The 72,089-nt window shown below is 43.9% G+C and overlaps 1 pseudogene; it reads left to right on the top strand.

Moving 5' to 3' along the window:
- The first annotated feature begins 31,537 nt into the window (after window positions 1-31,537).
- LOC125532685 (zinc-finger homeodomain protein 9-like) lies at window positions 31,538-32,300 on the top strand (annotated as a pseudogene).
- The last annotated feature ends 39,789 nt before the right edge of the window (window positions 32,301-72,089 follow it).

The raw sequence follows: 72,089 nt of genomic DNA, 5'->3' as shown, positions 1-72,089 counted from the left end.
CACCCTTCCACCATTGCTAGCCTATTTAGTATCGCACAACTTTTGCTGGTACCATAAACCTGTTAGGTTACGTAGTAATTTTAAAATTTTCCTACGCTCACGCAAGATCATGGTGATGCATATCAATGAGAGGGGGAGAGTGTGATCTACGTGCCCTTGTAGATCGACAACGGAAGCGTTTGGTTGATGTAGTCGTACGTCTCCACGGCCCGACCGATCAAGCATCGAAACTACGGCACCTCCGAGTTCTAGCACACGTTCAGCTCGATGACGATCCCCGGACTCCGATCCAGCAAAGTGTCGGGGAAGATTTCCGTCAGCACGACGGCGTGGTGACGATCTTGATGTACTACCGTCGCAGGGCTTCGCCTAAGCACCGCTACAATATTATCGAGGACTATGGTGGAAGGGGGCACCGCACACAGCTAAGAATATGATCACGTGGATCAACTTGTGTCTCTAGGGGTGCCCCTGCCTCCGTATATAAAGGTTCAAGGGAGGGGGGCCGGCCGGCCAAGGTGTGGCGTGCCAGGAGGAGTCCTACTCCTTCTGGGAGTAGGACTCCCCCCCTTTCCTAGTTAGAATAGGATTCGTGGAGGGGGGGAAAGAGGAGAGAGAGGAGGAAGGGGGGACGGCCCCCTCTCCTTGTCCAATTCGGACCAAGGGGGGGAGGGGCGCGCGGCCCATCTCTGGCCACCTCTCCTCTCTTCCACTAAGGCCCACTAAGGCCCATATACCTCCCGGGGGGTTCCGGTAACCTCCCGGTACTCCGGTAAAATCCCGCTTTCACCCGGAACACTTCTGATATCCAAACATAGGCTTCCAATATATCAATCTTTATGTCTCGACCATTTCGAGACTCCTCGTCATGTCCGTGATCACATCCGGGACTCCGAACAACCTTCGGTACATCAAAATGCATAAACTCATAATATAACTGTCATCGTAACCTTAAGCGTGCGGACCCTATGGGTTCGAGAACAATGTAGACATGACCGAGACACGTCTCCGGTCAATAACCAATAGTGGAACCTGGATGCTCATATTGGCTCCTACATATTGTACGAAGATCTTTTATCGGTCAGACCGCATAACAACATACGTTGTTCCCTTTGTCATCGGTATGTTACTTGCCCGAGATTCGATCGTCAGTATCCTATACCTAGTTCAATCTCGTTACCGGCAAGTCTCTTTACTCGTTCCATAATACATCATCTCACAACTAACTCATTAGTTGCAATGCTTGCAAGACTTTATGTGATGTGCATTACGGAGAGGGCCCAGAGATACCTCTCCGACAATCGGAGTGACAAATCCTAATCTCGAAATACGCCAACCCAACATGTACCTTTGGAGACACCTGTAGAGCTCCTTTATAATCACCTAGTTACGTTGTGACGTTTGGTAGCACACAAAGTGTTCCTCCGGCAAACGGGAGTTGCATAATCTCATAGTCATAGGAACATGTATAAGTCATGAAGAAAGCAATAGCAACATACTAAACGATCGGGTGCTAAGCTAATGGAATGGGTCATGTCAATCAGATCATTCATCTAATGATGTGATCCTGTTAATCAAATAACAACTCTTTGTCCATGGTTAGGAAACATAACCATCTTTGATTAACGAGCTAGTCAAGTAGAGGCATACTAGTGACACTCTGTTTGTCTATGTATTCACACATGTATTATGTTTCCGGTTAATACAATTTTAGCATGAATAATAAACATTTATCATGATATAAGGAAATAAATAATAACTTTATTATTGCCTCTAGGGCATATTTCCTTCAGTCTCCCACTTGCACTAGAGTCAATAATCTAGATCACATCGCCATGTGATTTAACATCAATAGTTCACATTTTTATGTGATTGGTTCACATCTCCATGTGACTAACACCCAAAGGGTTTACTAGATTCAATAATCTAGTTCACATCGCTATGTGATTAAGACCCAAAAAGTGATCATGTTTTGCTTGTGAGAGAAGTTTAGTCAACGGGTCTGCCACATTCAGATCCGCATGTATTTTGCAAATTTCTATGTCAACAATGCTCTGCATGGAGCTACTTCTAGCTAATTGCTCCCACTTTCAATATGTATCCAGATTGAGACTTAGAGTCATCTGGATCAGTGTCAAAACTTGCATCGACGTAACCCTTTACGACGAACCTTTTGTCACCTCCGTAATCGAGAAACATATCCTTATTCCAGTAAGGATAATTTTGACCGCTGTCCATTGATCTACTCCTAGATCACTATTGTACTCCCTTTCTTAACTCAGTGTATGGTATTCAATAGATCTGGTACACAGCATGGCATACTTTATAGAACCTATGACTGAGGTATAGGGAATGACTTCCATTCTCTTTCTATCTTCTGCCGTGGTCGGGCTTTGAGTCTTACTCAACTTCACACCTTGTAACACAGGCAAGAACTCTTTCTTTGACTGCTCCATTTTGAACTACTTCAAAATCTTGTCAAGGTTTGTACTTATTGAAAAAAACTTATCGAGCGTCTTGATCTATCTCTATAGATCTTGATGCTCAATATGTAAGCAGCTTCATCGAGGTCTTTCTTTGAAAAACTCCTTTCAAACACTCCTTTATGCTTTGCAGAATAATTCTACATTGTCTCTGATCAACAATATGTCATTCACATATACTTATCAGAAATGCTGTAGTGCTCCCACTCACTTTCTAGTAAATACAGGCCTCACCGCAAGTCTGTATAAAACTATATGCTTTGATCAACTTATCAAAGCGTATATTCCAACTCCGAGATGCTTACACCAGTCCATAGATGGATCGCTAGAGTTTCCATATTTTGTTAACACCTTAGGATTGACAAAAACTTCTGGTTGCATCATATACAACTCTTCTTTAAGAAATCCATTAAGGATTGCAGTTTTGTTATCCATTTGCCAGATCTCATAAAATGCGGCAATTGCTAACATGATTCGGACAGATTTAAGCATAGATACGAGTGAGAAACTCTCATCGTAGTCAAAACCTTGAACTTGTCGAAAACCTTTTTGCGACAATTCTAGCTTTGTAGATAGTAACACTACTATCAGCGTCCGTCTTCCTCTTGAAGATCCATTTATTCTCAATTGCTTGCTGATCATCAGGCAAGTCAACCAAAGTCCATACTTTGTTCTCATACATGGATCCCATCTCAGATTTCATGGCCTCAAGCCATTTTGCGGAATCTGGGCTCATCATCGCTTCCTCATAGTTCGCAAGTTCGTCATGGTCTAGTAACATGACTTCCAGAACAGGATTACAGTATCACTCTGGTGCGGATCTCACTCTGGTTTACCTGCGAGATTCGGTAGTAACTTGATCTGAAGTTACATGATCATCATCATTAGCTTCCTCACTAATTGGTGTAGTAGTCACAGGAACATATTTCTGTGATGAACTACTTTCCAATAAGGGAGAAGGTACAATTACCTTATCAAGTTTTTTACTTTCCTCCCACTCACTTCTTTCGAGAGAAATTCCTTCTCTAGTAAGTTTCTGAATTTAGCAACAAAAGTCTTGCCTTTGGATCTGTGATAGAAGGTGTATCCAATAGTTTCCTTTGGATATCCTATGAAGATTTACTTCTCCGATTTGGGTTCGAGCTTATCATGTTGAAAAATTTTCACATAAGCATCGCAGTCCCAAACTTTAAGAAACGACAGCTTAGGTTTCTTGCCAAACCATAGTTCATATGGTGTTGTCTCAACGGATTTAGATGGTGCCCTATTTAACGTGAATGCAGCTGTCTCTAATGCATAACCCCAAAACGATAGTGGTAGATCGGTAAGAGACATCATAGATTGCACTATATCCAATAAAGTACGGTTATGACGTTCAGACACACCATTATGCTGTGGTGTTCCATGTGGCATGAGTTTGTGAAACTATTCCACATTGTTTTAATTGAAGACCAAACTCGTAACTCAAATATTTGTCTCCGCGATCAGATCGTAGAAACTTTATTTTCTTTGTCACGATGATTTTCCACTTCACTCTGAAATTCTTTGAACTTTTCAAATGTTTCAGACTTGTGTTTCATTAAGTAGATATACCCATATCTGCTCAAATCATCTGTGAAGTTCAGAAAATAACGATACTTACCATGAGCCTTAACACTCATTGGACCGCATACATCAGTATGTATTATTTCCAATAAGTCAGTTGCTCGCTCCGGAGAACGGAGTCTTAGTCATCTTGCCCATGAGGCATGGTTCGCAAGCATCAAGTGATTCATAATCAAGTGATTCCAAAATCTCATCAGCATGGAGTTTCTTCATGCGCTTTACACCAATATGACCTAAACGGCAGTGCTACAAATAACTTGCACTATCATTATTAACTTTGCATCTTTTGGTTTCAATATTATGATTATGTGTATCACTACGATCGAGATCCAACGAACTATTTTCATTGGGTGTGTAACCATATAAGGTTTTATTCATGTAAACAGAACAACAATTTATTCTCTTACTTAAATGAATAACCGTATTACAATAAACATGATCAAATCATATTCATGCTTAACGCAAACACCAAATAACACTTATTCAGGTTCAACACTAATCCCGAAAGTATAGGGAGTTTGTGATGATGATCATATCAATCTTGGAACCACTTCCAACACACATCGTCACTTCACCCTTAACTAGTCTCTGTTTATTCTGCAACTCCCGTTTCGAGTTACTAATCTTAGCAACTGAACTAGTATCAAATACTGAGGGGTTGCTATAAACACTAGTAAAGTACACATCAATAACATGTATATCAAATATACTTATGTTCACTTTGCCATCCTTCTTATCTGCCAATCACTTGGGGTAGTTCCGCTTCCAGTGACCAGTCCCTTTGCAGTAGAAACACTTAGTCTCAGGCTTAGGACCAGACTTGGGCTTCTTCACTTGAGCAGCAACTTGCTTGTTGTTCTTCTTTAAGTTCCCCTTCTTCCCCCTGCCCTTTTCTTGAAACTAGTGGTCTTGTCTACCATCAACACTTGATGTTTTTCTCAATTTCTACCTTCGTCAATTTCCGCATTACGAAGAGCTTGGGAATCGTTTCCGTTATCCCTTGCATATCATAGTTCATCACGAAGTTCTACTAACTTGGTGATGGTGACTAAAGAATTCTGCCAATCACTATCTTATCTGGAAGATTAACTCCCACTTGATTCAAGTGATTGTTGTACTCAGACAATCTGGGCACATGCTCACTAGTTGAGCGATTCTCCTCCATCTTTTAGCTATAGAACTTGTTGGAGACTACATATCTCTCAACTCGGGTATTTGCTTGAAATATTAACTTCAACTCCTGGAACATCTCATATGCTCCATGACGTTCAAAACGTCTTTGAAGTCCCGATTCTAAGCCATTAAGCATGGTGCACTAAACTATCAAGTAGTCATCATATTGAGCTAGCCAAACGTTCATAACGTCTGCATCTGCTCCTGTAATAGGTCCGTCACCTAGTGGTGCATCAAGGACATAATTCTTCTGTGCAGCAATGAGGATAAACCTCAAATCACGGATCCAATCCGCATCATTGCTACTAACATCTTTCAACACAATTTTCTCTAGGAACATATCAAAATAAACACAGGGAAGCAACAACGCGAGCTATTGATCTACAACATAATTTGCAAAATACTACCAGGACAAAGTTCATGATAAATTTAAGTTCAATTAATCATATTACTTAAGAACTCCCACTTAGATAGACATCCCTCTAATCCTCTAAGTGATTATGTGATCAAATCAACTAAACCATGTCCGATCATCACGTGAGATGGAGTAGCTTCATTGGTGAACATCACTATGTTGATCATATCTACTATATGATTCACGCTCGACCTTTCGGTCTCCGTGTTCCAAGGCCATATCTGTATATGCTTGGCTCGTCAAGTATAACCTGAATATTCCGCGTGTGCAACTGTTTTGCACCCGTTGTATTTGAACGTAGAGCCTATCACACCCGATCATCACGTGGTGTCTCAGCACGAAGAACTTTCGCAACGGTGCATACTCAGGGAGAACACTTCTTGATAATTTAGTGAGAGATCATCTTATAATGCTACCGTCAATCAAAACAAGATAAGATGGATAAAAGATAAACATCACATGCAATCAATATAAGTGATATGATATGGCCATCATCATCTTGTGCTTGTGATCTCCATCTCCGAAGCACCGTCATGATCACCATCGTCACCGGCGCGACACTTTGATCTCCATCGTAGCATCGTTGTCGTCTCGCCAATCTTATGCTTCCACGACTATCGCTACCGCTTAGTGATAAAGTAAAGCATTACAGCGTGATTGCATTGCATACAATAAAGCGACAACCATATGGCTCCTGCCAGGTGCCGATAACTCGGTTACAAAACATGATCATCTCATACAATAAAATTTAGCATCATGTCTTGACCATATCACATCACAACATGCCCTGCAAAAACAAGTTAGACGTCCTCTACTTTGTTGTTGCATGTTTTACATGGCTGCTACGGGCTTAAGCAAGAACCAATCTTACCTACGCATCAAAACCACAATGATAGTTTGTCAAGTTGGTGCTGTTTTAACCTTCGCAAGGACCGGGCGTAGCCACACTCGGTTCAACTAAAGTTGGAGAAACTATCACCCGCAAGCCACCTATGTGCAAAGCACGTCGGGAGAACCGGTCTCGCGTAAGCGTACGTGTAATGTCGGTCTGGGCCGCTTCGTCCAACAATACCGCCGAACCAAGGTATGACACGCTGGTAAGCAGTATGACTTATATCGCCCACAACTCACTTGTGTTCTACTCGTGCATATAACATCAACATATAAAACCTAGGCTCGGATGCCACTGTTGGGTTACGTAGTAATTTTAAAATTTTCCTACGCTCACGCAAGATCATGGTGATGCATAGCAATGAGAGGGGGAGAGTGTGATCTATGTACCCTTGTAGATCGACAACGGAAGCGTTTGGTTGATGTAGTCGTACGTCTCCACGGCCCGACCGATCAAGCACCGAAACTATGCCACCTCCGAGTTCTAGCACACGTTCAGCTCGATGACGATCCCCGGACTCCGATCCAGCAAAGTGTCGGGGAAGAGTTCCGTCAGCACGACGGCGTGGTGACGATCTTGATGTACTACCGTCGCAGGGCTTCGCCTAAGCACCGCTACAATATTATCGAGGACTATGGTGGAAGGGGGCACCGCACACGGCTAAGAATATGATCACGTGGATCAACTTGTGTCTCTAGGGGTGCCCCTGCCTCCGTATATAAAGGTTCAAGGGAGGGGGCCAGCCGGCCAAGGTGTGGCGCGCCAGGAGGAGTCCTACTCCTTCTGGGAGTAGGACTCCCCCCCTTTCCTAGTTGGAATAGGATTCATGGAGGGGGGAGAGGAGAGAGAGGAGGAAGGGGGGCCGGCCCCCTCTCCTTGTCCAATTCGGACCAAGGGGGGAGGGGCGCGCGGCCCATCTCTGGCCACCTCTCCTCTCTTCCACTAAGGCCCACTAAGGCCCATATACCTCCTGGGGGGGTTCCGGTAACCTCCCGGTACTCCGGTAAAATCCCGATTTCACCCGGAACACTTCCGATATCCAAACATAGGCTTCCAATATATCAATCTTTATGTCTCGACCATTTCGAGACTCCTCGTCATGTCCGTGATCACATCCGGGACTCAGAACAACCTTCGGTACATCAAAATGCATAAACTCATAATATAACTGTCATCGTAACCTTAAGCGTGCGGACCCTAGGGGTTCGAGAACAATGTAGACATGACCGAGACACGTCTCCGGTCAATAACTAATAGCGGAACCTGGATGCTCATATTGGCTCCTACATATTGTACGAAGATCTTTTATCGGTCAGACCGCATAACAACATACGTTGTTCCCTTTGTCATCGGTATGTTACTTGCCCGAGATTCGATCGTCGGTATCCTATACCTAGTTCAATCTCGTTACCGTAAAGTCTCTTTACTCGTTCTGTAATACATCATCCCGCAACTAAGTCATTAGTTGCAATGCTTGCAAGGCTTAAGTGATGTGCATTACCGAGAGGGCCCAGAGATACCTCTCCGACAATCGGAGTGACAAATCCTAATCTCGAAATACGCCAACCCAACATGTACCTTTGGAGACACCTGTAGAGCTCCTTCATAATCACCCAGTTAAGTTGTGATGTTTGGTAGCACACAAAGTGTTCCTCTGGCAAACGGGAGTTGCATAATCTCATAGTCATAGGAACATGTATAAGTCATGAAGAAAGCAATAGCAATATACTAAACGATCGGTTGCTAAGCTAATGGAATGGGTCATGTCAATCAGATCATTCAACTAATGATGTGATCCTGTTAATCAAATAACAACTCTTTGTCCATGGTTAGGAAACATAACCATCTTTGATTAACGAGCTAGTCAAGTAGAGGCATACTAGTGACACTCTGTTTGTCTATGTATTCACACATGTATTATGTTTCCGGTTAATACAATTCTAGCATGAATAATAAACATTTATCATGATATAAGGAAATAAATAATATCTTTATTATTGCCTCTAGGGCATATTTCCTTCAAAAGCCACCATATACCTTCCTCAAAACAACCACCATACCTACCTACTATGGCATTTCCAAAGCCATTCTGAGATATATTGCCATGCAACTTTCCATCGTTCCGTTATTATGACACGCTTCATCATTGTCATATTGCTTGCATGAGCATGTAGTTGACATCGTATTTGTGGCAAAGCCACCGTTCATAATTCTTTCATACATGTCACTCATGCATCATTGCACATCCCGGTACACCGCCGGAGGCATTCACATAGAGTCATATTTTGTTCTAAGTATTGAGTTGTAATTCTTGAGTTGTAAGTAAATAAAGTGTGATGATCATCATTATTAGAGCATTGTCCCAAGTGAGGAAATGATGATGGAGACTATGATTCCCCCACAAGTCGGGATGAGACTCCGGACGAAAAAAAGAGGCAAAAAAAAGCCCCTCCCCCCCCCCAAAAAAATGAGAGAAAAGGAGAGAAGGGACAATGTTACTATCCCTTTTCCACACTTGTGTTTCAAAGTAGCACTATGTTCTTCATATAGAGAGTCTCCTATGATATCACTTTCATATACTAGTGAGAATTTTTCATTATAGAACTTGGCTTGTATATTCCAATGATGGGCTTCCTCAAAATTGCCCTAGGTCTTCGTGAGCAAGCAAGTTGGATGCACACCCACTTAGTTTCTTTCGTTGAGATTTCATACACTTATAGCTCTAGTGCATGTGTTGCATGGCAATCCCTACTCACTCACATTGATATCTATTAATGGGCATCTCCATAGGCCGTTGATAGGCCTACTCGATGTGAGACTATATTATCCTTTTTGTATCCTCCACAACCAGCATCCTATTCCACCGTAGTGCTATATCCATGGCTCACGCTCATATATTGCGTGAAGATTGAAAAAGTTTGAGAACATCAAAAGTATGAAACAATTGCTTGGCTTGTCATCGGGGTTGTGCATGATTCAAATTTTTTGTGTGGTAAAGATAGAGCATAGCCAGACTATATAATTTTGTAGGGATAACTTTCTTTGGCCATGTTATTTTGAGAAGACATAATTGCTTAGTTAGTATGCTTGAAGTATTATTATTTTTATGTCAATATTAAACTTTTATCTTGAATCTTCTGGATCTGAACATTCATGCCACAATAAAACATGGGCCCTCCATTGCTCCACTGACATACTTCTTCCTCCTATATATATATATATATATATATATATATATATATATATATATATATATATATATATATATATATCCACGTATCCCCCAAACATCCAGGAGCACCAAGAAAACCCAATTCCACCGCCACAACCTTCTCTACTCGAGAGATCCCATCTCGGGCCCTTTTCCGGAGCTCCACCAGAGGGGACATTGATCACGTAGGGCCTCTACATCAACTCCATGGCCTCTCCGGTGATGTGTGAGTAGTTTACTTCACACCTACGGGTCCATAGTGATTAGCTAGATGGCTTCTTCTCTCTCTTTGGATCTCAATACAAAGTTCTCCTCGATTTTCTTGGAGATCTATTTGATGTAATCTTCTTTTGCGGTGTGTTTGTCAAGATCCAATGAATTGTGGGTTTATGATCTAGATTATCTATGTGTTGGGGAACGTAGCAGAATTTTAAAATTTTCCACGCATCACCAAGATCAATCTATGGAGTCATCTAGCAACGAGGGAGAGAGGAGTGCATCTACATACCCTTGTAGATCACGAGCGGAAGCGTTCAAGAGAACGGGGTTGATGGAGTCGTACTCGACGTGATTCAAATCACCGATGACCCAGTGCCAAACGGACGGCACCTCCGCGTTCAACACACGTACGGTTGGGAGACATCTCCTCCTTCTTGATCCAGCAAGGGGGAAGGAGAGGTTGATGAAGATCCAGCAGCATGACGGCGTGGTGGTGGAAGCAATGGTGATCTCGGCAGGGCTTCGCCAAGCGCTGGGAGATGGAGGAGTGTCACGGGAGGGAGAGGGAGAGGCCAGGGACTTGGGTGCGCAGCCCTCCCTCCCCCCCCCACTATATATATAGGATGCCTAGGGGGGCGCCGGCCCTAGGAGATCCAATCTCCTAGGGGGGCGGCGGCCAAGGGGGTGCCTTGCCCCCCACGGCAAGGGTGGCGCCCCCACCCCTAGGGTTTCTAACCCTAGGCGCAGGGGGAGGCCCAAGTGGGGGGGCGCACCAACCCACTAGGGGCTGGTTCCCCTCCCACTTCAGCCCATGGGGCCCTCCAGGATAGGTGGCCCCACCCGGTGGACCCCCGGGACCCTTCCGGTGGTCCCGGTACAATACCGATGACCCCGAAACCTTCCCGAAGGCCGAAACTGGACTTCCTATATATAAATCTTTACCTCCGGACCATTCCGGAACTCCTCGTGACGTCCGAGATCTCATCCGGGACTCCGAACAACTTTCGGGTTACCGTGTGCTAATATCTCTACAACCCTAGCGTCATCGAACCTTAAGTGTGTAGACCCTACGGGTTCGGGAGACATGTAGACATGACCGAGAAGCCTCTCCGGTCAATAAACACCAGCGGATCTAGATACCCATGTTGGCTCCCACAAGCTCCACAATGATCTCATCGGATGAACCACGATGTCGAGGATTCAATCAATCCGTATACAATTCTCTTTGTCAATCAGTACGTTACTTGCCCGAGACTCGATCGTCGGTATCCCAATACCTTGTTCAATCTCGTTACCGGCAAGTCACTTTACTCGTACCGTAACGCATGATCCCGTGATCAATCACTTGATCACTTTGAGCTCATTATGATGATGCATTACCGAGTGGGCCCAGAGGTACCTCTCCTTCATACAGAGTGACAAATCCCAGTCTCGATTCGTGCCAACCCAACAGACACTTCCGGAGATACCTGTAATGTACCTTTATAGTCACCCAGTTACGTTGTGACGTTTGGCACACCCAAGGCACTCCTATGGTATCCGGGAGTTGCACAATCTCATGGTCTAAGGAAATGATACTTGACATTCAGAAAAGCTACAGCAAACAAACTACATGATCTTTGAGCTAAGCTTAGGATTGGGTCTTGTCCATCACATCATTCTCCTAATGATGTGATCCCGTCATCAATGACATCTAATGTCCATAGTCAGGAAACCATGACTATCCTTTGATCAATGAGCTAGTCAACTAGAGGCTCACTAGGGACGTGTTGTGGTCTATGTATTCACACATGTATTATGATTTCCGGATAACACAATTATAGCATGAACAATAGACAATTATCATGAACAAAGAAATATAATAATAACCATTTTATTATTGCCTCTAGGGCATATTTCCAACAGTCTCCCACTTGCACTAGAGTCAATATTCTAGTTACATTGTGATGAATCGAACACCCATGCAGTTCTGGTGTTGATCATGTTTTGCTCTAGGGAGAGGTTTAGTCAACGGATCTGCTATATTCAGGTCCGTATGTACTTTAAAAATCTCTATGTCTCCACTTTGAACACTTTCAAGAATGGAGTTGAAGCGACGCTTGATATGCCTGGTCTTCCTGTGAAACCTGGGCTCCTTGGCAAGGGCAATAGCTCCAGTGTTGTCACAGAAGAGAGTCATCGGGCCCGACGCATTGGTTATGACTCCTAGGTCGGTAATGAACTCCTTCACCCTGACTGCTTCTTGTGCTGCCTCCGAGGCTGCCATGTACTCCGCTTCACATGTAGATCCCGCCACAACGCTTTGCTTGCAACTGCACCAGCTTACTGCCCCACCATTCAAAATATACACGTATCCGGTTTGTGACTTAGAGTCATCCAGATCTATGTCGAAGCTAGCATCGACGTCACCCTTTACAACGAGCTCTTCGTCACCTCCATAAACGAGAAACATTTCCTTAGTCCTTTTCAGGTACTTCAGGATATTCTTGACCGCTGTCCAGTGTTCCATGCCGGGATTACTTTGGTACCTTCCTACCAAACTTACGGCAAGGTTTACATCAGGTCTGGTACACAGCATAGCATACATGATAGACCCTATGGCCGAGGCATAGGGGACGACACTCATCTTTTCTCTATCTTCTGCCATGGTCGGGCATTGAGCCGTGCTCAATCTCGTACCTTGCAATACAGGCAAGAACCCCTTCTTTGACTGATCCATTTTGAACTTCTTCAATATCTTGTCAAGGTACGTACTCTGTGAAAGACCAATGAGGCATCTCGATCTATCTCTATAGATCTTGATGCCTAATATATAAGCAGCTTCTCCAAGGTCCTTCATTGAAAAACACTTGTTCAAGTAGGCCTTTATGCTTTCTAAGAATTCTATATCATTTCCCATCAACAGTATGTCATCCACATACAATATGAGAAATGCTACAGAGCTCCCACTCACTTTCTTGTAAATACAGGCTTCTCCATAAGTCTGCATAAACCCAAACGCGTTGATCATCTCATCAAAGCGAATGTTCCAACTCCGAGATGCTTGCACCAGCCCATAAATCGAGCGTTGGAGCTTGCACACCTTGTCAGCATTCTTAGGATCGACAAAACCTTCCGGCTGCATCATATACAATTCTTCCTTAAGGAAACCATTAAGGAATGCCGTTTTGACGTCCATTTGCCATATCTCATAATCATAGAATGCGGCAATTGCTAACATGATTCGGACGGACTTCAGCTTCACTACGGGTGAGAAAGTCTCATCGTAGTCAACCCCTTGAACTTGTTGATAACCCTTAGCGACAAGCCGAGCTTTATAGATGGTCACATTACCATCCGCGTCTGTCTTCTTCTTAAAGATCCATTTATTTTCTATGGCTCGCCGATCAACGGGCAAGTCAGTCAAAGTCCATACTTCGTTTTCATACATGGATCCTATCTCAGATTTCATGGCTTCTAGCCAATTGTTGGAATCCGGGCCCGCCATCGCTTCTTCATAGTTCGATGGTTCACCGTTGTCTAACAACATGATTTCCAAGACAGCGTTGCCGTACCACTCTGGTGCGGAACGTGTCCTTGTGGACCTACGAAGTTCAGTAGCAACTTGATCTGAAGTTTCATGATCATCATCATCAACTTCCTCTCTAGTCGGTGCAGGCACCTCAGGAACATTTTCTTGAGCTGCGCCACTTACCGGTTCAAGAGGTAATACTTCATCAAGTTCTACCTTCCTCCCACTTATTTCTTTCGAGAGAAACTCTTTCTCTAGAAAGGACCCATTCTTGGCAACAAAGATCTTGCCTTCGGATCTGAGGTAGAAGGTATACCCAAGAGTTTCTTTAGGGTATCCTATGAAGACGCATTTTTCCGACTTGGGTTCAAGCTTTTCAGGTTGAAGTTTCTTGACATAAGCATCGCATCCCCAAACTTTTAGAAACGACAGCTTAGGTTTCTTCCCAAACCATAATTCATACGGTGTCGTCTCAACGGATTTCTACGGAGCCCTATTTAAAGTGAATGCGGCAGTCTCTAAAGCATAGCCCCAAAATGATAGCGGTAAATCGGTAAGAGACATCATAGATCGCACCATATCTAATAGAGTGCGATTATGACGTTCGGACACACCATTACGCTGAGGTGTTCCAGGCGGCGTTAGTTGTGAAACTATTCCACATTTTCTTAAGTGTGTGCCAAATTCGTGACTCAAGTATTCTCCCCCACGATCTGATCGCAAGAACTTGATTTTCCTGTCATGTTGATTCTCAACCTCACTCTGAAATTCCTTGAACTTTTCAAAGGTCTCAGACTTGTGTTTCATTAAGTAGACATACCCATATCTACTCAAGTCATCAGTGAGGGTGAGAACATAACGATAGCCACCGCGAGCCTCAACACTCATTGGACCGCACACATCAGTATGTATGATTTCCAATAAGTTGATTGCTTGCTCCATTGTTCCTGAGAACGGAGTCTTGGTCATTTTACCCATGAGTCATGGTTCGCACGTGTCAAATGATTCGTAATCAAGAGACTCTAAAAGTCCATCTGCATGGAGCTTCTTCATGCGTTTGACACCTATGTGACCAAGGCGGCAGTGCCACAAGTATGTGGGACTATCATTATCAACCTTACATCTTTTGGTATTCACACTATGAATATGTGTAGCATTACGCTCGAGATTCATTAAGAATAAACCATTCACCATCGGAGCGTGACCATAAAACATATCTCTCATATAAATAGAACAACCATTATTCTCGGATTTAAATGAGTAGCCATCTCGAATTAAACGAGATCCTGATACAATGTTCATGCTCAAAGCTGGCACTAAATAACAATTATTGAGCTTTAAAACTAATCCCGTAGGTAAATGTAGAGGTAGCGTGCCGACGGCGACCTTGGAACCATTCCCAACGCGCATCGTCACCTCGTCCTTCGCCAGTCTCCGCTTATTCCACAGCTCCTGCTTTGAGTTACAAATGTGAGCAACCGCACCGGTATCAAATACCCAGGAGCTACTACGAGTACTGGTAAGGTACACATCAATTACATGTATATCACATATACCTTTCGTGATGTCGGCCTTCTTGTCTGCTAAGTATTTGGGGCAGTTCCGCTTCCAGTGACCACTTCCCTTAAAATAAAAACACTCAGTCTCGGGCTTGGGTCCATTCTTTGGCTTCTTCCCGGCAGCTTGCTTACCGGGCGCGGCAACTCCCTTGCCGTCCTTCTTGAAGTTCTTCTTACCCTTGCCTTTCTTGAACTTAGTGGTTTTATTCACCATCAACACTTGATGTTCCTTTTTGACTTCTACCTCTGTTGATTTCAGCATTGCAAATACTTCAGGAATGGTCTTTTCCATCCCCTGCATATTGAAGTTCATCACAAAGCTCTTTTAGCTCGGTGGAAGCGACTGAAGGATTCTGTCAATGACCGCGTCATCCGGGGGATTAACTCCCAGCTGAGTCAAGCGGTTATGCAACCCAGGCATTTTGAGTATGTGCTCGCTGACAGAACTATTTTCCTCCATCTTACAGCTGAAGAACTTGTCGGAGACTTCATATCTCTCGACCCGGGCATGAGCTTGAAAAACCATTTTCAGCTCTTCGAACATCTCATATGCTTCGTGTCTCTCAAAACGCTTTTGGAGCCCCGGTTCTAAGCTGTAAAGCATGCCGCACTGAACGAGGGAGTAATCATCAGCACGTGTCTGCCAAGCATTCATAACGTCTTGGTTCTGTGGGACGGGTGCGTCACCTAGCGGTGCTTCTAGGACATAATCTTTATTGGCAGCTATGAGGATGATCCTCAGGTTCCGGACCCAGTCCGTATAGTTGCTGCCATCGTCTTTCAGCTTGGTTTTCTCTAGGAACGCGTTGAAGTTGAGGATAACGTGGGCCATTTGATCTACAAGACATATTGTAAAGATTTTAGACTAAGTTCATGATAATTAAGTTCATCTAATCAAATTATTAAATGAACTCCCACTCAGATAGACATCCCTCCAGTCATCTAAGTATAACATGATCCGAGTTAACTAGGCCGTGCCCGATCATCACGTGAGACGGACTAGTCAACATCGGTGAACATCTTCATGTTGATCGTATCTTCTATACGACTCATGCTCGACCTTTCGGTCTTCTGTGTTCCGAGGCCATGTCTGTACATGCTAGGCTCGTCAAGTCAACCTAAGTGTATTGCGCGTGTAAATCTTTCTTACACCCGTTGTATTCGAACGTTAGAATCTATCACACCCGATCATCACGTGGTGCTTCGAAACAACGAACCTTTGCAACGGTGCACAGTTAGGGGGGGACACTTTCTTGAAATTATTATGAGGGATCATCTTATTTAAGCTACCGTCATTCTAAGCAAATAAGATGCAAAACATGATAAACATCACATGCAATCAAATAGTGACATGATATGGCCAATATCATTTGCTCCTTTGATCTCCATCTTCGGGGCTCCATGATCATCGTTGTCACCGGCATGACACCATGATCTCCATCATCATGATCTCCATCATCGTGTCTTCTTGAAGTTGTCTCGTCATCTATTACTTCTACTACTATGGCTAACGCTTTAGCAATAAAGTAAAGTAATTACATGGCGTTTATGTTGACACGTAGGTCATAAATAAATAAAGACAACTCCTATGGCTCCTGCCGGTTGTCATACTCATCGACATGCAAGTCGTGATTCCTATTGCAAGAACATGATCAATCTCATACATCACATATATCATTCATCATTCATCACAACCTTTGGCCATATCACGTCACAAAACACTTGCTACAAAAACAAGTTAGACGTCCTCTAATTGTTGTTGCAAGTTTTTACGTGGCTGCTATAGGTTTCTAGCAAGAACGTTTCTTAACTACGCCAAAACCACAACGCGAATTGCCAATTTCTATTTACCCTTCATAAGGACCCTGTTCATCGAATCCGATCCGACTAAAGTGGGAGAGACAGACACCCGCCAGCCACCTTATGCAACTAGTGCATGTCAGTCGGTGGAACCGGTCTCACGTAAGAGTACGTGTAAGGTTGGTCCGGGCCGCTTCATCCCACGATGCCGCCGAATCAAGATAAGCCTAGTAACGGCAAGCAAATTGACAATATCGACGCCCACAACTACTTTGTGTTCTACTCGTGCATAGTAACTACGCATAGACCTAGCTCATGATGCCACTGTCGGGGAACGTAGCAGAATTTTAAAATTTTCTACGCATCACCAAGATCAATCTATGGAGTCATCTAGCAATGAGGGAGAGAGGAGTGCATCTACATACCCTTGAAGATCACGAGCGGAACCGTTCAAGAGAACGGGGTTGATGGAGTCGTACTCGACGTGATTCAAATCACCGATGACCTAGTGCCGAACGGACGGCACCTCCACGTTCAACACACGTACGGTTGGGAGACGTCTCCTCCTTCTTGATCCAGCAAGGGGGAAGGAGAGGTTGATGAAGATCCAGCAACACGACGGCGTGGTGGTGGAAGCAACGGTGATCTCGGCAGGGCTTCGCCAAGCGCTGGGAGATGGAGGAGTGTCACGGGAGGAAGAGGGAGAGGCCAGGGGCTTGGGTGCGCATCCCTCCCTCCCCCACTATATATAGGGTGCCTAGGGGGGCGCCGGCCCTAGGAGATCCAATCTCCTAGGGGGGCGGCGGCCAAGGGGGTGCCTTGCCCCCCAAGGCAAGGGTGGCGCCCCCACCCCTAGGGTTTCTAACCCTAGGCGCAGGGCGAGGCCCAAGGGGGGCGCACCAGCCCACTAGGGGCTGGTTCCCCTCCCCCTTCAGCCCATGGGGCCCTCCGGGATAGGTGGCCCCACCCGGTGGACCCCCGGGACCCTTCCGGTGGTCCCGGTACAATACCGGTGACCCCGAAACCTTCCCGAAGGCCGAAACTGGACTTCCTATATATAAATATTTACCTCCGGACCATTCCGGAACTCCTCGTGACGTCCGGGATCTCATCCGGGACTCCGAACTACTTTCGGGTTACCATGTGCTAATATCTCTACAACCCTAGCGCCATCGAACCTTAAGTGTGTAGACCCTACGGGTTCGGGAGACATGCAGACATGACCGAGAAGCCTCTCCGGTTAATAACCAACAGCGGGATCTGGATACCCATGTTGGCTCCCACAAGCTCCACGATGATCTCATCGGATGAACCACTATGTCGAGGATTCAATCAATCCGTATACAATTCCCTTTGTCAATCGGTACGTTACTTGCCCGAGACTCGATCGTCGGTATCCCAATACCTTGTTCAGTCTCGTTACCGGCAAGTCACTTTACTCGTACCGTAATGCATGATCCCGTGATCAATCACTTGATCACTTTGAGCTCATTATGATGATGCATTACTGAGTGGGCCCAGAGATACCTCTCCGTCGTACGGAGTGACAAATCCCAGTCTCGATTCGTGCCAACCCAACAGACACTTCCGGAGATACCTGTAATGTACCTTTATAGTCACCCAGTTACGTTGTGACGTTTGGCACACCCAAGGCACTCCTACGGTATCCGGGAGTTGCACAATCTCATGGTCTAAGGAAATGATACTTGACATTCAGAAAAGCTACAACAAACGAACTACACGATCTTTGAGCTAAGCTTAGGATTGGGTCTTGTCCATCACATCATTCTCCTAATGATGTGATCCCGTTATCAATGACATCTAATGTCCATAGTCAGGAAACCATGACTATCCTTTGATCAACGAGCTAGTCAACTAGAGGCTCACTAGGGACGTGTTGTGGTCTATGTATTCACACATGTATTACGATTTCCGGATAACACAATTATAGCATGAACAATAGACAATTATCATGAACAAAGAAATATAATAATAACCATTTTATTATTGCCTCAAGGGCATATTTCCAACACTATGAACAATTTTGATTCTCCTCTGAATTCTTTTATGTATGATTGGTTTATCCTTGCATGTCTCTTCGAATTATCACTTTGATTTGGCCTACTAGATTGATCTTTTTTTGCAATGGGAGAAGTGCTTAGCTTTGGGTTCAATCTTGCGGTGTTCGATCCTAGTGACAGAAAGGGAACCAATACATATTGTATTGTTGCCATCGAGAATAAAAAGATGGGGTTTATATCATATTGCATGAGTTTATCCCTCTACATCATGTCATCTTCCTTAAAGCGTTACTTTGTTCTCTTGAACTTAATACTCTATATGCATGTTGGATAGCGGTCGATGTGTGGAGTAATAGTAGTAGATGCAGGCAGGAGTCGGTCTACTCGTCTCGGACGTGATGCCTATATACATGATCATACCTAGATATTCTCATAACTATGCTCAATTCTATCAATTGCTCTACAGTAATTCGTTTACCCACCGTAATACTTATGCTCTTGAGAGAAGCCACTAGTGAAACCTATGGCCCCGGGGTCTATCTTCCATCATATTAATCTTCCAATACTTAGTTATTTCCTTTTCCGTTTATTTTACTTTGCATCTTTATCTCTCTTTGTCATAAAAATACCAAAAATATTATCTTATCTTATCTATCAGATCTCACTCTCGTAAGTGACCGTGAAGGGCTTGACAACCCCTTTATCGCGTTGGTTGCGAGGTTCTTATTTGTTTGTGTAGGTGCGTGGGACTTGAGCATGATCTCCTACTGGATTGATACCTTGGTTCTCAAAAACTGAGGGAAATACTTACGCTGATTTACTGCATCACCCTTTCCTCTTCAAGGAAAAACCAACGCAGTGCTCAAGAGGTAGCAGTTGCCTATGCTATATTTGCACATGTGATAGGTCTCCAACATATTTATAATTTATGAAGTATTCATGCATGTTTATGACAATTTTGTTTGATTTTGGTGCACTTTTATAATGTTTTCATGGACTAACTTATTAATCTAGTGCCCAGTGCTAGTTCCTATTTTTTGTATGTTTTTTGTTTCACAAAAATACCATACCAGACGAAGTCCAAATGCGATAAAAATTCACGGAGATTTTTTTATGGAATATATGTGATTTTTGGGAGGAGAATCAATGCAAGGCGATGCTCGAGGGCCCCACAATCCACATGGGCGCGGCCTACCCCTGACCACACCCAAGTGGTTTGTGGGCACCTCGTGGGTCGGTTGACGCCCTTCTTTCGCTGTAAGAAAGATAATTTTCGGATAAAAATCCCGTCAAAATTCAGCCCAATCGGAGTTACGGATCTCCAGGAATTTAAAAAACGATTATCAGCCAGAAATAGGGTCGCAGAAATAGAGAGAGAGATCCAAACTCGGAGGGGCTCCCGCCCCTCCGGGCACCATGGAGGCCAAGGAAAAGAAGGAGAACCTCTCCCCATCTAGGGAGGAGCATGCCGAAGGGGGAGACCATCCCCCCTCTCTCTCGGTGGCGCCGGAGTGTCACCTGGGGAACCATCGCTGTATTGATTGTCTTCATCGACATCGCCATCTTCAGCACCTCCCTCATCTCTTTTTAGCGGTCCACTATCCCGCACCCCGTTGTAATCCCCTACATGAACATGATGCTTTATGCCACATATTATTACCCAATGATGTGTTGTCATTCTATGATGTTTGAGTAGATTTCTTTTCTCCTTTGGGCTGATTGATGATCTTGATTGGTTTGAGTTACATGTTTTATTTTGGTGTTGTCCTAAGGTGCCTTCAATGTCGTGCACATGTGGGAGAGTCCCGTTGTAGGGTGTCGCAATAAGTTCATGATCCGCTTATAGTGTGTGGCTAGAGTAACAGAAGCTTACACCCGAGTAAGGGGGTTGTTCCATATGGGAGTAAAGGAGACTTGATACTTAATGCTATGGTTGAGTTTTCCTTAACGATTTCTAGTAGTTGCATATGCTTGCTAGAGGTCCAATCATAAGTTCATATGATCCAAGTACGTAAAGTAGTTAGCTCATAACTCTCTCTCATATAAATAAAATAATATTTACTGATCTTATTAACAATTGCCTAGGAAAATTTCGCACACCATACCGTCATTATTCCACAGTCACTATTTGTAATATATTTTAACCTTATTTAGGCAGCACCTATTTTTATATTTTAACTCTCCGATATCATGAAAAGCTATCCTCTTTATACCGACAACGTGGTTTTATTTCTCGTTTCTAGATGAAAACAAATGCTCGGTGTATGTAGAGTCCTATGAGTGGTAGATAGGACTTGAGAGAATAATGATCTTACCTTTAGCTCCTTGTGGGTTCGACACTCCATACTTATCACTTCCATCTGTGGAAATTGCTACGATGATTCCTTATACTTGGGGATTATCAACATGGCACTACTAGCATGGGTCAAAAAACATTTTATGATCTTATAATGAATATCTACATAACTGCCATGATGAAATATACAACATTTCATGCAAAAAATTGCCGTTTGAAAACATCCATAATAACCTCCATGATCTAAAGCATAATATTGCCATGGTTACATGAAGTGAAAATTGCCATGATCTTATTTGGAAATTACCATCCACTAACAAATAAAAATGCCATGGTACCCAAAAAAACTATCGCGCTATCAATAGTATAGATACCATGGACTGATTACTAAAAATGCCATGTTGCCTATAATAGAATGGCACTTTAGAGAACAATTTTAAGAACATAGCAATTTTCATGGGTGAAACTGAACAGTGTGGCAATTTCATAATAAGAACCCATGGTAAAACTTAGAACATGCAATTTTGACATTGTATTGCCCATGGCAATTCCAACATGAGCTGTTCTAATTCAAGTGTGTATCCCTTCATTTTTATTCAAGTGAAATCATGTTTTATATACAGAACATGGCAATTTCAACCAAATCCCCACAGACCAAAAGGATGTATCCATTCATTTCAACATTCCCCACACACATCATCAATTCAATTCCCACTCATATAAAACAGTTCAGTTCATTTTGACAGCACGAAAAACAAACAACAACAAAAAAGGTTTTGAACTGAAAAATGCCATGGCAACTTAATAAGATCCCCATGAAAATATACATGGCAACTACGAAACAATCTTTTTATGTATGTATAAGCACATCACAAGTTCATCGCAAGATGAAGACTTTTTTCTATTTTTTCCATGACCTGAAGCAAAACAATTATTAAATTGCCATATGCATCATATGAAAAATGGCATGTTGATGCTTGCAATTTGAAATTTCACTAGCTGTAGCTCATATAAATCCTGTTGTGCTAAAATCAACCAATGAAAAAAATCCATGTCGATTTCTCAAATCAATGATGAAAAAATGGAACAGAAAACGCTACAAAAGAGAGCATACTGAAGAAATTGTGTTGTGCTAAAAATAACGATGTCGATCCCTAGTCTCCTCCTCGTGCCCCTCGCCGAGCAAGACCTTCTCCTTGTCCCCTCGTCGAGCCCTGCCTTCTCTTGTGCCGTCATCGAGCCATGTCTCCTCCCATGGCGGCCACCCGCACGCTCCTCGAAAGAAGATGATGGGGACGCCGGCATCGGCCCCTACAAATGTCGACGGAGACGAAGATGTGTGTCATCGAGTCCGCTTCCTTGTCGTCATGGCGCGTTAGCCATGGAGGCGTACCCATCGGCCAACAACACCTCCACGCACGTCAGTGCCACCCCATCAGATCAGCACGTGCTATTCCAATGACTGCCCGCACCAGGAATGCACGCCGACGAGAGGAGCGTGCACAATCCATCGTCACGAGCTCATGCGGCTCCCCGCACCATCTCGACGTCCTGTTGGAAATATGCCCCGGAGGCAATAATATTTACATTTTCTATTTCCATGTTTATAAGTAAGTGTTTATATTGTATGTTATAACTGTTATGATTCTTAAGTATGTGATTCAGAGAAAAAATCATTAGCATGAGTAGAATGGTAAATGGTAAAACCTGATTCCTAGTCTTGCCTCTAGGACTAGCTTATATGATGATTATGTTTTTCATGATCATAGGCATTTGTTTAGTGTAATCAGGATGCCGACAACATTGAGGGTATTACGTTAAAAGAATGATCATATTGAATTGACCCAAATTGTTTGTTATACTTAGAGATGTTATCGTCACAAGTCTACGGTAATAACACGAAGAGTTAATGCATGTCTAGTTTCTTATACCATGAGACTATCGAGGCACTTCATACTAGCCGATACACTTTGGGGTTGCTCCAACGTCGTTTGTAACACGGTGATCATAACGATAATTTACAGGTTTATCTGAAAGTATGACAAGGGGCTTCATAGCTCAAGAGTGAGATTTTCTCCTTCGACGATGGAGAGATATTCTTAGGGACCTCTTAATGTGACAACATCCATCATCGTCTGGTCAGACACATGTGACTAAATTTACAGAGATGTCGGAACATGACAATGAGAAAGAAGAACAAAACCAGTAACGAGGAGACCAGTATAGTGAGCATGTGTATGACTCATGGTGGTACCGATATATCTCACCTCAGGTTTTCTAACGTATCGTGAAGCAAAGGAAATGGCATATGATAACCAAAGGTTTACTCGAATATCTTTCGCGTAAATATAGGGATCAATATGGATGTCCACGGTTTCGCTATTGATCATTGAACGAAAAGTGTTTTCGCTCATGTCTATGTTTTATCGTAAATATAGGTCACAAGCTTAAGGGGATTACGATCTGTTGAGTTTTAGTGGAGTGAGGAATATGAGAAAATATTCTCGAAATAGTTTCGAGAATGAAATAAATAGTTTCACCGGAACCGGAAGCGTTTCAGGGTTACGGCAAGTGTTTCAGGAATAGTGGGAAATGATACATATGCGGAAATTGTTCTCGGACACCTAATATAAATAATAGAGGTCTTAGATAATTATATAGGAGTCCCTAATATTTATTTAGAGTTAATGGGCTAAAAGAAATATGAGAAATGCCTATTGGGGGAGAGTATGGGCCCAATAAGGGGTGGCACCCTCCTTAGCTTCTAGGAGAAGCTAGGGGAGGCCGAATTGGACTTGGGGGAGGACTCCTCCTCCCCTTCCTCTCCCTTCACCTATATATATACTAGAGGATTTTGGCCTCAAGTGGTATACAAGTTCTATTCATTGGGAGCCTCCTCTAGTTCTCTTTTGTTCTAGTATGAATTTAGACTTTATCTAGATTATATCTAGTTCTGGTTTTCTCTAGTCCACATAATAGAGAAACTCTGTGAGGTTCTCTTCTCCCTCCTCTAATTCTCCGACGACGTCAAGCTCTGGACGGCGAAGCGCTGCAGGATCGTGAAGCCCGAATGCGTGCAACCCCTAGAGAGGTCGTGCTTTCGGTCTTTGGTTAGAGATCATTCGTGAATGGTTCGAGGGGCTTCACCAAAGATCTACACCAACTCTTTTTCTGCTGCAACTCGAAGTTGGTAACGATCCGATCTAAACCTCTAATGCATCTTCATAGTGATCCGGGATCTTGATCATAGGGCAAATTTTTTGTTTTCTACTATGTTTCCCAACACGTCCCTCTGCGCAACCCGCCGATGAGAGGAGCAGGCTTGGCTGCCCAAAATTTTCCGCTCGCCCCACATCGTTGCCTCCTACACAAACTCACCATGGAGCGCCCACCTCCGATGGCGCACAAAGGAAGGAGACTACCCTGCGACGGGCACCTCGGCCGGTCGCCCCCCCCCCCCCCCCCCTCTCTCTCTCAGCTCATCCCTCTCGAGTGAAATGTGAAAAATACGGAAACAGGGGAGGGAAAAGGTTGCAACTTCGTCAACTAGACATGTTCACGGGGGCTCACTCTGCAACGAACGAGAAAGAAAACCTGATGTGGCCAGTTCATCTGCTTCAAGAGAATCCAATCCGATGGCTGATACAATATTCGTTGGGGAATCTAAATTCTTACATTCCCCAGGTAACATTTTGTCGAACCCCAATAGGTGGCGAACGTTCGCTGGGAGAGGTTGACATTTGCGAATGATTTCGATGTTATAGAGGGGTGGCAACTTCTTGAGAATAGCATGACAGTCTGCCACCGTTTGATCTCGATCAAGCGGCCGTGAGGGAACTACCAGCCCCCCCCCCCCCCCCCCCCCCCTGTTGGGCTGTGGTCACTTTCGGACAACGGATGCTCAGCTATAGGCACGAAGGCGATGCTTTCAGGCTTCAGACTTACTTGACTTCCAAATGCACTGGTAGATTTGGACATTTGGTATCTACCATACGTGTATATTGGTTGGACGCAAGACTTTGCTCTCTCGTAGCTTCACGGACACAAGTCGTTGGCACGTGGTCAGTACTTACTTGCTTGTGGGTGTGGGTAGATCACAGTTGTCGTGAGGTCGACAAGAGTGCCACTTGGGGAGACGCCGACGCAGACACACAGACGTCCACACCGCGGCAGAAGAAGGCCGGCCGACCCGTTTTGGAAGAGCGAAATTGTGTAAAATCTTGTACTGATTGCGTGCATAGCAATTCGATTTACGCCGTCAATCAGTCAATCAAAACATGCACTACACATTTCGTAGGGATCATTTATTTTAGTTTTGTCTGGTGACAAAGCAACGTGCTGCTGCTTGCATTGCAATGCCTGCACGGCTGCACGTACGCTTGTCATGCTCTGGCAGCAGCTAGCTTCCAAGATCACTGCAAATCTAGTTACGTCGCTACTACCTAAGATTGCTACAGGCCATGCATGCACCGTACGTATGGACCGATGCATTATTGAACATTTATCTGCACGCTCGTGCAATTCATGTGCCGGTCCCGGATCGTGTTCAATGCCACCCCTGGACCAAGGAAGCAAGGTAAATCACATGGAAATCCAGAAATTTGTTTCCAACGGAACAAAGAATGCCACCCGTGGCACACGAGTCTTCTTGTTTCTGCATGGCCTTTCTACAGTGAGGGTTGGATCGATTTTCGTCTACGGTGAGGTCGGAGTCGAAGATTAGAGGGGACGATGACACCTGTAGGGAAAAAGTGATGACGATGACCCTAGGGTGTATCTCCTCGATGTTTGTTGAGACTAGCATGTGTGTGTGCCGCTCGATGGTTTGTGACGGATTTGGCATGGTTTTATGTTGATTAACCAAACAACTCTCTTCTACTTAATTAGGGGGCAAATTTGTGGCTCTGTTTCGAGAAACACACACTTCCATACGAATGTTACAAGCGAAACACATACTTGTTGAAGAGATCGATCGGAGTTCGGGTAGGCGCTTGGGTTCGTTGCACTAGTGGAGGAGCTATGCTGTGCTCACTTTCAGGCAGTGAATGTGCAGCTAGTGAGGAGCCTGGCCCAGGGAGGTGTATGTGTGCTTCAGAGAGAGCCAGGACTTGCTTGCCGGACTCTTCCAAATCCTCTTGGTAGATTGCCGGCGTGCCACCATGGATGGAAAATGACCCAACTCCCAGAACATGACGGCACAGAAAATAGGACCACAAGGAGGTAGACAACTCTCTGCACAAGAAAAACAAAAGGAAAATGAACCGCCGGAAAACCGACCCGACTACCAACGCTTAACAGTATGCTCTCTCGCTTCCAGCACCCGAAAGAAACATGGGCTTCGTGCCATCAACACGACGACATCAGCAAGTGCACCAGGGATACGACGAAACAAAGAGAGGAGGAAATATAAGTAGTAAAGTATATATGATCACATGATGCAAAACAAATGAGAGACTGTCTAATGGAGGCACGTGAACGTGGAAAAAAATGGAGGCACGTGAACGTGGAGAGCTGCACACACATGTAGAGTAATTAGCTTCATAAATGTGTATTAGACTAGCTGAAAGCAACACCCGGAGGTGGCCATAAGCAGAGGCAAACACGAGAGACGGGATTTTTATATACGGTCCCCAACATGAGCGGGGCTGGCCTGGGAGGCTTTCTGCTTTCAGCAGAACAGAAGGGAACAGTTTTTAGCCGCAGCTTCGATTCAGATGCAGGCCTTGGCTTGATCTTCCAACCTTCTGTCTTGAAGAGAAGGAAGAAGAAAGCACAAGGAGAAAAGCTTGATGATCGGCCTTGAACAACGACGGTGAGCTCAGTGAGGATGCTGAGGCGGAAAAAAAATGTCGAGAGGGTTTAACAGGAGCGACAGAGCACATAAATGGCAGGAGGTAACCTGTCAGTAACACTACACGCACACCATAATTTGCCCGAAATGTACATGTTCGTTAAATATCAACAGGCAGACTAACCCAATACTTTCCTTTCATTTTATCTCACATTCCATAGGGACTAGCTTTTGCCACCTTGCAGGCTGTCATTTTAGGAAACAACCATTACATAATTGTTAAGAAAATGATTGATTTGTAACACAAATAAATACAAACAATTGAAACGAATACAGACATTGCACCGCTTATCAATAAATATATGGGCTTACAATGGAGCAAAAAGCCCATTTTGCTGTGGAGAAACCTATGGAGTTGTAAATACGAGCTTGCTCACAGATACTCCCTCCGTCCCATAATATAAGAACGTTTTTGTCACTACACTAGTGTAAAAAACGCTCTTATATTATGAGACGGAGGGAGTATATGATAAGAGCGTCAAAATTAGATGGCAAGAATGCATGGGTACTGATTTAATATTTTATCGATTTTACTGAACATGCAACTATCCAAGCTATCCTTTTTCCAAATTGTTTAGAATATTGGTATTCAAATTGTTAACCGAATTTGGATACTGTAAGGGCATGCAAAGACAATATTAGCGCAAGTTTTTGAAATTGTGATAGCATTCAAAAATGTTGTGACATTTAAAACTGTTCCTATAATTCCAAAAAATGTTAGCTATCGATAAAAAAATTAAATTACATTTAAATGTTAAAAATTACAAAATATGTTTTTACATTTAAAAGAAGTTTATCCAATGTAAACAAAGGTTCACGATGTTTAATTTTTTTGTGTAATTAAAAAATCAAGCTGTATTTAAAAATGTTTAACACTTAGTCAATTTTGTTTTCAAAAACATGTATTTGGAAAACAGTAAATCATGTATTTTCAAAAAATTAAATGTGTATAAAATACTTTTATATGTTTAGCAAATATCTACAGACATCAAAACATATTTCAAAAAATATAAATCTTATATTTAGAATATGTTAAATGTGTATACCAAAAAAATTCTGATGTATACAATATATACACAATGTGTATGAAAAATGTAGACATCTCTAAAAAAATGAATACAAAGAAAAATAAAATAAAATAAATAAACCTGTGATAACCGAAGAGGAACAAAAAAAAGCTAGAGAAAAACAATGAAAATCCGAAGAAAACGAATGCAAACACTGAAATAAACAATAAGAAAACTACAGAGGAAACAGAAACTCGCACACAGCTACAGAGGCGCAGTCAGGATTTCTTAAAGCCTAGGGCTAAAACAAAGTAACTACACCACACATACTCGTGCATGTTAGGTGTATATCACAAATTCACTTATAAAACGATATATATGAATTAATTTTTACCACAAGAGGAAATTTAATGAATAAATAGTTTAACAATGGTGATGTTGGTATTGTTCGATGAAGGCTGGCTGGATGTTGCTTCAAAAGAAAAAATCGTACGTGTCATATTATCTTGGATTTCTATCTTTTTTGCTTTTAACAAATAACTGAAACAAAATTGAATAAAGTAATATGAGTACAATTTAATCATCTTGGATCTAGCAAAAAGATAGACGATACACCAAAGTAGAAATTACCAGTTTAGCCGGTTGTGGAGACGGAGAAGAACAAGATGTTGCCGGTTGTGGAGATGGAAAAGACCAGAAGGTTGGACTTGGAGGGGGCTGCTCCGACGAAGCGACGAGGCCATGCGCAGGTCTGTCGAGCCATCGAGGGGAAACGCCTGGAGCGGCGCACGGAACAAGGCAACTATGTTTTGTCCGATCGACCGAATCGTCGGGCGATTGATTCCTTTGGAATGGCAACTGACCAACGATCAAGCGTGGGCGTGTTTTTTTTCTTAGGAAAAACGTTATTAGGGGGAAACGTGGTCGTGGCTTCCTTCTGCTTGGCGATGCAGAGCTACCTGGGCTGCGAGCCTGAGAAGGTACATGGGCTTAACGGCTGAGGCCTGGGGTGGGCCTTTTAAAATATGAAAATCTGGGATTTTTCTTCTGGATTTAATAGCACGAGTTGGGCCACGCCTGGGGGTATAGCCCCAGTTGCCATAGGCCCAATTCCGCCCCTGGGCGTCATCCAATTCGTTCTTTACAGGATAGATTGGAAACTCACCTATAGCCGGTCCGATCCTATTGGAACCGTCCGGTACTGACCTCCCCAACGACGCCAAAGCTGTCTTAGCCTGAATATAGACACACACGGGAGGGGAGGACTAGGGCACATATGGCACCAAACCTGCAAGGGCCAAGGGGGATCACACCATAGAGAATTTTAGAGAACCGCGGAGGCGAGCAGCACCAACGGACGTGCCATGGAAGGACCCTTGATGCACAGATCGGCTCCCACCTGCAGACCTGCTGTACCTGTAGCCAAGGAGAAAACTGGTGTCAATTTTTTTGGGGGAGAGAGGTCGATCGGTTTGTGTTTATTTCTGAGGAAGGGAGATAGGCATCCACGATTTATGGCTGGAAAGTGGAAACAGAGAGAAGGCAGGTGGACAGTCAGTTCTGCACATTGGCAACTGAACGCTGCATGTAAAGAGTCGCTGACGTGGCAGAAGGTGGCACATATGGGGTATACATGTTGAGGCCGATATGCTGCATGTCAAGATATATAGATTAGTGGGGATTGAGAGCATCTCCAGCCGTTCGGCCCCCCAGGACACATAAAAAGCGCCCCTGGGGGCGAGCCGGTGATGCAATCGGCGCTGGGGGCGGTTTCGCGCCCAGTCGTCGCCCCCAGGCGCCGAAATTGGCCCACTTTTCAGCCCCATTTCGATGAATAAAGGGCCCATATGGGTGACAATAGGCCCATATTCGGCGTGGTTCGCCGTTGTTCGGCGTTCAATTATGCACATAAATTTTTTTATCACATAAAATTCTGTGCTAGGATCCGAGCAGTGTCTTCCGCATTGGGTGTTCTCAAGTATTGTGGTCCAAACACTGCCACCACTGCTCGACAGAACTTGTAGAAACACTCTATGCTGGTGGACTCGGCCATGCGCCCATAGTCGTCGAGTGAATCACCGGGAGCTCCGTATGCAAGCATCCTCATCGCTGTCGTGCACTTCTGGATGGAGGTGAATCCAAGAGCGCCTGTGCAATCCATCTTGCACTTGAAGTAGTTGTCGAACTTCCGGATGGAATTCACAATCCTGAGGAAGAGCTTTCGGCTCATCCGATAACGGCGCCGAAATGTTTTCTCGCCATGAAGTGAAGCATCGGCGAAGTAGTCGGAGTAGAGCATGCAGTAGCCTTCGAGGCGATGTCGGTTCTTTGCTTTCACCCGCCCAGGCGTCGAGCCACCTCGCAGCGCCTTTTCATTGCTCGCCAGCAGCTGGGCGAGGGCGGCGAGCACCGTGAGATGCTCTTCTTCCGGGACGTCGGCCTCGGCTTCCTCCTCCAGCAGCGCGGCGAGCGCTTCCTCGTCATTCGAGTCCATCACCGAGGCAGGCAAATCGCTGAACACCTTGCGCTCGGTGGGCGTGTACCCGCCGCTAAACCGCGCCTCCGCGGCCGGAAACGGCGGCCGGAAACGCCCAGCTGCTGTTGGAGGGGCTGCCGCGGCGAAGCACTGCTATTTTTCCGGTGGGGAATGGCTATCTAGCGGTGTAGGGCGGCGGGCGGCGCCGGGATATAACTACTGGTGGACGAGGGCGCGGGGGGTGGGAGGCGAGTCGAGGAAGAAAACCTTGACTTTTCCCCTGACAGTGTGGGCCAACCACGCTTTTCCCTTGCGCCGGAGCCCCCAACTGCTCCCCAGTGCGCCGGGTTCGGCCTGTGACCGCCGAGCGGAAAAAAGGGCCGAACCGGCGATTTTCGGCGTACTGGGGGCGTGACTGGGCCGTTTTTTCGGCGCCGGCGCCGAAAAAGTGGCCTGGGAAGGCCTGTTGGAGGCGCGGCTGGAGATGCTCTGATCTCTTAGTTATATAGGATAACATCTCAAATCCAGGGTAATTATTTTTGTATTGATTAACAGCTATACATGGGCAAAGAATGTACAATGGTGGTCTACACGCGTCCTGTCCATCTATGTGACGAAGACCCCTGAAAAAAGCTATTTTTGACAAAAAAATCGATTGACAATGTAGCAGTAATTTGACAACTAAATAATGAGCAAGGTCAAACAAAAAATGGTTAGGTTTCTATGGTGCATGTCTTGAGTTTATGATCAGCGGTCCATGTATGTTGTCATGATCGAATATTAATTTATCACTATGATCTTTCAAGATTTTCTCTTTTCTGTAGTCACTAATAATTATATGGATTAATAATATCTGTCATTGGAGTCATTGTTGCTCTTTTTATACCCTAAACTCATAGACTTTCTTTTGGATCCTATCCTTACGAGTTTTCCACGCCTTCGTTGATCCTAACTAGTAAATCCAAGCCTTAGACACTAGTGGGTAATCTTTGTCAAGCCGAGTGACACCAGGGGGGCCATGGACGTCAAGTACCTTAAGGGTTTCATCAAGAAGGTGAAGAAGGCATTCATGGCATCGGCGGTGGAAGGGGTGAAGTATAAGGAGTGTGGTAGGAACCATGCGCTGGCTACCGATGGGCAAGTTGTGGATGGCTACAGGGAGTGGATGCCATTGGGGGACTTGAACCCTACCGACATATTGTCACACAAGTGGGCGGCCTGTGGCTGCCACTACAGCTTGCACCACGAGACGATGATGGAGAGGTCGCAGCTGCTGCCGCCCATGGTGGCGATCGTGCTCCATGGCCAGCCGTAGCGCCGGGAGGAGCAGACACCAGAGGACTGGCTCCCGGCCGCCAACTCTGACACCGACTCAGATGGCACGGAGTATGAATCAGATGCCACAGAGTACGACGACGAGCTCCGTCTCCCCACCACATCATCCTCCACCTGTGTATCCTCCAGCGCCGATGGCATAGCAGCTGCCTGCGTACATCTCTTCTCCATGACACAGCTGCCCGCCGGGGGCATTGCAGATCCAAAGGCTCCCCGCCCAGCTCTCGTCGGCGACGGCGCCACCGCCCCATGGGGTTATGTCGGTGAGGAAGTGCTCCCGCACCATGTTCACTGCCTACCAGAAGATGCGCATGCAGGAGCTGTCGAAGCACCTAGGGTGGTGCCTGTAGAAGCGCGATAAGGACATCATCGAAGCGAGGTGCCATGGTATTGGCATCGGTAAGGATGTCTTCAGGAACTGGAGGTACAACAATAAGTGCAAGTAACCCAACGACCACAACGCCTCCGATGCATTCTACTCCCCTGTCGGACCTTCCCATCTCCTTCCACCACCGTCACACACCAGTGTTAGATGTTTTTCGTCTACCATGGGACATTTTTTAGCTACCATGACAAGCTTTTTTATGTTAGTGTTTTTTGCAGTTAGGCTCAACTACTATGATGGTTCTTGCCATGGGCGACATCGGCGAACACTTCTCCGTCATCACCTTGCGGTGGAAGTTGTGGTGTCATCCGCATGTCGTGTACTTGTATGACGATGCGCCAACGGGGTTGAGGTTCCCCAACGGTATTCACTCCCCGCAGCCGTCCACGACGTGCCCACCACTAGTCAGAGCATGATTCCTGCCGCACTCCTTGTAATTCACCCCTTCCACTGCAGCCACGGCCGCCTGCCTCACCTTCTTGACAAAGCCGTTGCGGTACTTGACATACATGGTCTCCGTGGTGTTATTCGGCTTGACAAATATTACCCACTTGTGTCTAAGGCTAGGATTTGCTAGTTAAGATCAACGAAGGCGAGGAAAACTCGTAAGGATAGGATGTGAAACGAAGTCTATGAGGTTAGAGTATAAAAATAGCATCGACAACTCTAAAGATAGAAAATATTAATCCCTATAATTAGTAGTGACTATAGAAAAGAGAAAATCTCCAAAGATCATAGCGATAAATTAATATTGGATCATGACAGCATGCATGGACCGTTGATCTTAAAATAATGATAGGCACCACGGAAACCGACCATTTGTTGACCTGGGTCATTTTTTAGTTATCAAATTACTTCTACATCATAAATTTATTATTTTTGTCAAAAGAAAAGATATTTTTTGAGGGTTCATGGTCATATAGATGGACAGGATGCGTGTAGACCACCATTGTACATTTTGGCCCATGTATAACTGTTAATCAGTACCAAAATAGTTACCCTTGATTTGGGATATCATTCTTATAAATTTTACCAACTATAGCTTTTGCTAAAAAACCAACTATAGCTAACCTCAAAGATGTAAATCCAAACAACTAAAAAATATGTATCTAGCTAGTAAAAATATCAAACACTAGTGTCTGATTTTGCTCATAACACTCCGAGATTCATAAACATGCATATAAATCATCCCGTTTTTAGCAGTTCTCACCAAATATGATAAATCTCAATCATGTTCATAACATAGCTATTCTCGACGAGGCATATCAAATCCCACTAACGCAACACAGCGAGAAATTTAACTCGTTAATCAGAAACATAGCGATAATGATACTTCCAATGATGTCTAGAAGACCCAGGCAATGGTAATGCGCTACCATCTTTCTGAAAATCTTTCTTAATTTATCACGATGAGCACTTTTGAATATCCCTCCTCGCTCAATGTAACACACCACCGAATAGCTAATCCAACCACCGAACATCATGTTGCGCAACTCGGTCTTAAGGATTTTCGTTGCTGAGAAGGCTCTTGCAATTGTTTTCGTCACTGCTGGTACTGGCAATGCCAACTCAATGAGGAGATAAATCATAGGAAACATATGTATCGTTCAAGTTCAACTATCTTTTTAGCCAAGCTTGCAATATCATGACATGTTTTCAACTCTTCTCGTATGAATAATGCATAACTCAAGGTTATCTTCTATAGCTTCACATTCATAATAACAGAAATACTCTTAATATTTCTATGTGAGTCTCAAGATTTTTCACATTGAACCTCGAAAATGAGACTCTAGGGTCAAGACAAGAGAAGTTCTAGAGCAACTTTGAAGATATCTCATTAAAATGATGATCAACCTTTGTGGCGATGGAGTCTATAACATCATAGAAGGTGTCCATGTGGAAAAACTGATCAATAGTGACATTGTTTGTCCCACCTTTTCTTGATTTCCCCCCATTTAATAAAGATGGCATCCATATTTAGTATCCGAATGCCACCTTTGGTGCAAAAGGCTTTGGCATCTTAAAAGAGTGGATCCCAACCATCATTTCTTGAGTTAATCAAATGTGTTCCCATATATGTAACCAAACACATTGCCTAGAATGAAACAATTACAATTTTAGATGCATGTATGTTTACATCAACAAAGTATCAAGCAAACTGGATACATAGAAAATAGTCCATCACATACCTGAACAACTTGTGTTGATTGTAATCTGCCAAAAAAGCAAGATGCCTACTTGGGAGCAACGGAACATCAATATGCATGTTGTTAAAATGTATGAAAAGGATCTGCATTTACAGTTGCTTTAACATGCTACAATTTTCATATAAGGTCCAGGTTCATAGGCGTCATGGTTAATATAATATGATTTATGCAAAATGGAATGTTTTGCTAAGTTTTAGGGACTTTGGGAAAATATGGGATTTGCAAAACAGTAACATTATGATGCTGTATTGAGATCCTATCAAGGAATAAATAGACATGCTAAACAAAAAGTTCATTTTAAGATGGACACTAAACATTAAGTAAACCAATTTCAATATTTATGAATAATATATGTACATCCATTAGACATTGCAATGTTCATTTTACTTCATAGGCACAAATTCGTAGGATGCATTTATTAATTACTAAGTTACCAGGAATGTATTTATACCATGAGAGCCACTTAAGAGCAAGAAATAGACATGATAAACAAACTTGACATGGCATGCATGGGCATCACATTAAAATAACCATTGCATAGTGCAGAACACCTTAAGGAAACATATGCATATGAGTTATGGATTGGTGGCAAGGATCAACGTAAGTTTGAATGTTTTAACAATTTTCTGCAGATTATGACATGATGCACTTTTGCAACAGAGATTACAACATGTAGATGAATACTATCAAGGATGAAAATGCAACCATCATTAAGCCCACAAAGAGTAGGTCACTTTTCATGGAAAAATCATTTCCAGCGGACAAACATGCACAAAGTTACCATCATCACAAAATGCAATTTGATGTGAAAAATCTAAGGACAAGCAAAAATTCGACCTCGTAGGAAAACTAGGAATGGAGCGGTTCCAGACGTCATTTGGTTGGAAGGCTTGGTCGATCCTGGGATGAGGGCGTACCAGCGGGCGAAGCAGAGGCCATGGCGACGGTTCGGCGTGGCGGCGGGCTCGACGAACAGCAGGTGTCGTGGAATTGTCACGGAAGATGTCCTTAGTGTCAGGACTTAGTCGCGAGGCCAACGCATCTATGTGGTAGCTTGAGAGGGGTTGAGCGGGACGAGAGACACGATGTTTTACCCAGGTTCGACCCCTCACGGTGGAGGTAAAAGCCTACATCCTGCTTCATTGATATTGATGATGATGATCACGGTTACAAGAGTGCTCTATTTCGAGAGCTATTGTCTAAACCTAACTTGTCCAACTTGTGGAACTTGTGAATCTTGTGAATCTTGTCCCCCTTTGAGGAGCCCTGCCCCTCCTTATATATGTTGAAGGGGCGGTTTACATGTGGAGTCCTATTACTATCTCTAATACAAACCGGACTCCACATGTAAACCGCCCCTTCAACATATATAAGGAGGGGCAGGGCTCCTCAAAGGAGGACAAGATTCACAAGTTCCACAAGTTGGACAAGTTAGGTTTAGACAATAGCTCTCGAAATAGAGCACTCTTGTAACCGTGATCATCATCACCAATATCAATGAAGCAGGATGTAGGCTTTTACCTCCACCGTGAGGGGCCAAACCTGGGTAAAACATCATGTCTCTCGTCCCGCTCAACCCCTCTCAAGCTACCACATAGATGCGTTGGCCTCGCAACTAAGTCCTGACACTAAGGACATCTGCCGTGACAATTCCACGACAGTTGGCGCCCACCGTAGGGCCTGCGCGCGGTGGTGTTGAGTTCTTGAAGGGATCTCTTCCAGGGATGGAGGAGCTTGCGAGATCATCCAATGAGGAAGAGTCATCGATGCAAGTTTTAAGTTTGAGAAGTTAGGGTTTCGTATGTGCAGCCGCACACAACCCGGAAGGCAGATATAATTTTTTGGTGAACCACCGTCAAGTCATGCGTTTTCCAAGCCATCTGAAAAACAATAGGATTCATCACGATGGCTGCAGATGTTTGACCGCCGAAGACCATCAAGTTGCAGATGTTTTGTTAGAGTCGCCGATTTGTTACTTCTGATTAAATCAAAGAGTGCAGACACGTGCATTACTTACGTCGCTTTAAGCATCAGCATGATGTTTTCAAGTACTAGTACTCCCCTGGAAGACAAGAAGAGTACGCTTTGAGTTCGTACATCATTAGAGGCCAAGTCAGTCTTTCCTTTGACAACTCTGATTGCTACAAGGAAGCTACGAGGAGATGAATTCCAGAGTTGAGAAAAAAAAATGGCCACGTTGGACTGGTCCTTGAGGCAACCTACAGCGTCCTTGTTCCGGATGTCCCCTTGCTCCTAGTATGAAGCAGAGCACCTACAGCAAACGCAGAAACCACCGTTGACCCATCTGGCGACTCGCGCGTCTGCAGCCTCGTCTCGCTGAGCCGCTTCGCCAGGGCACCTCCACTGCCGCGAGCTGGCCTCGCTGCCGCTCTTGCCGTAGCCGGCCTCATCGAGCCGCTGCCTCCCGCCTCTGAGCCGCCGTCGCCGTCTGACCGAGTCCGCCTCTGCTATGGCCGGATTGTGAGCTGCTGCAACTCCGAACCGTCCACAGCCTCGGTAACCCGCCACAGCGTTTTCCCACGCCCGAGCTTCTCTCTATCACCAAGCCTGCGCCTGAGCTATTATTTCTACTGTCCGCCTCTGCTGCAACCTGTGCGGACCACGACGCCGGGCGTCCTCGCTGCCGAACTGCTGCGGTCTTGCTTGACTCCGAGCCGCCCCGCGCTGTTTTCGCCGCGGCCAACTGTGCCTTCAAGTCGCCGTAAACCGGATTCGTCAAAAACAGCCACGTGGACTCGCTGCTTCGCCGAGTTACCTCCACCACCACGAGCTGGCCTCGCCATCGCTCCTGCTGTTTCCGGCCCTGAGGCGCCTCCGCTTCAAACCACTGCTGTACGTTGGCTCGCTTTGCGGGTTCCCATCCGCGCCGACCGCAATGAATCGGCCACGGCTGCCGGGTCTTCACCGCGGCAGAGCTACCAGGGACACCACACCAACCCTCTTCAACCCGGCGTCGATGCAGAGGCACCCCTTGATCCGCTGGAGCGGCATTATTTTACCCGTCCTGCCTTGTCTTCAAGCCGCTGACATGGCCGCGTCGAACAGATCAGCCATTGTCCGAACAAAAAACATCAGGTGATACATCTAAATCTAGTTTCTTGATATATATTGTTTTTATCAAGGGAACAATTACTTTAGACCGGATATTATGATATGCAGGACAATTATTCATTATAAAACATGGTTTATGCCATGGGTACGGAGTACGCGCTGGCAACGTCCTGCCCGGTGGTCATCCATGCCACATTACACGGTGAATGGATGTGTACAAGCTGCCGCCCGTACAGCCCGGTCTACGTCAATTAGCCGGGACTGCGCCTGTGATTGACTCACGCGTCTGCACCAGCTTACAACTCCATGAACGATTCACCCGTCCGCTCTTGCGGCCGGTTCACGCGTGCGCGCCGGTTTACAACGCTGCGGCCGATTCTCCCGTCCGCACCGGCGTACAATGCCGCGGCCGATTCATCTATCCGAGCTGCCTCTGATGTTGCGGTCGTTTTTGTCGTCCGTCTCTCGCGGCCCGGTCTACATCAACATACCGGACCGCACCTGTCTGCATGAGCTATTTATTAAGTATGAGCAAGTCACTGCTTGCGTAGCCTGGATTTCTTTCAATAAATTGAAGGTAAATTATCATTCAGCCACCGTCTGCACTGGATGGTTTAATGGGCAGGCGCACAAATCGCCGCCACTACAGTTTGGTTAACTTCAAATCACCAGTTGGAAGGAACCATTGGCCGAGTTGCTGACACGGCTCATACGGGATCATTTAGAACCCGCCGCAGTCACCTCAACCTTCTATGGATTCACATCGTGCTATCAACACCAATGATATACAAGTTATGCCGGTTTATATCACGGTCAAATATGGAGAATCTCAAGCTAACTCCTCGAGTCACCTTGAGACTTGGGGGCTACAATGATATGACTTAGCAAACGTTGCCGGTTTTCAGTGAAGTCAAGAACCCCAATACGTTGGAGGGAAAGATAACCCGGTCCCGGATTCACATCGTGCTGTCACAAGATTTCCGGATTAGAAAGTATATGACAGTTACAAAATCCCAGCTCAATGAAGAAGTTTCGGGTCATCAGAAAAGGATTCCGGTTTACAATCCGGTACAAGGGAAATTTGTTCCCCGACATAGCTCTGAAGCTCTCAAATCCGGTTTAAGAATTTCCGGTTCAAAAAGGAATTAACTTCTCGCAAGTTCGAGTTTAAAGGCCGTCAGAAAATTTTCCGGCTGAAAATGAAGATTCCGGTTTAAAATCCGGTTCAAGGGAAAGATGTCTCCACAAAGATTTGAAGCTCTTAATATCCGGTTCAAGATCCCGGTTCAAGCATGGGTATCCCGCCTTACTGGCCTGACATATTATTGATCACATGGGGGCCTCTGCTTCATAAAGCGGGGTCTCTGTTCTTTTACATCATGTGTGGTTACACGGAGTTGTTCTAAAGCGGCCTCCGGTTTACCCCTTGAGTTAGCTTTTCAAAAGCATCATATCACTTGGGGGTTTGGTCGTGTCCTAACCAATACAATACCTCTTGATAGGCGAGAGCCACCAGATCACTTGGGGACTTGGTCACGTCAGAACCAGTCATGCCTCTTGATCGGCCTAAGGCCACAGAATCACTTGGGGGCTTGGTCGAACCCGAACCATTGCCATGCCACTTGGTCGGCATAAATGCCACGGTTTCATTTGGGGACCTGGCTGACTAGAACCATAGTTACACCTAACGGGAGCTTGGTCGTGTTCGGCCATGGTAACGCCATTTGATCAGCTCAAATAAACCTTTTTTTGCAAACGGTTTTGTCATTGCTTTTGCTTCACACTTTTCTTTGCAAGGTACTTTTTTCTTTTTTATTGTGTTTTTTTAAACCGACAAAGTTTTCAACCAATCAATTGACGGAACACACTTCACGTCAATCCGGAGACTATATGCCCGGTTTGATTTTCTGTTACCATCCTATTATGGAATAAACCGGTGTTTATCAACCCGGCTCGGCTTTCAACTACAAGTTGTCAGTACATGATCAAGTTATAATCCGGAGACTATCAGCCCGGTCTGGTTTGACTACAAGTCACCAGTATTATATATGGTTAATCTGGGGTTTATCACAAACCCGGTACGGTTTTATCATAAACCGGTACAATATGAAAGGAGTTATCATTACTCAAAGATTGGGGTTATCACTCTTACTACAAAAAGTTGGTAAGCCTACGATGTGATTCAATGTCACAGGTATGATATATTTCATGTTTTTAAGTGCAGCCTTGGTTATAAACCCGGGTTATATGTTGGGCATTATGACCCGTCCGGCGGTAAACCGCCAGGACACTTTAAACTTGTTGTATGCAGAAACAGGTTTGTTAAACCGGCCTGGCTTTTGACTATAAGTCGCCAGTATGATGAGAAATTATCCGGTGTTTGTTAAAACCGGCCTGGTTTTTGGACTATAAGTCGCCAGTATATATATATTTGGATTGCGCCATCGGAATTATGCGCTTATAAATCATTGGGTTATATTATTCAAATAGCCAAACTTGGCTGAATTTTCATTATGATATTGAATGAATAAGGTTTTCATCGGATTATATTATCTTGAATAGCCAACATGGCTGGATTTTTATGGTTATTAATAACCGGTATTATTGAGTTTTCAAAGTCGCTATAGCGCAATGTCTACTATTTTATCAAAGGATATGATTTATTCTACAATGGAAGGAATAGTCCCGAGTTGCTGCAGGCTTACAGCCCGGCACTTGGGGGCTACATTATTCAAATCGAGATTACATGCAAGTCTCATGTCGCTGCAAGCATGCATCATGACATTTGGGGGCTAATGCCAAGTCATTTTTAGTCTTATTGAAGACCTGACTCATCATATTATAATGAGCCGGCCCTTGTGGGCTACCAATTGCTCCTGTCAACAATTCAAGGTACACAAGTTTTTATCCATTATATTGAAGGGTCCACTCCTCAGTTGGTAAAGCACAAAGCTCTTAACCTTGTGGACGTGGGTTCAAGCCCCATGATGGGAGTTGCGTCATATGATGTTATTTTCAATGAAGTATATGTAAAGTCCCAGCTCAATATTATCTTACTGAACCGGCCCTTGGGGGCTACACCGATTGAAGTTTTTATAAGCAATTACAAGTCCCAGGTTGCTGCAAGCATGACAACCCGGCACTTGGGGGCTACATATATGGAGTATTCAGTTTATATAATTGAGATGAACAAACCGGATTTCTTCAAGGTTAAAACACTTATTGGAGCAAGTCTTAAGTTATCACTATGTTCTCCTCTTAAGACTTGGAGGCTACAGGTATTATGCATATAAAGGAGGAATATCTTCATTTTATCAGTTTTGAGCAAATCAGGAAGATCAATTACATAACCCGGTGTTGACAACAATTATGACCCGGTGCCATCAATATTTATAAACCGGCCATTTTGGTAATATTAAACCGGCAAGTTTTACATCTTCAAACCGGCTGAATATCAGATAAGTATTTCAAGACCCATATTTCTTAAACCGGCGCTTTGGGAGCTGAGTCAAAGGAGTTATTCTTCACAATATTTCTCTGTGACAAACCAATGTCGGCAAATTGATTATGAAGCTGGTCTGTTGACCCGGACTTCCCAGAAGGAGGAAATAACAAGGACTTAAGGATGATCAGGTACCGGTTTACAAAAATTCTTAACCCGGAGCATAACCTGTCAAATTTGTTCTTGTGTTTATTTTGCAGCATAAGTTTACCATGAATAAATCCAAGCTAAACTTGGTGGCTAATGTCGAGGATATACCCCGCGGCGTAAACCGGCTGGAAGTATAACCCGGCCGGACTTGGCGGTTTACTTGAGGCCCGACTGAGACTTGACGATTCACTGGTGACCCATTCGGACCTGGCGGTTTATGATTCATTGGTAATCCGGCAGGCGGGTCAGAGGAGCGACAAGACCCGGTGGCCCAACGGGCAGTTCATGAAGGCCGGTTCATACTATGGTGGGCCGATTTAAGAGGAAAGGCATGAGGAATATTTGTCTTACAAAGAGTTAAGACCTGGACTTGTATTCGGTTTGTATTAGAGATAGACTAGTCCTAATCCTAATAGGACTCCACATGTAAACCGCCCCTTCAACATATATAAGGAGGGGCAGGGCTCCTCAAAGGGGGACAAGATTCACAAGATTCACAAGTTCCACAAGTTGGACAAGTTAGGTTTAGACAATAGCTCTCGAAATACAGCACTCTTGTAACCGTGATCATCATCATCAATATCAATGAAGCAAGATGTAGGATTTTACCTCCACCGTGAGGGGCCGAACCTGGGTAAAACATCGTGTCTCTCGTCCCGCTCAACCCCTCTCAAGCTACCACATAGATGCGTTGGCCTCGCGACTAAGTCCTGACACTAAGGACATCTGCCGTGACAATTCCACGACAGCAGGGGAGAAGCGCAGGCGCGCAAATCGGGCCGGATCTGGTCGCGGGAGCGGCCATTGCCACCGGATCTGGGCCGAGGAGGCGGCGAGGCGAGGTGGCGGCATGAGCTCCGAGCTTGGCGGCATCCATGACGCCTGTCCATGGTGGCAGCAGAGAAAGAGGGTTAGAGTGGAAAGGGAGAGAGATGGAGGAGAAAGGAGGAGGTGACAAGGTCGGCCTGTTTCGGTTGCGGTCTCGGGCAGCTCATCAGTCGACAGGAGATCCCGTGCGAGGGCGAGCAGGCGGCATGGTGAGGGGAGCTCGGGTGCGAGTGGTGCAGGTGGGCACAAATGGTGGCGGCGCGTGAGCTGGCTCGGGCCCCGATGGGTTCAAGCGGGTCCATGATGGGCTCACAAGGCCACGACGGCTAGAGGATGGAGAAGGTTGACAAGTGGCGGCGGTGGAGAGGCTGCGCATGGAAACTGCAGAAGAGGGGTAGGGTTGCAAATTAGGTAGGGTAGGGGTTGCTTAAATAGGCAGGGATGGCGAGGTTGAGGGTTTTGGGGGTTTTTTTGGAGCCCTCTGATCACAATCAGAAGGCTCTGGAGCGGAGGGTAGTTAGGGTAGGTTTAGGTAGGCTATGTAGATTTGTTGGGCCGAGATGTGAGGGAAGTCGGGTAGCCCGGCAACAAGTTTTATTAAGAAAACGTCCTATGTTTATCCGCATATAGTGCCTCTATAGTTTAACGGTTGGGGTACCAAACGACTTTCGAATGTGACGAAATTTGGCAGGTGGTATACATACATAATATTAAGACCGCACGTAAACTTTCAACCCATTCAAGAACATTTTAATCCCACTCTGAAAATAATCATTTAACAATGTTGGGGCACGTGCAAGTGTGTGGTTGGACTCGGAACGATCAATGAAGAAAATGGAGAGAAGTGGCAAGTACGTATGGATGCAAGTTTTGAAAAAATGATGGCAACAGAGTTCCGATGCAATGCAAATGATGTGATGATTAATAGCACAACCAAATTATTAATGCGCCTACAGTGAAAATAGTGGGAGGCATCTGGAGCATCGGTCTCGGGCTGTGATACGTATCCAATGTATCTATAATTTTTGATTGCTCCATGCTATATTATCTACTGTTTTGGACATTATTGGGCTATATTATCCACTTTTATATTATTTTTGGGACTAACCTATTAATCGGAGGCCCAGCCCAGAATTGCTGTTTTTTTTGCCTATTTTAGGGTTTCGAAGAAAAGGAATATCAAACAGAGTCCAAACGGAATGAAACCTTCGGGAACGTGATTTTCTCAACGAACAAGACCCATGAGACTTGGACCCTACGTCAAGACACAAAAGAGGAGTCCACGAGGTAGGGGGGTGCGCCTGCCTCCCCCATGCGCGCCCTCCACCCTCGTGGGCCCCCTGTTCCTCCACCGACAAACTCCTTCCTCCTATATATACCTACGTACCCCCAAACGATCAAATACGGAGCCAAAACCCTAATTCCACCGCCGCAACTTTCTGTATCTACGAGATCCCATCTTGGGGCCTGTTCCGGAGCTCCGCCGGAGGGGGCATCGATCACGGAGGGCTTCTACATCAACACCATAGCCCCTCTGATGAAGTGTGAGTAGTTTACTTCAGACCTATGGGTCCATAGTTAGTAGCTAGATGGCTTCTTCTCTCTTTTTGGATCTCAATACAAAGTTCTCCCCCTCTCTTGTGGAGAACTATTCGATGTAATCTTCTTTTTGCGGTGTGTTTGTTGAGACCGATGAATTGTGGGTTTATGATCAAGTCTATCTATGAATAATATTTGAATCTTCTCTGAATTCTTTTATGTATGATTGGTTATCTTTGCAAGTCTCTTCGAATTATCAGTTTGGTTTGCCCTACTAGATTGATCTTTCTTGCAATGGGAGCAGTTCTTAGCTTTGGGTTCAATCTTGCGGTGTCCTTTCCAAGTGACAGTAGGGGCAGCAAGGCACGTATTGTATTGTTGCCATCGAGGATAACAAGATGGGGTTTTCATCATATTGCATGAGTTTATCCCTCTACATCATGTCATCTTTCTTAAGGCGTTACTCTGTTTTCATTAACTTAATACTCTAGATTCATGCTGGATAGCGGTCGATGAGTGGAGTAATAATAGTAGATGCAGACGGGAGTCGGTCTACTTGTCTCGGATGTGATGCCTATATACATGATCATACCAAGATATTCTCATAACTATGCTCAATTCTGTGAATTGCTCAACAATAATTTGTTCACCCACCGTAGAATACTTATGCTCTCGAGAGAAGCCACTAGTGAAACCTATGGCCCCCGGGTCTATCTTCATCATATTAATCTACCAATACTTAGTTATTTCCTTTTGCTTTTACTTTGCTTTTATTTTACTTTGCATCTTTATCATAAAAATACCAAAAATATTATCTTATAATATCTATCAGATCTCACTCTCGTAAGTGGCCGAGTAGGGATTGACAACCCCTATTTGCGTTGGTTGCGATGATTTATTTGTTTTGTGCAGGTACGAGGGACTCACGCATAGCCTCCTACTGGATTGATACCCTGGTTCTCAAAAACTAAGGGAAGTACTTACGCTACTTTGCTGCATCATCCCTTCCTCTTCGGGGAAAACCAACGCAGTGTTCAAGAGGTAGCAAGAAGGATTTCTGGCGCCGTTGCCGGGGAGTCTACGCAAAAGTCAACATACCAAGTACCCATCACATACCCTTATCTCTCGCATTACATTGTTTGCCATTTGCCTCTCGTTTTCCTCTCCCCCATTTCACCCTTGCCGTTTTATTCGCCCTCTCTCTCTATCCTCCCTCTCTCTCTCTCTCGCTCTCTCCCTCTCTCTTTTTCTCTCTCTCTCTATTTGCCTCTTTTTTCCTGTTGCTTGTTTGCTTGTGTTACCATATGCCTTCCATTTGCTTGCTAATAATCTATTGATATGGATCCACTTGAAGTGTTCTACTTGTATCATCTTCGATCCTTATGCGCTCGTGCCGAAACCCCAACTAGCCTAGTTGATGGGAAATCTTTAGATGAGCATGCTCATTTTGTGCATCAACGTTTGTCTGAAAAAGGGAAGCTCTTATGGTATCATATAATAGTTTGCTATGCTATGCTTGGAATCTTTGTGAAATTTGTGATTTTACTTGTTGCTCTAAGAACCCTAAAAACACCTTCCCTACCTATGTGATTTCAATGATAATGAAATCTTATCTTTTTATGCAAAGGGTGTTTATAGTTACTATGATATCAAACAAATTGAAGAATTTGTCGTTTTTAAGGGTGCTCATGAAGTTGCTTCTTTGATTGAAAAGTTTGATTTTACTCTTAACAAATCTGAAAATTCCGTCATACTTAAATATTGCAATGAAAACTTTGCTCATAATGTCTATGTCCAAGAATTTATTGAAAGAATGACCGTTGTTTCGGAAGAAAATAATGATATGCATGAATCTATAGATAATTATGATTCCCATGATTTGATTGAAATATCCCTTAATGAACATGATGCTTGATGTTCTTGTGGCCATGATGCCAATATTTATGAAGATGAATTTGCTATAGTTCCTTATGTTAAACATGAGATCGTTGCTATTGCACCCATACTTGATAGTTCTTTCGATGAAAAGCGTGATTGCAATGATGTTATTATAAATTCTCTTAATGCCAATTGTGTTAATGATATGCAAAACCCTAAGCTTGGGGATGCTAGTTTTGCTATGTCTACTACTTGTTGCAATGATCATGATTTGGGTGATTCTCCTTTTGATCTTGAAAAATTATTTAAGCCCCATGATGAATATGAGATTGATAATAGTTTTTGCAATATTATTGAAAATGGGTTTGGAAGAGTGTCAACTTTAGATCCCACATATTTGGAGAATGTTCAATCTTATGAAATTTTTGGTAAAAGTGGGTTTGGAGAGGTCATGACTTTAGTTAATGTTAATCCCACTATTTTGGAAGAGTGTCAACTTTGCATGCGTGTGGATCGTGTTGAACATATTTTATGTGATAGCTATTTTATTGAATTTGCTTATGATCCTACATGTAATTATTATGAGAGAGGAAAATATGGTGGTAGAAATTTTCATGTTACTAAATCACCTCTTGTTATGTTGAGATTGCTATTGTTTCTTTCCACTTCCTTGCATATGCTAGTTTTTGCTTGCGTTGATAATTTGTTTGCCTATTAAATGCCTATTCATAGGAAGTATGTTAGACTTAGATGTGTTTGTCACGTGTTTTATGATGCTCTCTTTGTGCTTCAATTCTTGTCTTTCATGTGAGCATCATTGAAATATTATGCCTAGCTAGGGGCGTTAAACGATAGCGCTTGTTGGGAGGCAACCCAATTTTATTTTTATTCCTTGCTTTCTGCTCCTGTTTAGTAATAAATAATTTATCTAGACTCTTTTTTGGTTGTGTTTTTTGTGTTTAATTAGTGTTTGTGCCAAGTAGAACCGTTGGGAAGACTTGGGGAAAGTCTTGCTATCTTGCTGTAAAAAACAGAAACTTTAGCGCTCGCGAGAACTGCTGTCATTTTTATTTGGAAAGTGCTATTTAGTTAATTATTTTTGAAGATTATTAATAGATAAATTCCTCACGTCCAGAAATTTATTTTAGAATTTTTGAAGTTCCATATCTTGCGCTAGCTACAGATTACTACAGACTGTTCTGTTTTTGACAGATTCTGTTTTTTCGTGTGTTGTTTGCTTATTTTGATGAATCTATGGCTAGTAAAATAGTTTATAAACCATATAGAAGTTGGAATACAGTATGTTTAACACCAATATAAATAAATAATGAGTTCATTACAGTACCTTGAAGTGGTCTTTTGTTTTCTTTCGCTAACGGAGCTCACGAGATTTTCTACTTTGAGTTTTGTGTTGTGAAGTTTTCAACTTTTGGGTAAAGATTTGATGGATTATGGAACAAGGAGTGTCAAGAGCCTAATATTGGGGATGCCCATGGAACCCCCAAGATAATATAAGGACACCTAAAAGCCAAAGCTTGGGGATGCCCCAGAAGGCATCCCCTCTTTCGTCTACTTCTATCGGTAACTTTACTTGGAGCTATATTTTTATTCACCACATGATATGTGTTTTGCTTGGAGCGTCTTGTGTGATTTGAGTCTTTGATTTTTAGTTTACCACAACCATCCTTGCTGTACACACCTTTTGAGAGAGCCATACATGATTTGGAATTTGATAGAATACTCTATGTGCTCTGCTTATATCTTTTGAGTTATATATTTCTGCTCTAGTACTTCACTTATATCTTTTAGAGCACGGTGGTGGATTTGTTTTTATAGAAACTATTGATCTCTCATGCTTCACTTAGATTATTTTGAGAGTCTTAATAGCATGGTAATTTGCTTAAAATCCTAATATGCTAGGTATTCAAGAATAATAAATTCTCTTATGAGTATGTTGAATATTATGATAAGTCTGATACTTGATAATTGTTTTGAGATATGGAGATGGTGATATTAAAGTCATGCTATTTGAGTAGTTGTGAATTTGAGAAATACTTGTGTTGAAGCTTGTGATTCCCGTAGCATGCACGTATGGTGAACCGTTATGTGATGAAATCGGAGCATGATTTATTTATTGATTGTCTTCATTATGAGTGGTGGTCGGGGACGAGCGATGGTCTTTTCCTACCAATCTATCCCCCTAGGAGCATGCGCGTAATACTTTGCTTTGATAACTTATACATTTTCGCAATAAGTATATGAGTTCTTTATGACTAATGTTGAGTCCATGGATCATACGCACTGTCACCCTTCCACCATTGCTAGCCTCTCTAATACCGCGCACCTTTCGCCGGTATCATGCACCCACCATATACCTTCCTCAAAACAGCCACCGTACCTACCTATCATGGCATTTCCATATCCATTCCAAGATATATTGCCATGCAACATTCCACCTTTCCGTTTATTATGACACACTCCATCATTGTCATATTGCTTAGCATGATCATGTAGTTGACATATTATTTATGGCAAAGCCACCGTTCATAATTCTTTCATACTTGTCACTCATGAGTCAATGCATATCCCGGTACACCACCGGAGGCATTCTTATAGAGTCATATCTTGTTCTAAGTATCGAGTTTTAATTCTTGAGTTGTAAGAAAATAAAAGTGTGATGATCACCATTATTAGAGCATTGTCCTAGTGAGGAAAGGATGATGGAGACTATGATTCCCCCACAAGTCCGGATGAGACTCCAGACAGAAAAAAGAGGCCATAAAAAAGAAGAGAAAAGGCCCAAATAAAAAATGAGAGAAAAAGAGAGAAGGGACAATGCTACTGTCCTTTTACCACACTTTTGCTTCAAAGTAGCACCATGATCTTCATGATAGAGAGTCTCCTATGTTGTCACTTTCATATACTAGTGGGAATTTTTCATTAAAGAACTTGGCTTGTATATTCCAATGATGGGCTTCCTCAAAATGCCCTAGGTCTTCATGAGCAAGCAAGTTGGATGCACACCCAATTAGTTTCTTTTGTTGAGCTTTCATATACTTATAGCTCTAGTGCATCTGTTGCATGGCAATCCCTACTCACTCACATTGATATCTATTGATGGGCATCTCCATAGCCCATTGATACGCCTAGTTGATGTGAGACTATCTTCTCCCTTTTTGTCTTCTCCACAACCATCACTCTATTCCACCTATAGTGCTATATCCATGGCTCACGCTCATGTATTGCGTGAAGGTTGATTTTTTTTGAGAATGTCAAAAGTATGAAACAATTGCTTGGCTTGTCATCGGGGTTGTGCATGATTTAAATACTTTGTGTGGTGAAGATGGAGCATAGCCAGACTATATGATTTTTTAGGGATAACTTTCTTTAGCCATGATATTTTGAGAAGACATAATCGCTTAGTTAGTATGCTTGAAGTATTATTTTTATGTCAATATAAACTTTTTTCTTGAATCTTTCGAATCTGAATATTCATACCACAATTAAGAAGAATTACACTAAAATTATGCCAAGTAGCACTCCGCATCAAAATTCTATTTTTATCATTTACCTACTCGAGGACAAGCATGAATTAAGCTTGGGGATGCTTGATACGTCTCCAACTTATCTATAATTTTTGATTGCTCCATGCTATATTATCTACTGTTTTGGACATTATTGGGCTTTATTATCCACTTTTATATTATTTTTGGGACTAACCTATTAACCGGAGGCCCAGCCCAAAATTGTTGTTTTTTTGCCTATTTTATGGTTTCGAAGAAAAGGAATATCAAACGGAGTCCAAACGGAATGAAACCTTCGGGAACATGATTTTCTCAACGAACAAGACCCAGGAGACTTGGACCCTACGTCAAGACACAAAAGAGGAGGCCACGAGGTAGGGGGCGTGCCTGCCTCCCCCAGGCGCGCCCTCCACCCTCGTGGGCCCCCTGTCGCTCCACCGAAGTACTCCTTCCTCCTATATATACCAACGTACCCCCATACGATCAAATACGGAGCCGAAACCCCAATTCCACCGCCGCTACTTTCTGTATCCACGAGATCCCATCTTGGGGCCTGTTCTGGAGCTCCGCCGGAGGGGGCATCGATCACGGAGGGCTTCTACATCAACACCATAGCCCCTCCGATGAAGTGTGAGTAGTTTACTTCAGACCTATGGGTCCATAGTTAGTAGCTAGATGGCTTCTTCTCTCTTTTTGGATCTCAATACAAAGTTCTCCCCTCTCTTGTGGAGATCTATTCGATGTAATCTTCTTTTTGCGGTGTGTTTGTTGAGACCGATGAATTGTGGGTTTATGATCAAGTCTATCTATGAATAATATTTGAATCTTCTCTGAATTCTTTTATGTATGATTGGTTATCTTTGCAAGTCTCTTCGAATTATCAGTTTGGTTTGGCCTACTAGATTGATCTTTCTTGCAATGGGAGAAGTGCTTAGCTTTGGGTTCAATCTTGCGGTCTCCTTTCCCAGTGACAGTAGGGCCAGCAAGGCATGTATTGTATTGTTGCCATCGAGGATAACTGATACGTCACCAACGTATCTATAATTTTTGATTGCTCCATGCTATATTATCTACTCTTTTGGATATTATTGGGCTTTATTATCCACTTCTATATTATTTTTGGGACAAACTATTAACCGGAGGCCCAGCCCAGAATTGCTGTTTTTCGCCTACTTTAGGGTTTCGAAGAAAAGGAATATCAAACGGAGTCCAAACGGAATGAAACCTTCGGGAACGTGATTTTCTCAACGAACAAGACCCAGGAGATTTGGACCCTATGTCAAGACACAAAAGAGGAGGCCACGAGGTAGGGGGGCGCGCCTGCCTCCCCCCAGGCGCGCCCTCCACCCTCCTGGGCCCCCTGTTGATCTACCGACGTACTCCTTCCTCCTATATATACCTATGTACCCCCAAACGATCAGATACGGAGCCAAAACCCTAATTCCACCACCGCAACTTTCTGTATCCACGAGATCCCATCTTGGGGCCTGTTCCGGAGCTCCACCAGAGGGGGCATCGATCACGGAGGGCTTCTACATCAACACCATAGCCCCTCCGATGAAGTGTGAGTAGTTTACTTCAGACCTACGGGTCCATAGTTAGTAGCTAGATGGCTTCTTCTCTCTTTTTGGATCTCAATACAAAGCTCTCCCCCTCTCTTGTGGAGATCTATTCAATGTAATCTTCTTTTGCGGTGTGTTTGTTGAGCCCGATGAATTGTGGGTTTATGATCAAGTCTATCTATGAACAATATTTGAATCTTCTCTGAATTCTTTTATGTATGATTGGTTATCTTTGCAAGTCTCTTCGAATTATCAGTTTGGTTTGGCCTACTAGATTGATCTTTCTCACAATGGGAGTAGTTCTTAGCTTTGGGTTCAATCTTGCGGTGTCCTTTCCTAGTGACAGTAGGGGCAGCAAGGCACGTATTGTATTGTTGCCATCGAGGAAAACAAGATGGGGTTTTCATCATATTGCATGAGTTTATCCCTCTACATCATGTCATCTTGCTTAAGGCGTTACTCTGTTTTCATTAACTTAATACTCTAGATGCATGCTGGATAACGGTCGATGAGTTCAGTAATAGTAGTAGATGCAGGCAGGAGTCGGTCTACTTGTCTCGGACGTGATGCCTATATACATGATCATACATACATATTCTCATAACTATGCTCAATTCTGTCAATTGCTCAACAGTAATTTGTTCACCCACCGTAGAATACTTATGCTCTCGAGAGAAGCCACTAGTGAAACCTATGGCCCCCGGGTCTATCTTCATCATATTAATCTACCAATACTTAGTTATTTCCTTTTTCTTTTTCTTTAATTTTATTTTACTTTGCATCTTTATCATAAAAATACGAAAAATATTATCTTATCATATCTACCAGATCTCACTCTCGTAAGTGGCCGAGTAGGGATTGACAACCCCTATTTGCATTGGTTGCGAGGATTTATTTATTTTGTGCAGGTACGAGGGACTCGCACGTAGCCTCCTACTGGATTGATACCTTAGTTCTCAAAAACTGAGGGAAATACTTACGCTACTTTGCTGCATCATCCCTTCCTCTTCGGGGAAAACCAACGCAGTGCTCAAGAGGTAGCCAGAAGGATTTCTGGCACCGTTGCTGGGGAGTCTACGCAAAAGTCAACATACCAAGTACCCATCACATACCCTTATCTCTCGCATTACATTGTTTGCCATTTGCCTCTCATTTTCCTCTCCTCCACTTCACCCTTGCCGTTTTATTCGCCTCTCTCTCTATCCTCCCTCTCTTTCTCTATTCGCCTCTTTTTGCCCACTTGCCTTTTTGTTTTCTTTTGTGTTAGTTTGCTTGCTTGTCACGATGGCTCAAGATAACACTAAATTGTGTGACTTTACCAATACCAACAACAATGATTTTATTAGCACTCTGATTGCTCCCCTTACCGAGGCTGAATCTTGTGAAATTAATACTTCTTTGCTGAATCTTGTCATGAAAGATCCGTTTTCCGGCGTTCCTAGTGAAGATTCCACTACCCATCTTAATAGCTTCGTTGATTTGGGTGATATGCAAAAGAAGAAAGATGTGGATAATGATATTGTTAAATTGAATCTATTTCCTTTTTCACTTAGAGATCATGCTAAAGCTTGGTTTTCGTCTTTGCCTACAAATAGTATTGATTCATGGAATAAGTGCAAAGATGCTTTTATCTCTAAGTATTTTCCTCCCGCTAAGATCATCTCTCTTAGAAACGATATTATGAATTTTAAGCAACTTGATCATGAATATGTTGCACAAGTTTGGGAGAGAATGAAATTAATGATACGTAATTGCCCCACTCATGGTTTGAATTTGTGGATGATTATTCAAAATTTTTATGCTGGAATGAATTTTGCTTCTAGAAATCTTTTAGATTCGGCCGCGGGAGGCACTTTTATGGAAATCACTTTAGGAGAAGCTACTAAACTCCTAGATAATATTATGGTTAATTATTCTCAATGGCATACTGAAAGAGGGACTATCAATTGTTAGCCGAGGGTCCGGATACAACTAAAGAGGGACAGCTCAAAGGAACATATAACTTTCTGAGTTGTGGATGTGTAGATTAGTATGTCGAATCAAGTTCAACAGGTTTCTTCCAGATAACCCATGCAGAAAGATAGAACTGGCAGAATCACAATTATGAATGGAGAACTCATCGAGGCACTCCCGTTGTGATATTTTGATCCAACAAACTTCTGCCATAAATGGTTCATAGTATTTGGAAGAAGGAAATACCACGGACCTCGAGGACTAATGCAAATGTTACTAATATCTTAAGGGAACTAGCAAATACTAACAACATGAAGTAGGGTGAATCTCGGGTTGAAAAACCCAGGAGTAGAATACCTACTACTAATTGGCATCACGGGATGCTTTCGAGAATGGTGGCCAGAATCATCACACCGGAACACAAAACATGGCTAGATTACTAGGTGACTCCCTAAAACACCTAGGGTCTTAATAATAGCTCCAACATATATGTCGAGGCAATAGAGTACCTCAACTCACCGATTAGTGTGGTTGAACTGGCCCAAAGGAACATCGGGAACGGAAATAAGGGATTTGCAAATGCATCAGACTATTTAGAAACCTGGGATGACTCCGACAGCATAACGGCTGTAAATGCTCAAAAATATTTGAGACATCCTGCAAAATAGTGGCATGACCACTCAACATCACAATATCAAGGTTCTGAGGCCAGCTATGAGCATACGGAGGTAAAAGGAACTGAACTGAGACTTGAATCCAACAATCCTATAAGTCTACGGATTAGTAACACGTCATCCTGATAGATAGATGAGAAGGCCTAGTTCTTAATCCCCGTAGAAAGGAAGAGGATGACTCAGATCAGAGGGCATGAGGTATAAGGAGTAAAAAGAGCCTTACGTTCCCTTCCACAATCAATTCCCTTACATAACTAAAGCATTTCTAGACTCGACTTCGACCAGTTTGGCTTGGTAATCCTACAGGCAGTCAGGCTATGATACCAAAGATGTCAGGACCCTGATTCCAAGTCACATCGATCTAGCTGTTAACACCTCATATCACTTTGCGGCCTCACGCACGGTATTCCCACGGGTGTCGCCTTACCATGGCCCGGGACCGTTTGCGCCTTTTGGCTCACGTATATGAAAGTGTCGCTAGCATCCATATGACAGAGAACCCGGGCCGACATGGCTAGTCGTGAACCCAAAGCGGCACCAACCTATGGGGACAGGCATACATGAATCACATCGAGCATGTCGGTCAGCAGCGTGTGAATCTGGGCTGTAGCACTGGGCTAACAGTACTCCGGGAACCCGGGCTGTAGCAGGCTAGGCAGGACTCCAGATGTCACCGCGAGACATTTCCCCGAAGAGACAGACACAGGAACGAAGTGAAACACATGCCGGCCAGTCAAGTGCCCTGAGCAGTAGTGCTAGGCTAGCAGGATTCCGGTGAACCGGGCTGTAGCGGGCTACTATGGCTCATGGAAGCACTAGACTACATTTCCCCATAAGAGAGGCTGCCAAGGATAAACAACTAGATTGTGGGATCCCACACATACCAAGCATTTCAATCATACACACAATATGCTCGATATGTGTAAATACAACACGGCATCACAACATAACTCTACGACTCAAGTATTTATTCATTAGGCTCCGGGGAGCCAAGATATTACAAACATGGGTCTCATGACTCAACAATCATAGCATACAAAACAAAGCACATGCGGAAGCTTAACATGTCTGAGTACAAACATCTACAAGTGAAGAAGGCTGAGAAGCCTGACTATCTACCAGATCCTGCTGAGGGCACAAGATCGTAGCTGAGGTATCAAGCTAAATGTCGAAGTCCACGCGAAACTACTAGCGAGACTGAAATCTCTCTGCAAAACATAAATTAAGCAAACGTGAGTACAAAAGTACTCAGCAAGACTTACATCAGAACTAGCTACATATGCATCGGTATCAACAGGGGGGTGGTGGAGTTTAACTGCAGCAAGCCAGCTTTGACTCGGTGGCTATCTTAAACTACGCTTGCAAGTAACTCTTTTGAGGTGGCGCACACGAGTCCACATATTCACCATATCAATACACCACTATGGATCCGCTCCCATCTCCCTACGAGAACACCATCCATAGCACTCACGCTGATCTTGCACATTTTAGAGTATCCACTTTCACTTATCTATGAACTGTTATAGGCAACCCAGAAGTCCTTTACCGCGGACACGGCTATTCGAATAGTTCATTTATAACCCTGCAGGGGTGTACTTCGTCACACATGTTTCCACCACTTAGCGTCTGCACACGACATGTACTCGGCAGACTTCAAGCGAAAGCCGACGTGGGTATAGACCATGACCCGACTAACCGCACAAGTCTCTAGTACAGGTTTATCGCCTATTCGGGTTCCATCCGCAAGGAAATCCGGCCGGGGTGTCCTCAACGGCCCCAAACGATGTGTATAGGGTCCCGAGATGCCAAACGGGCGCCCGGCATACCCGGCCACAGTGTATCTACCGCATCATAGCCCACCCCTAGGGTCAGCGCTACGCACGGCCGCCAACACATAACCTACAAACACCAGAAACACAGAACTCAGTTCCTAAGGACGGTTTCAGTGAGACAACCCACCATGTACTCCTACATGGCCTCTCACCGCTACCTTTACCAAATCGTGTTGACACACTTAGCTCACACACAGTAGGACATGTTCACACACCTCCAATTCATCCCCGATGAACCAGACCTGACACGACTCTATGCAATAGCAGGCATGACAAACAAGCATGAATGAGTAGGCACATCAAGGCTCAAACAACTCCTACTCATGCTAGTGGGTTTCATCTATTTACTGTGGCAATGATAGGTCATGCAGAGGATAAGGGGTTCAACTACCGCAGCAAGTAACAGATGAATCGTTGTTGTCCCAATGCAGTAAAAGAGAGCAGGAGCGAGAGAGTGGGATTGTATCGGAATGAGCAAGGGGGTTTTGCTTGCCTGGCACTTCTGAATATAGTAAAGTTCTTCATCGGTGTCATCGAACTCATCGTCGGAACCACGTCTATCGAGAGGGGACAAATACCGACAAACAAAGAGGAACACAATGAATGCAATGCAACTAGCAATCATATTAAATGAAGTTGGTTTGAACCAAGGGTTCAAATTCAAACTCCATATGTGTTTATTTAAATGTCAATTATGCAAATTGCCCTGTACAGCAACCCTAGGTTGTTCAAACATTCATGCAAATGCCATAAACAGATTCCTTGAATTTTTCTGATAATTTTTCATATATAATTTATTTCATTCTGAGTTATAGATTATTTTCTATGTTTTTTAGAAGTTTTAGCTATTTTATGGAATTTCCTGTAAAAGAATAAATCCAGAAAAAGAGTTACTGCGTCAGCACTACGTCACTATGACGTCAGCGGTCAACAGGCGCGGTCCAGGTCAAACCTGACCAGGGGGACCCGTGTGTCACTATCTAGTCTAATTAACATAGTTTGTTAACGCTAAACTAATCCTAAACCTTGGTAATTAGCAGGGGCTGGCCCCACATGTCAATGACCCAGGGGAGGGTCAAAGAGGGGTCAAACCCGGGTCAACTCGCCGGAGTTGACCCGCGGCTCGTCGCCGGCGGAGCCAGAGATGGCGGAGGGCGTCGGGTTCGCTCTCCCGGTGCCCAAACAAGCAGCGGAGGGCACCCGCGGGGAGCTGGAGCTCTCCCGCATCCACTCGTGGCCGCGGCTGGAGCTGAGGTGGTCGGCGCTCGCCGGAATGGAGCTCGCGGCGGTGGCCGGAGTTCGGACCTTGGCGAAATGGCGTTGTGGAGCGCGGATGAGCAAAGTGAAGCGCTGGGAAGCCTCCTAGGGTCACCAGGAGCTCGGTGAGGTGCACGGGCGCGACCTATTCGAGCTCAGGCCACAGCGGCGACTAAACGGGCGGCGGCCGGAGCTCGGCTAGCACGGTCTAGGTGCTAGGGTGTCGGAACGACAACGAGAAAGGAGGGGAAAGAACCGCGGGCTCACAGAGAGGGGGATGGTGCAGACAGTAGGGTCGGGGAAGCGTTGGTTGCCGCGAATTCGACGGCAGTGATCCACGGCGGCCGAGGCCGAAGACGACGATGGTGGCGATGAAGCAGGGGCTCCGGCGTCGTGTAGCTCGGTGGAGAGGACGAGGAAGACACGGCGGTGCTTCTGGGCTCAGCATCAGGGAGAGGGGAGCTCGGTGTACGCGGCGGCAGTGGACGGCGGCGACGGGGTCGCTCGGGAAGAGAGTAGAGAGGGGAGGGGCGAGAGCTGCGAGGAGGGGAGAAGTGCAGAAGGTCGAGGGGAGTGCGTGGCAGCGCCAGGGAGGGCCAAGGCGAAGCGGCAAGCAGGAGGTGGCCGTCGGTGGCCGTGTGCGCAGCGGGCCATGCGCCTCTCGTCCTTCTGGCGAGAGGTTGGTGGTGACTGGCACTGCGCTGTGGGCTGGGCCGCACAGTAGCAGGCCGGCCAGCTGGACAGGTAAGCGCCAGGTATGGTTTCCCTCTTTTCTATTTTTGTTTTTTTATATTGTTCTGTTTGTTTTGATTTAGTTTAGGCACTAAATCATTTTAATAAATTCTGAAGATTGTTGTGGATGTTAGATAAACTATTCCAGAGCTCCACAGATAACTTCAGAATATTGGACCATTTCGAATATATATAACATTTAAATGGCTCCAACTCAAATACTTTTGTGTTAATTGAAGAATCCAAAAATGACCTAAAAATATATTCATCATTTTTAGTAGAGGTTTGCACCTTAACCAAAAATCATGAACTTTTCTTAGAGCATTTTGGGTTCATTGAAAAAGATTTTATTTGAACCTATTTGAATTCATTTGGTGCTAGGGTTTAGATCAATCCCCATTTCAAGTTAAAGAAGTAATTTAGACAAGATGCATGGATGCTTGTGCCACTAATTGCAAACAATTCTAGGGCTGTGACAGATCTATTCCACCTAAGCATGATATCAATGAGTCTCTCAAAGCCATGAGAATTTCCATTGATGAGTGCAAAGAAAGAACCGCTAGGATGCGTGCTAAGAAAGATGCCTTTATAAAAGCATGTTCTTCTAGTTCCTATGAAAATAAAGATGAAGATCTAAAAGTTATTGATGTGTCCCCTATTAAATCTTTTTTTGCAATATGAATCTTGATAATTATGGGACTGAATATGATCCACCTATACCTAGAAGGCGTTCCAAGAATTCAGAATTTTTTGATCTTGATGCTAAAATTGATAAATGTGGGATTGAAGAAATTAAAACCCTAGATGTTGCTAAACCCGCTATTTTGGATTTCAAGGAATTTAATTATGAAAATTGCTCTTTGATTGATTGTATTTCCTTGTTGCAATCCGTACTAAATTCTCCTCGCGCTTATAGTCAAAATAAAGCGTTTACTAAACATATCGTTGATGCCTTGATGCAATCTTATGAAGAAAAACTTGAATTGGAAGTTTCTATCCTTAGAAAACTTTATGATGAGTGGGAACCAACTATTAAAATTAAAATTAAAGATCATGAATGCTATGCTTTATGTGATTTGGGTGCTAGTGTTTCCACGATTCCGAAGACTTTGTGTGATTTGTTAGGTTTCCGCGATTTTGATGATTGCTCTCTAAATTTGTACCTTGCGGATTCCACTATTAAGAAACCTATGGGAAGAATCAGTGATGTTCTTATTTTTCCAAATAGTAATTATGTGCCTGTAGATTTTATTGTTCTTGACATAGATTGCAATCCTTCATGTCCTATTATTCTTGGTAGACCTTTCCTTAAAACGATTGGTGCAATTATTGATATGAAGGAAGGAAATATTAGATTCCAATTTCCGTTAAGGAAAGGCATATAACACTTCCCTAGAAATAAAATTAAATTACCTTATGAATCTATTATGAGAGCCACTTATGGATTGCCTACCAAAGATGCCAATACCTAGATCTATCCTTGCTTGTTATGCCTAGCTAGGGGCGTTAAACGATAGCGCTTGTTGGGAGGCAACCCAATTTTATTTTTATTCCTTGCTTTTTGCTCCTGTTTAGTAATAAATATTTTATATAGCCTCTGTTTTGGTTGTGTTTTTTGTGTTTAATTAGTGTTTGTTCCAAGTAGAACCGTTGGGAAGGCTTGGGGAAAGTCTTGTTGAACTTGCTGTAAAAAACAGAAACTTTAGCGCTCACAAGAACTGCTATCATTTTTATTTGGAAAGTGATATTTAGTTAATTCTTTTTTCAGATGATTAATAGATAAATTCCTCATGTCCATAAATTTATTTTAGAATTTTTGGGGTTCCAGATCTTGCGCTAGCTACAGATTACTACAGACTGTTCTGTTTATGACAGATTCTGTTTTTCGTGTGTTGTTTGCTTATTTTGATGAATCTATGGCTAGTAAAATAGTTTATAAACCATAGAGAAGTTGTAATACAGTAGGTTTAACACCAAGATAAATAAATAATGAGTTCATTACAGTACATTGAAGTGGTCTTTTGTTTTCTTTTCCCTAACGGAGCTCACGAGATTTTCTATTTTGAGTTTTGTGTTGTGAAGTTTTCAAGTTTTGGGTAAAGATTTGATGGATTATGGAACAAGGAATGGCAAGAGCCTAATCTTGTGGATGCCCATGGCACACCCAAGATAATCTAAGGATTCCTAAAATCCAAAGCTTGGGGATGCCCCGGAAGGCATCCCCTCTTTCGTCTACTTCTATCGGTAACTTTACTTGGAGCTATATTTTTATTCACCACATGATATGTGTTTTTCTTGGAGCGTCTTGTATGATTTGAGTCTTTGATTTTTAGTTTACCACAATCATCCTTGCTGTACACACCTTTTGAGAGAGCCATACATGATTTGGAATTTGTTAGAATACTCTATGTGCTTCGCTTATATCTTTTGAGTTATATAGTTTTGCTCTAGTACTTCACTTATATCTTTTAGAGCACGGTGTTGGATTTGTTTTATAGAAACTATTGATCTCTCATGCTTCACTTAGATTATTTTGAGAGTCTTAATAGCATGGTAATTTGCTTAAAATCCTAATATGCTAAGTATTCAAAAATAATAAATTCTCTTATGAGTGTGTTGAATATTATCATAAGTTTGATACTTGATAATTGTTTTGAGATATGGAGATGGTGATATTAAAGTCATTATATTTGAGTAGTTGTGAATTTGAGAAATACTTGTCTTGAATCTTGTGATTCCCATAGCATGCAGGTATGGTGAACCGTTATCTGATGAAGTCGGAGCATGATTTATTTTTTGATTGTCTTCCTTATGAGTGGCGTTCGGGGACGAGCGATGGTCTTTTCCTACCAATCTATCCCCCTAGGAGCATGCGCGTAATACTTTGCTTTGATAACTTGTAGATTTTCGCAATAAGTATATGAGTTCTTTATGACTAATATTGAGTCCATGGATTATACACACTTTTCTTCCTTCCAACATTGCTAGCCTCTCTAATACCGCGCACCTTTCGCCGCTATCATACACCCACCATATACCTTCCTAAAAACAGCCACCATACCTACCTATCATGGCATTTCCATATAGCCATTCCGAGATATATTGCCATGCAACTTTCCACCTTTCCATTTATTATGACACACTCCATCATTGTCATATTGCTTAGCATGATCATGTAGTTGACATCGTATTTGTGGCAAAGCCACCGTTCATAATTCTTTCATACTTGTCACTCATGAGTCATTGCATATGCCGGTACACCGCCGGAGGCATTCATATAGAGTCATAGCTTGTTCTAAGTATCGAGTTGTAATTCTTGAGTTGTAAGAAAATAGAAGTGTGATGATCACCATTATTAGAGCATTGTCCCAGTGAGGAAAGGATGATGGAGACTATGATTCCCCCCACAAGTCGGGATGAGACTCCGGACGGAAAAAAAGAGAGGCCATAAAAAAAGAGAAAAGGCCCAAAAAAATGAGAGAAAAAGAGAGAAGGGACAATGCTACTATCCTTTTACCACACTTGTGCTTCAAAGTAGCACCATAATCTTCACGATAGAGAGTCTCCTATGTTGTCACTTTCATATACTAGTGGGAATTTTTCATTATAGAACTGGGCTTGTATATTCCAATGATGGGCTTCCTCAAAATGCCCTAGGTCATCATGAGCAAGCAAGTTGGATGCACACCCACTTAGTTTCTTTTGTTGAGCTTTCATATGCTTATATCTCTAGTGCATCAGTTGCATGGCAATCCCTACTCACCCACATTGATATCTATTGATGGGCATCTCCATAGCCCGTTGATACGCCTATTTGATGTGAGACTATCTTCTCCCTTTTTGTCTTGTCCACAACCACCACTCTATTCCACCTATAGTGCTATATCCATGGCTCACGCTCATGTATTGCGTGAAGGTTGATTTTTTTTGAGAATGTCAAAAGTATGAAACAATTGCTTGGCTTGTCATCGGTGTTGTGCATGATTTAAATACTTTGTGTGGTGAAGATGGAGCATAGCCAGACTATATGATTTTTTAGGGATAACTTTCTTTAGCCATGATATTTTGAGAAGACATAATCGCTTAGTTAGTATGCTTGAAGTATTATTTTTATGTCAATATAAACTTTTTTCTTGAATCTTTCGAATCTGAATATTCATACCACAGTTAAGAAGAATTACACTAAAATTATGCCAAATAGCACTCCACATCAAAAATTCTGTTTTTATCATTTACCTACTCGAGGTCGAGCAGGAATTAAGCTTGGGGATGCTTGATATGTCTCCAACATATCTATAATTTTTGATTGCTCCATGCTATATTATCTACTGTTTTGGACATTATTGGGCTTTATTATCCACTTTTATATTATTTTTGGGACTAACCTATTAACCTGAGGCCCAACCCAGAATTGCTGTTTTTTGCCTGTTTTAGGGTTTCGAAGAAAAGGAATATCAAATGGAGTCCAAACGGAATGAAACCTTCGGGAACGTGATTTTCTCAACGAACAAGACCCAGGAGACTTGGACCCTATGTCAAGACACAAAAGAGGAAGCCACGAGGTAGGGGGGCGCGCCCACCCCCACCAGGCGCGCCCTCCACCCTCGCGGGCCACCTGTTGCTCCACCGACGTACTCCTTCCTCCTATATATACGTACGTACCCCCAAATGATCAGATACGGATCCAAAACCCTAATTCCACCGCCTCAACTTTCTGTATCCACGAGATCTCATCTTGGGACCTGTTCTGGAGCTCCGTCGGAGGGGGCATCGATCACAGAGGGCTTCTACATCAACACCATAGCCCCTCCGATGAAGTGTGAGTAGTTTACTTCAGACCTACGTGTCCATACTTAGTTGCTAGATGGCTTCTTCTCTCTTTTTGGATCTCAATACAAAGTTCTCCCCCTCTCTTGTGGAGATCTATTCGATGTAATCTTCTTTTTGCGGTGTGTTTGTTGAGACCGATGAATTGTGGGTTTATGATCAAGTCTATCTATGAACAATATTTGAATCTTCTCTGAATTCTTTTATGTATGATTGGTTATCTTTGCAAGTCTCTTCGAATTATAGGTTTGGTTTGGCCTACTAGATTGATCTTTCTTGCAATGGGAGAAGTGCTTAGCTTTGGGTTCAATCTTGCGGTGTCCTTTCCCAGTGACAATAGGGGCAGCAAGGCACGTATTGCATTGCTGCCATCAAGGATAACAAGATGGGGTTTTCATCATATTGCATGAGTTTATCCCTCTACATCATGTCATTTTGCTTAAGGCGTTACTCTGTTTTCATTAACTTAATACTCTAGATGCATGCTGGATAGCGGTCATTGAGTGGAGTAATAGTAGTAGATGCAGCAGGGGTCGGTCTACTTGTCTCGGACGTGATGCCTATATACATGATCATACCTAGATATTCTCATAACTATGCTTAATTCTGTCAATTGCTCAACAGTAATTTGTTCACCCACCGTAGAATACTTATGCTCTCGAGAGAAGCCACTAGTGAAACCTATGCCCCCCGGGTCTATCTTCATCATATTAATCTACCAATACTTAGTTATTTCCTTTTGCTATTACTTTGCTTTTATTTTACTTTGCATCTTTATCATAAAAATACCAAAAATATTATCTTATCATATCTATCAGATCTCACTCTCGTAAGTGGCCGAGTAGGGATTGACAACCCCTATTTGCGTTGGTTGAGAGGATTTATTTGTTTTGTGCAGGTACGAGGGACTCGCGCGTAGCCTCCTACTGGATTGATACCTTGGTTCTCAAAAACTGAGGGAAATACTTACGCTACTTTGCTGCATCAGCCCTTCCTCTTCGGGGAAAACCAACGCAGTGCTCAAGAGGTAGCAGGCTGTCACAACTCTCCCCCACTTACAAGAGATCTCTCCCTGAGATCTAGGAATGAGGAGAGGAAGAGGAAGAGGAAGAGGAAGAGTAAGAGGTAAAATAAAGCTGCTTCTGTGACAAATGAGTGAGACGAGGTTGCAAAGAGATAACAGATGGCATCAAGGATGAAAAAGAATTTGAAACCACTCCAGTTGAATAAAATCAAGGCATAGAACATGAACTTGAAAAAATGGAAGCACTTGTATGTGACTCTAATTAAAAGGGAAGTGATAGGCAAAACATGAAGTTGGCAACATGGAGGGAAATTGGGAAAGAGCTCCAACACAATGCTTCCTTAACAAAAGAATTTGAGTTACATACTTGGGATGAAAAGAATGAAGGAGAAACCAATATCTTCTAATGCAATAGAACATTAAAGAGCATCCTTGCGAAGAATGCTTGAAGGGAATTGTTGAAAGAATCAAGAAGCAATAAATATGCTTCAAATGGACTTATGGAAACATTTCAAAGTTTTGAGGTAAAAGCCTGCCATTTGCCAAAAATATGATGCTTCACTAGTAGAAAAAGGGCCTTTAGTCCCGGTTCATAAGGGCCTTTAGTCCCGGTTCTGGAACCGGGACTAAAGGGTCGGTACTAAAGCCTCCCCCTTTAGTCCCGGTTCTTACTGGAACTGGGACTAAAGGCCCTCCATGTGGCCGCTGCCTGGAGGTCCACCTTTAGTCCCGGTTGGTAACACCAACCGGTACTAAAGGAAATTTTATGATTTTTTTTGAAAAAAAAATTGATTTTTTTAGAATTTCAAATTTCTGAATTATTTTAAGCTCTAATCTCTAATCACCCCTCATCACTGCTCAATTTAACCTTTAATCTCTAATCACCCCTCATCATTCCAAATCGTCTAACTTCCCGAACGGTCACCCATCCTCTCACTACTCCAGCCTGAGCACACATAACTTCCGGGTTCTATTCTCCCTCGTTTCCAAGTCTACACTTGTTGTTTTCCTGACAATAGTAAGATGTCAATCCTATTAACCCTCAGGAATTTAGCTTGAGCATGAAGTCACACATTTCACTGTTTGAGTTTGAAATATTGTTCTAAAAATCAATAATTATTTAGTAACACTAATATTTCTTGAATAAGTAGTTTGACCACAGTTTGAACAGATTTGACCAAAATTCAAAAAACTGAAATAATTATTTAGTAACACTAATATTTCTTGAATAAGTAGTTTGACCACAGTTTCACCATAGTTGACCAAAATTCAAAAACACTGAAATAATTATTTAGTAACACTAATATTCTTGAATAATTATTTAGTAACACTAATACTTCTTGAATAAGTAGTTTGACCATAGTTTGACCAGATTTAACAAAAAATTTAAAAAACTGAAATTTGAGCATAACTTTTTTTCCTTTTGGAATTTGAGGATTCTAAAAATTTGCAAACAGGCCGTAGGCTGTCAAAATCGGAAGTGGATTTTCGTTCTGAACATTTTGATATATTATACATTTTTTCCGACATCGTATGCAAAAGTTATAGCCGTTTTACATTTTCCCTACATTTTTTGCAAAACATGTCCAAATTTAAGTTTTTATCATTTTCTTTTGATTTTTTGAAGTTTTCATCACTTTCTTTTGATTTTTTCGAAACAAAAAAGGCGATCCACAGGGGGGGGGTAGAGTTTGAAAATGGGACCTTTAGTCCCGATTTGAGACACAAACCAGGACTAAAGGGCATTGCACCCTTTAGTCCCGGTTTGTGTCTAAAACCGGGACTAAAGGTCTAATCTTTAGTCCCGGTTTGAGACACAAACCGGGACTAAAGGGCATCGCACCCTTTAGTCCCGGTTCGTGCCACAAACCGGGACTAAAGGGCTCAGGTGAACCAGGACTAATGCCTTAGCCGCACGAACCGGGACCAATGCTCACATTAGTCCCGGTTCGTGAGTGAACCGAGACTAATGGGCTGACCCGGCCTGGACCTTTGTCCCCTTTTCTACTAGTGCTTGAGAGCAACAAACAGATGCAAAACTTTCACCGAGAGGATAGAGAGAAAACCAGGATCACAAATATGCACCACTATAGCAACATTCCTTAGGGAAGGCTTAGATGAAATCAACCCAAGATAACTCCAACGAAGAGATTGATGGGTTCAAAGGATCTCCTGAATGAAGGAAAATGGTGGGTTTAATATCTCATTCTTTACAATTTATGAATCATGAAATGCGAAGGGAAATTTGTCAATAATGAGATAAGACTAGATCGAAAGACAAGGTAGAAAGGATTTGCACACTTGAATGGAAGATGAAACATGCTTGAACTCCTCAAAACAAAACATGTGTTGAACACCATGTTTATTTTTGAGTATAGCTTAGCAGATCTTAACTTCGAGGAGAATCTTGAAGGGCACTTTGAGAATGAAAGAAATCGTTCACAAACCACCATGAAGAACCTTCAAGAAGAAACTCTGAAATGATAAAAATGATAGGAAGGAAGTGAAGGTTGAAAAGAATAATATGAAACCATATATTAAGACCGCATGACAAATTTCAACCTGTTCTAGGAATGTTTTAATCCCATTTTGAAAATAATTATTTAACGATGCCGCTGGCGCGTGCAAGTGTGTTGTTGGACTTGGAACAGTAAACGCAGACAATGGAGAGAAGCGGCAACTACGGACGAATGCAAGTTTTGAAAAAAATGATGGCAACAGAATGCTGATCCAATGCGAATGATGCGATGATGAATTCCACAACCACATAATTAATGTGGCTACAACAAAAATAGTGGGAGGCATCTGGAGCATTGGTCTCGGGCAGTTACAATTGCACCCAACCACCTGCTTGCTCGAGGCCCCCATCTGTCATGTTGTTCGCTGGTTCGTGGCATCTTAGCTAGCCGCTGCCACCCTAGCTAGGTTTTGGAGTGAAGCATCATGTGCATCTTGGTCTTGCGGTTTGCACCCCATCCATGCACATCGTCGGCGACACAGGGTTCTTGCTCAATCTACATGTGGCCCAACTGCGTCTTAGACTCTTAGTGGCCCATTCTCAAGTGAGCAGGGCTATTTTCTTTGTTAGCGGCAAGAGTGAGCATTGCGAACTGATGTCACTTGAAGCTACATCGGTATTTCCCCAAAGAGGAAGGGATGGTGCAACACATCGGCGGTAGGTATTTCCCTTAGATGTGAAATGCTACGTCTTGATCATGCGTTGGTTTTCCCTTGAAGAGGAAAGGGTGATGTAGCAAAGTAGCGTAAGTATTTGCCTCAGTTTTTGAGAACCAAGGTATCAATCTAGTAGGAGATAACACACAAGTCACCTAGTACCTGCACAAACAATCAAGAACCTCGCAACCAACGCGATAAAGGGGTTGTCAATCCCTTCACGGTCACTTGCGAAAGTGAAATCTGATAAAGATAGTAAGATAAATATTGTTGGTATTTTTGTTGTATAGATTGGAAAGTAAAGATTGCAAAATAGTAAACGAGATGTGATGTAAATAAAAAGAGATGCAATATATTAATAAAGAGACACGGGGGCCATAGGTTTCACTAGTGGCTTCTCTCATGATAGCATTGTGACGCCCCCGATTCAATCGTACACTAATCATACACGCAAACATGTATGATCAAGATCAGGGACTCACGGGAAGATATCACAACACAACTCTACAAATAAAATAAGTTATACAAGCATCATATTATAAGCCAGGGGCCTCGAGGGCTCGAATACAAGAGCTCGATCATAGACGAGTCAGCGGAAGCAACAATATCTGAGTACAGACATAAGTTAAACAAGTTTGCCTTAAGAAGGTTAGCATGAACTGGGATACAAATTGAAAGAGGCGCAGGCCTCCTGCCTGGGATCCTCCTAAACTACTCCTGGTCGTCGTCAGCGGGCTGCACGTAGTAGTAGGCACCTCCCGAGTAGTAGTACTCGTCGTCGACGGTGGCGTCTGGCTCCTGGGCTCCAACGTATGGTCGCAGCAATCGGGTATAGGAAAGGGGAAAAAGGGGAAGCAAAGCAACCGTGAGTACTCATTCAAAGTACTTGCAAGCAAGGAGCTACACTACATATGTATGCATTGGTACCAAATGGAATAAGGGTATCATACGTGGACTGAACTGCAGAATGCCGGAATAAGAGGGGGATAGCTAGTCCTTTCGAAGACTACACTTCTGGTAACCTCCATCTTGCAGCAGGAGAAGAGAGTAGATGGTAAGTTCACCAAGTAACATTGCATAGCATAATCCTAACCGATGATCCTCCCCTCGTCGCCCTGTGAGAGAGCGAACACCGGTTGTATCTGGCACTTGGAAGGGTGTGTTTTATTAAGTAGCCAGACTCAGATCAAATACCAAGATCTCGTTAAGCGTGTTATTTTGAAATAACCACGGACGCCGAACAGGGCCAGGCCCACCTCTCTCCTAGGTGGTCTCAACCTGCCCTGTCGCTCCACCACAAAGTAACAGTCGGGGGCCTTCGGGAACTCAGGCCCACCTCTACCGGGATGGAGCCACCTGCTCCTTCAGCTCCCAACATCGGAATCACTCGTGGGTACTCCTATGAGCCGAACCGACTTTATTCACCACCTGTATAGCATGTATATATGTATAAGTATATACCCGTGATCACTTCTCGAGTGATCACGGCCCGATAGTATAGCATGGTAGACGGACAAGAATGTAGGGCCACAGATGATAAACTAGCATCCTATGCTAAGCATTAGGATTGCAGGTAAAGGTAACAACAGTAGTAGCAAGGACAGGCTATGCATCAGAATAGGATTAACGGGAAACAGTAACATGCTACACTACTCTAATGCAAGCAGTATAGAGAAGAGTAGGCGATATCTGGTGATCAAGGGGGGGGGGCTTGCCTGGTTGCTCTGGCAAGAGAGAGGGGTCGTCAACACCGTAGTCGTACTGGGTAGTAGCGGCGTTGGTCTCGATGTCTAGCGAGAGAAGAGGGAGAAGAAACAATAAATATAATGCAAACAAATGCATGATGATGCATGACATGACAAAGTGTGTTGCTAGGTGTGCCCTAACGCGGTACGAGGTGGTACCGGTGAAGGGGGAAAACATCCAGAAAAGTATTCCCGATGTTTTGCATTTTCGGACAGATGAACCGAAGGGGGAAAGTTGCGTGTTTGCTATGCTAGGGATGCGTGGCGGATGAACGGGGTGTGAAACCGGATTCGTCTTGTCGTTGTAAGCAAATTTCATGTTGAAAATAATTTAATCCGAGTTACGGATTAAAAGGTATGATTTTCTAAAGATTTTATTAATTTCTGGAATTTAATTAATTATTTAATTTAATTCGAAATTAGATTTATGACATCAGCATGATGTCATGCTGATGTCAGCAGTCAACAGGGTTGACTGGTCAACCTGACCAGTGGGTCCCACTGGTCAGTGACACATTTTAATTAGACATATTAATTATCCTAATTACTATTAATTAAAGGGGTGGGCCCCACTGTCATTGACTACCTAATTAACTAATTAACAGATTAGGTTTATTAGGTAGCTAATGTGTAATTAGTTTAATTAGTTGTTTAATTTAATTAATCAAAATTAATTAAGTTAATTATTTCTTTCTTTAATTAATTAAATAAATTTTTTATTTTTAAAATGCGTTCTGGGGCTGGGCCCCGTTTGGCAGTGGCCCAGAGGGCCATAGCGGGTCGGGCGTCGGGCACAGCCCGAATGGGCACTGCCCCGCGGGGGTGCAGCCGACTGGCCGCTGCGGCCATCTGGTGGGAGTTGGCACCGGCGCGCCGCCGTGGAGCTCTGGCGAGCGGTAACCGGTCGGAGCATGGGGAGGACCTCGGCGAGAGGTGTGGAGGCGACGGCCTTGCAGGGCAGTGATGCGACGGAGGGCAAGGCCGGAGAGGGCGCTCCAAGAGCGAGGACGGCGGTAGGCAACAGAGGGAGCAAGCAGGCGGGGTGCGCGGCGAGCGCGTGCGCGCGAGGCGCACTGGTGAGGGTGCGACGGCGAGAACGGGGCCACGGCGTGGGGTGGCAGAGAGGGGCGAGGCAGGGCACATGCGGCGCATGACGAGGCCAGCGCGGTTGCGGGCGAGGGAGAGAGATAAGGGGCGCGAGGGCGCGGCCATGGGCGCATTCAGGGGCACCGGTGCGCGGCCGCCGACGTGGTGAGCGCAGCGGAAGCAGTGCGGGGCGGTGCAGGTGCGCGTGCGTGCGTGAGCGGCGGACGAGGTCATGGCCGATGCGGCGATGGCGTAGGTAGCAGGGGGCGACCACGCGCGAGGAGCGGACGACGCGTGCGGGCGTCGTGGCTGCGGCTAGCGGCGCGCGAGGGTGCAACGGGGGAGAGGGAGGGAGTGAGGAGACGAGTGCGGCGGCGGGGCTCACATTGCCGGTAGGGGAGTGGCAGCGGGGTTCGTGGGGGTTGACGGGGACGACCGGGCGGAGCGGATGCAGGCCGGCGAGGGTGTCCGGGCGACGGTGTTCGACGGCGATGAGACATGGCAGTGACGGGCGATGGCGTCGGGCACCTCCTCCTCGATCCTGATCCAAATCGGGGGAGAGGGGGGTATTTTCGGGGAGTGGGGGTGTGACGGTTTGGGTTTGGGGGAGTGGGGATAAGGGGTGGTCGGTTGGGCCGGTTCGACCGGGCCGGCGGAAGTGGCCAGCTGGGCCGGTTGGCCTAGTTGGGCCAGAGGTACTTTTCCTTTTTGTTTTTCTTTTCTATTTTCTGTTTTGCATTTTCTTTTATTTTCTTTTCTGTTTTATTTCATTTTAAATCATTTAGGCATTTTATAAAAATGTGTTTGCTTTATTATAATTACCCAGGCATTTAACTGCACACCTCGGACATTTTAGTTTAATATTTTGAAAACTTTGTCGTTTGACATTAATTTGAATTTTAATTTGAAAAGGTTTCGAATCATTGCGAGGTTAGCAACAGTAACCGAGGTGTCATGGCATGATTAGCGTGGGATTACTGTAGCATGATTATCCGGGCGTTACAAATCTCCTCTACTACAAGAAATCTCGTCCCGAGATTTAGGAGGTAGAAGGAAACAGTGCGGGGTATTCATCACGAAGACGATCCTCGCGTTCCCAGGTAGCTTCGTCTTCAGAGTGATTCGACCACTAGACCTTGAGGAACTTGACCGCCTTCTGACGTGTGCGGCGTTCAGCTTGGTCGAGAATGCGGATCAGATGCTCTTTATAGGAGAGGTCCTGTTGCAATTCGAGCACTTCATGATCCACTGCTCGGGTTGGATCCTTGAAGCAACGGCGGAGTTGTGACACGTGGAACACATCGTGAGCCTGGGAAAGGTTTGGCGGAAGCTCTAGTTGATATGCCACTTTTCCACGCCTTTTGAGAATAGTGAAGGGACCGATATAGCAAGGAGCTAGCTTGCCCTTGATCCCGAAGCGGTGAGCACCCTTCATTGGTGTAACTCAAAGATAGGCCTTTTCGCCAGGTTGATAGACCATGTCTTTATGATGACGGTCATAATTACTCTTTTGCCATGACTAGGCAGTTTTGAGATTCTCGCGAATAATGCAAACTTGTTCTTCGGACTGTTGGATAATATCCGGACCGAAGAGTGGACGTTCCCCAGTTTTTGACCAGTTCAGAGGGGTTCGACACTTTTGTCCATATAAATCTTTAGACTAGCTTGATAGCTATTATTATAAGAGAACTCGGCATATGGAAGAGATTCCTCCCATTTCTTGCCGAAGGAAATTGCACAAGCTCGAAGCATGTCTTCGAGAACTTGGTTGACACGTTCAACCTGTCCTTGCGACTGAGGATGAAACGCCGTACTGAACGACAAATGAGTTCCCATAGCTTCTTGGAAACTTGCCCAAAATCTTGAAGTGAATAAGCTGCCACGGTCTGAACTGATAACCAGTGGAATACCGTGAAGTGAAACAATTCTGGACATGTAGAGAGTAGCAAGATGACTAGCAGTGATTGTCTCTTTGACCGCCAGAAAATGTGCAACTTTAGAAAGCCGGTCAATGACGACAAGAATAGCATCATTACCTTTCTGCGATTTGGGAAATCCAGTGACGAAGTCCATTTCAACATGGTCCCATTTCCATTCAGGAATAGCGATAGGTTGCAGAGTTCCAGCAGGCCTTTGATGCTCTGCTTTGATACGGCGGCAAACGTCACACTCAGCAACATATCGAGCAATGTCTTGCTTCATATTAGACCACCAGAATCTCTGACGGATGTCTTGGTACATCTTTGTAATACCAGGATGAATAGACAAAGGCGTATCATGAGCTTCTTTCATAACCCTTTTAGTCTTATCCAGGTTTTTCTTCGAACATGGTTCCACTAGGCGGCCTTTGAAGTACAAGGCGCCATCATCGGCGATAGTGAAGAATGAGGGCTTTCCTTCTGCTAGATGGCGTTTAATCTTATGGACTTTAGAGTCATAACCTTGAATAGTCTTTATACCAGCTACGAGATCTGGTACGACAGCCAGGGTATTTAGAGAACCCTTAGTAACAACAAGAAGATTCATCTTGCGGAACTCCGGGGGAGGGGGAGCGAGTGCTCCAGGAGGAAGAATATGAAGGTTCAGCTTTCTAAATTCTTCGACAAGCGAGGGCTGAACTTTGTGAACCTGGAGGTGGTTGCAGTAAGACTTGCGGCTCAAGGCATCAGCCATTACATTAGCCTTGCCGGGGGTATAGGATATACCCACTTTAAAGTCTGCAACAGTCTCCATCCATCTCTGCTGATGGAGGTTCAGATCTGGCTGAGTAAACGGATACTTCAGACTTTGGTGGTCGGTGAAGATTTCGCAACGATTACCGAGAAGGTAATGTCGCCACTGCTTTAGTGCATGGATGACAGCAGCAAGCTCGAGGTCGTGAATTGGGTATTTTTCTTCGTGAAGGCGCAGCTGACGAGCAGATAAGCAATCACTCTGCGCTCTTGCATTAGGACACAGCCTAATCCTTGACGGGAAGCGTCGCAGTAAATGACGAAGTCCTTCTTAGTATCAGGTGGAGCAAGCACTGGGGCAGAAGTCAACTTGTCTTTGAGTGCCTGGAAACTTTCCTGACACTTGTCTGTCCATTCGAACTTGACACCCTTATGCAACCGATTAGTCAAAGGCCTGGCAATCTTGGAGAAGTTCTCGACGAATCGACGGCAATAGCTGGCGAGACCGAGAAAACTTCGGACTTTCTTGACATTCTTCGGAGGAGTCCAATCGAGAATAGCCTGAACTCGTTCAGGTTTGACGGCAATACCATCCTTGGAGATGACATGCCC

The sequence above is a fragment of the Triticum urartu genome, chromosome 1A (assembly GCF_056163025.1).
Source record: "Triticum urartu cultivar PI428250 chromosome 1A, HENAU_Tu73, whole genome shotgun sequence".
Taxonomy (NCBI): Eukaryota; Viridiplantae; Streptophyta; class Magnoliopsida; order Poales; family Poaceae; genus Triticum; species Triticum urartu.
Note: the sequence above shows the minus strand (reverse complement) of the source record. Positions and strands in the feature narration are given on the sequence as shown.